General features: G+C 41.7%; 2 protein-coding genes across 4 annotated transcripts; one reads left to right on the plus strand and one right to left on the minus strand.

Annotated features, from left to right (window-relative positions):
- Nucleotides 1-927: 927 nt before the first annotated feature.
- Nucleotides 928-27,512, minus strand: sycp2l (synaptonemal complex protein 2-like). Of its 3 annotated transcripts, none has more exons than XM_065019423.1 (30): nucleotides 27,386-27,512; nucleotides 26,812-26,833; nucleotides 26,628-26,709; nucleotides 26,323-26,411; nucleotides 26,103-26,137; nucleotides 25,860-26,002; nucleotides 25,656-25,710; nucleotides 25,463-25,506; nucleotides 25,158-25,250; nucleotides 24,944-25,004; nucleotides 24,667-24,815; nucleotides 24,483-24,545; nucleotides 23,563-23,597; nucleotides 23,440-23,473; nucleotides 23,226-23,269; nucleotides 23,065-23,125; nucleotides 16,891-16,943; nucleotides 16,631-16,676; nucleotides 16,128-16,245; nucleotides 15,961-16,010; nucleotides 14,003-14,135; nucleotides 11,924-12,000; nucleotides 11,341-11,395; nucleotides 10,920-11,033; nucleotides 6,160-6,269; nucleotides 4,504-4,598; nucleotides 4,197-4,296; nucleotides 3,703-3,761; nucleotides 3,501-3,576; nucleotides 928-2,812 (listed from the first exon to the last, which is right to left on the minus strand). In XM_065019423.1, exons 4-30 carry the CDS (start codon nucleotides 26,346-26,348, stop codon nucleotides 2,798-2,800), a joined length of 1,944 nt encoding a protein of 647 aa, XP_064875495.1. In that variant the 5' UTR covers nucleotides 26,349-26,411; nucleotides 26,628-26,709; nucleotides 26,812-26,833; nucleotides 27,386-27,512; the 3' UTR covers nucleotides 928-2,797. The 3 variants fall into 3 exon arrangements, with proteins under 3 accessions (XP_064875495.1, XP_064875494.1, XP_064875493.1); XM_065019422.1 differs by having other exon boundaries at nucleotides 10,920-11,030; nucleotides 26,628-26,713; XM_065019421.1 differs by having other exon boundaries at nucleotides 26,628-26,713.
- A 2,612-nt stretch (nucleotides 27,513-30,124) lies between these two features.
- gcm2 (glial cells missing transcription factor 2) lies at nucleotides 30,125-35,359 on the plus strand. Its single transcript, XM_029661113.2, has 5 exons — nucleotides 30,125-30,682; nucleotides 31,107-31,359; nucleotides 32,055-32,167; nucleotides 32,697-32,822; nucleotides 33,938-35,359. The coding sequence occupies exons 1-5, from the start codon at nucleotides 30,587-30,589 to the stop codon at nucleotides 34,856-34,858; spliced, it is 1,509 nt and encodes a 502-aa protein (XP_029516973.2). The 5' UTR covers nucleotides 30,125-30,586; the 3' UTR covers nucleotides 34,859-35,359.
- Nucleotides 35,360-52,025: the final 16,666 nt, after the last annotated feature.

Below are 52,025 nucleotides of genomic sequence, written 5' to 3' on the forward strand. Positions count from 1 at the left end.
AATACACTAGTTAGAACTGGGCGGACCACCCACTGTATTTTTGGTTAGTTAGTTAGCTGTTGTTAAAGTAGGCTAGTCTAGCTTAGGGGTGTTTTTGAATACTTATTGTTTCTTTCCTTGGGTCCAGTTCAGCCCCTTTTCCTGCTCCCCCCATTACCGTGTGTTTATAAATAAACCTGGAGTTTGACGGTAGATTTCTGTTGTCGTGGTTATTTCGTTCACACTTTTACTTTGTCACAATAATAATTTGCATGAGTTATGTTACGGGTCTCATTACCATCCCCCCCTAGACTGTCGGGCCAAAAGGGATTCGTAACATAAGTGGGGGCTCGTCCGGGTTCTGTCATAACTGACACCCATGCCGCTCATGTAGATTGTTGTAGTGGTATAGTTCAGTGTTGAGCGTCATAGCTGAAGTAGCATTAGTGTTTGCTAAAATATCTAATGGACGGGAGAGCACATTGTCAGACGTACTCACCCAGCGACAATGTTTTCTCCAGAGTTCAGTAAAGTCAGTGCATAAAGCAATACCACAAATGTTCATTTTCTCTGAGCGATGTAAGAAATGGTGACCAATGAAAGATAAGGAGGGACTGTGTGCATGTGTCAGTCTGTATGCGAGTGTGTGCGCGGGAGTAGATTGGGGGTTGTTGAGCTGCCTCTGACAGCCAGGCGGAGAGCGAAGAGGAGTAGCTTGGACGAGACACCCCGCTAACGGAAATCTGAGGATAGAACCCAGGCCAGTCAGATAGGGGTACTTTGGTAAACGTCAAGTAAACAAGTGCAAATAGCGAAAAATAAATGTATTTTTCTCGTTTAAGTGTATCCTAGTTGAAGGAGACCCGCGAGCTTCACACCAGCAAAACTAAATCGTTTGCACAACACAAGGAAATTGTAGATTTGCTCCACTATAAACTAATAGTTTATTAGTAGGTTAACAATCTCCTAGTCACAGACAAACTTGACATGCTGCCATCTTGGATTTTATGGATTGGAATCTGGGCCCGGTTTCCCATTTGCATCTTAAGGCTCAAGTCTTTAGAACCATCAATTCTATAATGAACTTAACCTGAAGATGCTTTTGGGAAACCATGTCCTGGACTCTTCACTGGCCACTCCAGAACAGTCCAGTGTTTCTTCTTGAACCATTCCAGGGAGATTTTTGTTTGTGTTTTAGGTTGTCCTGCTCAAAGAGCGTTTTTGGACACTTGGTTGAACTTTGAACTCAAACGGGAGATTGAGGTCTTGCACACATTTAGGACCCCAGCACCAAAGCAACCTCACAGCATTATCAAGCCTCGTTCTAATAAATTGTAGGAAAGGTGTTCTTTTCTTTGAACGCTTTATTTGGTTGATGGTAAACATAGCAAGACCACACTGCTGATGGAGACAAGAAAGCCTGCTTTAACTACACAAAAACTAAACACTTCAATGTTATGTGACCAAAGAAACAAATGAGTTCTATGGCAATTTCAGATCCTCACTGTTTACTGACAACCAAATGAAGTTTTCAATGAAAAGAACACCCTCCGTACAATCAAATATGGGGTTTGATAATGCTGCAGGGTTACATTGCTTTTGGTACTAGGGGCCTTGAATGTGCACAAAGCATCATGAAATCAGCAGATTATGTGTTGGAGTCCAATGTTCAACCCAGTAGCCAAAAAACTGTCTCTGTTAATGGTTGTGGATCTTCCAGCACGACAACGACCCCAAACACACAAAATGCACCCAGGAATGTAAAAGAGATGCTTGACTGTTGTGAAGTGGCCAGTGACAAGTCCAGATCTGAATCACATCCAAAACCTATGAGAGATCTGAAAACAGCAGTTGGTGGAGGGCACCCCTCAAACATTGACAAATTAGAGCCATTTGCTGCTGAAAAGTGGGCCAAATTGTCAGTAGAAAAGGTGCAGCAAGCTTATTGATAGCTACAAGAAGCATTTGTCTGCCGTTATCTTGGCCAAAGACTGAGCAATCAAGTACTAGCTCCAGAGTGGCAATCATTTTGTCCATGCCATTTGCCTGTATTTTCTAAACACATTTTTTTTTATAAACAAGTTCACAAAAATGTTAAATTCTGGAATGTTAAAAAATCCAATATCACTGGGTTGAACATTGCAAAAGTTACTAACTTATTTTAGAGGGAATTATTTAAGAAAAGTGCAAGGGTGCCAATATATTTGGCCACAACTATGCCTTTATTGAATATAGCCTGCGGTATGTACTCAACAAAAATATCCCTCCAGAGCATTCACTCAAATCATTGTTAAACTAAAGATGCCTTAAACACTGCTAAACCTACCTGATATATCCCACTGTATTTGAATGTAAGTTTATGGATGCAAAACATAGTAAACATTTGACTGGTTCTTTAGAAAAACTATATTTTACAGGCTTTCTTGACGACTTTCGTAGACTTCATACATTGCATTTCTCAATCAATCACTGAATGTCTGAGTGGCTATCGACAAACATGACAAAAGTTATTTAAAAAAAAAAGAATAAACACGAATGGTCTGCCTTGCTCTCTGATGTCTAACCAAGTCCCTGAAATTCATCAGCCTATTATTATCCTTTATCTATTCATGTATTAGCTCTGAGTGTATTTTGAACAATGGCAGAAAAAAATGAGCAAGGTAGGTCATTGCCTGTGTGAAAACTTTGGTCATGGTCTATCAGCCATTACGCGTCTGTACGACGTCACTCATGGTTCAATGTCAGCATAAAGGTCCAAGGTGGTGTTGGTTTCATCAGGACCTGGAGAGTCTTATCTATTTCCTTTGTCACCGGCTTTCTACTTTGGAGGTTCCTGGGGAGAGGAAGAGAGAAATCATCTTTATTGTAATTGTAAAAAGAGATTTTAAAAAAAGTCTAACTATTTTCAACTTGCATATGATATTGAAATTCCATCAAAACAATAAGATCATTGGCTGGTTATTTAGCCACATGCAGAATCTCCCAACTTCAAAAAGTCACCTATCCCTTTACGCCAACGTAATTCCATGTTCAATATTGTTACAGGAATACTGCCAGACCTAGAAATCCAAAACAGACATATTCTACACTGACTGTACTCAGGCTGGGAATATTGTCTTTGATACTCTAGGAGTCAGGTGGGTTACGGAGTGCTGCTGCTGGCTCAGTTCTGCTTGGTTCAGTGTAGGCTGTAACTCATCCTGGGGGAGCCCGAGTACATCCGAAGTCCACTAACACAGTAACTCTGACCATGATTCACACCGCAACCAAGAGCACGACTACAGAGGTGACGGGTTCTCCTGCATCACCCAGGCAAGATTTGCAGTGTACATAGTGTGTTTACTCTTGTATTCACAGACATCGTCCCAAAAAAACAATTGATGGGTGACCCATGTCTGTGTTTATAGGTTATAATACAATATCTAATTTGCCATTTGAAAATACAAGGGCAGGGTGGACAGACTATTCCACGGGACGTGTCATGTGACACATGGTATACATTGTGTGGGTCAGAAGTGTACCGGTGGTGCTGCAGCCTCCTCCCTCTGTGACATGCTGCTCCTCCAGCCATCGCTGGGCTCTCCTAGCGACTCTAACCTGGAAGGACATGGGAGAACATGACTTTCAATCTGACATGGCTATTATTATTAGATACATGTGATGTAACATGTACTGTATCCCTGCATTGAGGTTAGGTCAGTTGGCCGTTTAGTGCTTGCTTACCTCTGCTGCTGTCGGTCACAGAACGACCGCACGGACTGAGACTCGCTCTGCCAAAAGTTCTGAAAAATTAAAGGAGTTAACAAAACAATGTGAACCCTTTGAATCAATTTGAACCAAACCCTAACTCCTAGGAGTGGGCCAGAAAGCATTATGATGTAGTGGAAGCAAAAGTGAACCCTAGTGGGAGAAAGGAGGTACTGTCAACTGGTTCTTGTGCAGTTCGCCTGCCCTACTTTCCAAGTCATCTTCGTTGCAGTACATACATCAGCCACAAATGATCTCTTTATGAACATAAGGCAGCCTGGGTCGTGTTCATTAGGCACCATAAGGCAGACAACAGAAGTTGAACCACCTGTCCATAAGACATGTAATTCTGTTACAAATCTTTTCCTTTGCTTGCCCTAACGCGGCCCAGGTTTAAGTAATGGTAACATCAAATTAAGTAACGCTTTTCAATGAGGACGGTGTGCTAGCCAGAGAGACAGAAGACAGACCACAGTTTGACACTCAATCTCTTTGAGCGAGATGCAGTCATTCTCCAGGCGGCCCAGCTCCTGGACTACGGTGGCCTGGAAGCGCTCCAGGTGGACCAGCCTGCACAAACAGGAAAAATGTCACTGTGGAACCTTCCAACAATCACAATCATAAGACAAGAATGGGTGGCATTTCCAATCACTGTGTATAAACTGCACCCATGGATGAGGCAAGTTCCCAAGTGGAAAGTGACTTGAGTCATCTAAATGACATCAATTATTACTGAATCCATTATTATTTAAGACTGGTCCAAGTGATTGTTTTTACCTGCTGTCATGGACAGCACCCAGGAGAGAAGTGACGTTTTTCTGACAGTCCATCAGAGACTGCAGGGAGCGGGCTTCAATTTTCTTGTACCTGGACTGTAGGAACAATAGGAAAGGGGGATTAGTCATCTGAAACATGAATGGTAGCAACCTTTATCAAATAGCGCCATAGTCAACTTTTTCCTAGTGTCTAGTTTTAAAGGTCTTGATGGGTAAGCGATTGGAGGAATCGTGTGTTAATGCCGGGCTGGTCTCTGGGTGACAGTAGCTTGTCAGCGCACGCAAGATAATTCTGGGTTGGAGATTAGAATGGAGCAAGCTAGAGCTCTCCAGGACCAGGGTAACATTAGGGACCATGATTGTAAACTGAGCAAAAAAAGAAAATGTCCCCTTTTCAGGACCCTGTCTTTCAAAGATAATTCAAAATAATCCAAATAACTTCACAGATCTTCATTGTAAAGGGTTTAAACACCGTTTCCCATGCTTGTTCAATGAACCATAAACAATTAATGAACATGCACCTGTGGATCGGTCATTAAGACACTAACAGCTTACAGACAGTAGGCAATTAAGATCACGGTTATAAACACTTAGGACACTACAGAGGCCTTTCTACTGACTCTGAAAAACACCAAAAGAAAGATGCCCAGGGTCCCTGCTCATCTGTGTGAATGTGCCTTAGGCATGCTGCAGAGGCATGAGGACTGCAGACGTGGCCAGGGCAATAAATTACAATGTCCGTACTGTGAGACGCCTAAGACAGCTTTACAGGACGGACAGCTGATCTTCCTCACAGTGGCAGGCCATGGGTAACAACACCTGAACAAGATCGGTACATCCAAACATCACACCTGTGGGAAAGGTACAGGATGGCAACAACAACTGCCCGAGTTACACTAGGAATGCACAATCCCTCCATCAGTGCTCAGACTGTCCGTAATAGGCTGAGAGAGGCTGGACTGATTGGCTTGTAGGCCTGTTGTAAGGCAGGTCCTCACCGGCAACAACGTCGTCTATGGGCACAAACCCACTGTCGCTGGACCAGACAGGACTAGCAAAAAGTACTATTCACTGACGAGTCACGGTTTTGTCTCACCAGGGGTGATGGTCAGATTTGAGTTTATTGTCGAAGGAATGAGCGTAACACCAAGGCCTGTACTCAGGAATGTCAGTGTCAGACAGGAATGTCAGTGTTCTGCCTTGGCCAGCGAAGAGCCCGGATCTCAATCTCATTGAGCATGTCTGGGACCTGTTAGATCGGAGGGTGAGGGGTAGGGCCATTCCCCCCAGACATGTCCGGGAACTTGCAGGTGCCTTGGTGGAAGAGTGGGGTAACATCTCACAGCAAGAACTGGCAAATCTGGTACAGTCAATGAGGAGGAGATGCACTGCAGTACTTAATGCAGCTGGTGGCCACACCAGATACTGACTTATTTTTTATTTTGACCCCCCCCCCTTTTGTTCAGGGACGCATTCAATTTCTGTTAGTCACATGTCTGTGGAACTTGTTCAGTTCATGTCTCAGTTGTTGAACCTTATGCTCATACAAATATTTACACATTAAGTTTCCTGAAAATAAAAGCAGTTGACAGTGAGGGGACATTTCTTTTTTTGCTGAGTTTATGTTGTGTTGCACGAGTCCGTGTGATGTGATCACCGAGAAGTGCGCTCTCAGCTGGCTCTTGAAGGTCTGGAAAGCAGCGATGACTCCAGAGCCCATCTCCATCTCAGACTCCACCTCCTCATTCAGCACTCTGCTCATTGATTCTGGAAAGCATAAAACAGATGGGGTTTGAATGAACACCTGCACAACCAGTAGCATACAGTGCCTTCAGAAAATATTCTTATCCCTCGACATATCACATTTTAATGTGTTACAGCCGGAATTTAAAATTGGATAAATAAAATCTCAAAAACATGTTTTCTTTAAACATTAGCCATTTTTGGGAAAATGAAATACAGAAGTCTAATTTATACAAATATTCTACGGACAATTCCTTCGACCTCATGGCTTGGTTTTTGCTCTGACAGGTGTGTGCCTTTCCAAATCATGTCCAATCAATTGAATTTACCACAGGTGGACCACAATCAAGATGTTGAAACATCAAGGATGATCAATGGAAACAGGATGCACCTAACCTTAGTTTCGAGTATCATAGCAAAGGGTCTGAATACTTATGTAAATAAGGTTGTTTTAGATTGATGAGGCAAAACATTTAATCTATTTCAGAATAATGCTGTAACATAACAAAATGTGGGAAAAGTCAGGTTTGAATACTTTCTGAATGCACTGTATGTACAGTACTAGTCAGAAGTTTAAACACCTACTCATTCAAGGGTTTTTATTTTTTACATTGTAGAATAATAGTGAAGACATCAAAACTATTAAATAACACATATGGAATCGGGGAGTAACCAAATGGGTGTTGACAAGTCAAAATATATTTTAGATTTGAAATTCTTCAAAGTAGCCACCCTTTGCCTTGATGGCAGCTTTGCACACTCTTGCCATTCTCTCAACCAGCTTCATGAGGTAGTCACCTGGAATGAATTAATTAACAGTTATAAGGTTATTTGTGTAATTTCTTTACTTCATAATGCACCAATTGTGTTGTGACAAGGTAGGGGAGGTATACAGAAGATAGCCCTATTTGGTAAAATACCAAGTCCATATCATGACAAGAACAGCTCAAATAATCAAAGAGAAACAACAGTCCATTACCTTAAAGACATCAAGGTCAGTCAATACGGAAGTGCAGTCACAAAAACCAAGCGCTGTGATGAAACTGATTCTCATTTGGACCGCCACAGGAAAGGGAGACCCAGAGTTACCTCTGCTGCAGAGGATAACTTCATTAGAGTTACCAGCCTCAAAAATCGGCAATTAACTGCACCTCAGGTTTCAGCCCAAATAAATGCTTCAGAATTCAAGTAACAGACACAGCAACATAAACTGTTCAGAGGAGACTGCGTAAAATCAAGACTTCATGGTAAAATTTCTGCTAAGAAACCACTAAATGACACCAATAAGAAGAGACTTGCTTGGCCCAAGAAACATGAGCAATGGACATTAGACCGGTGGAAATCTGTCCTTTGGTCTCATGAGTCCAAATTTGAGGTTTTTGGTTCAAACCACTGTCTTTGTGGGAGAGTAGGTGAATAGATGCTCTCCACGTGTGGTTCACCATGAAGCGTGGTGGTGGTGGTGTGATGGTGCTTTGCTGGTGACACTGTCTGATTTCTTTAGAATTCAAGGCACACTTAACCAGCACGGCTACCACAGCATTCTGTAGCAATACGCCATCCCATCTGGTTTGCACTTAGTGGGACTATCATTTGTTTTTCAACAGGACAATGACTCAAAACACACCATCAGGCCGTGTAAGGGCTTTTTGACCAAGGAGAGTGCTGGAGTGCTGCATCAGATGACCTGTCCTCCAAACACCCGACCTCAACCCAATTGAGATTTGGTTTGGGATGAGTTGGAACGCAGAGTGAAGGAAAAGCAGCCAACAAGTGCTCAACATGTGGGAACTCTTTCAAGACTGTTGGAAAAGCCTTCTTCATGAAGCTGGTTGTGAGAATGCCAAGAGTGTGCAAAGCTGTCATCAAGGCAAAGGGTGGCTTCGAGAAGAATCTTGATTATAAAACATATTTTGATTTGTTTAATACTTCTTTGGTTACTACATGATTCCATGTGTGTTATTTCATAGTTTTGATGTCTTCCCTATTATTCTACAATGTAGAAAATAGTAAAAATAAAGCAAAACCCTTGAAATGAGGTGTGCCCAAACCTTCAACTTGTACATATGCACAGTTGAAGTCAAAAGTTTACATGAACTGAGTTTAAATGTATTTGGCTAAGGTGTTTCACAATTTCTGACATTTAATCCCAGTAAAAATTCCCTGTCTTAGGTCTGTTAGGAACACAACTTTATTTTAAGAATGTGAAATTGTCAGAATAATAGTAGAGAGAATGATACATTTCAGCTTTTATTTCTTTCATCACATTCCCAGTGGGTCAGAAGTTTATATACAGTCGTGGCCAAAAGTTGAGAATGACATATTTAATACAACAAAGTTTGCTGCATCAGTGTCTTTAGATTTATTTTTGTCAGATGTTACTATGGAATACTGAAGTATAATTACAAGCATTTCATAGGTGTCAAAGGCTTTTATTGACAATTACATGAAGTTGATGCAAAGAGTCAATATTTGCAGTGTTGACCCTTTTTCCAAGACCTCTGCAATCCGCCCTGGCATGCTGTCAATTAACTTCTGGGCCACATCCTGACTGATGGCAGCCCATTCTTGCATAATCAATGCTTGGAGTTTGTAAGAATTTGCAGGTTTTTGTTTGTCCACCCGCCTCTTGAGGATTTGACCACAAGTTCTCAATGGGATTAAGGTCTGGGGAATTTCCTAGCCATGGACCCAAAATATTGATGTTTTGTTCCCCGAGCCACTTAGTTATCACTTTTGCCTTATGGCAAGGTGCTCCATCATGCTGGAAAAGGTATTGTTCCTCACCAAACTGTTCCTGGATGGTTGGGGGAAGTTGCTCTCGGAGGATGTGTTGGTACCATTCTTTATTCATGGCTGTGTTCTTAGGCAAAATTATGAGTGCGCCCACTCCCTTGGCTGAGAAGCAACCCCACACATGAATGGTCTCAGGATGTTTTACTGTTGGCATGACACAGGACTGATGGTAGCGCTCACCTTGTCTTCTCCGGACAAGCTTTTTCCCGGATTCCCCAAACAATCAGAAAGGGGATTTATTAGAGAAAATTACTTTACCCCAGTCCTCAGCAGTCCAATACCTGTACCTTCTGCAGAATATCAGTCTGTCCCTGATGTTTTTCCTGGAGAGAAGTGGCTTCTGAACCGCTCTCCTTGAAGTTCTTGATGATCCGAAAATGGTTGATTTGGCAGCAATATCCTTCCCTGCGAGGCCCTTTTGGTGCAAAGCAATGATGACGGCACGTGTTTTCTTACAGGTAACCACGGTTGACAGAGGAAGAACAATGATTCCAAGCACCACCCTCCTCTTGAAGCTTCCAGTCTGTTATTCGTACTCAATAAGCATGACCGAGTGATCTCCAGCCTTGTCCTCGTCAACACTCACACTTGTGTTAACGAGAGAATCACTGACATGATGTCAGCTGGTCCTTTTGTGGCAGGGCTGAAATGCAGTAGAAATGTTTTTGGGGATTCAGTTCATTTGCATGGCAAAGAGGGACTTTTTATTATTCAATTAATCTGATCACTCATAACATTCTGGAGTATATGCAAATTGCCATCATACAAACTGGGGCAGCAGACTTTGTGAACATTAATATTTGTGTCATTCTCAAAACGTTTGGCCATGACTGTACACTCAATTAGTATTTGGTAGCATTGCTTTTAAATTGTTTAACTTGGGTCAAACTTTTTGGGTTGCCTTCCACAAGCTTCCCACAATAAGTTGGGTGAATTTTGGCCCATTCCTCCTGACAGACCTGGTGTAACTGAGTCAGGTGTGCAAAGCACCCCCACGACATGATGCTGCAACCCCGTGCGTGCTTCACGGTTGGGGTGGTGCTCTTCGGCTTGCAAGCCTCCCCCCTTTTCCTCCAACATAACGGTCATTATGGCCAAACGGTTCTATTTTTGTTTCATCAGACCAAAGGACATTTCTCCAAAATGTACGATCTTTGTCCCCATGTGAAGTTGCAAACCGTAGTGTGGCTTTATGGCGGATTTGGAAGCAGTGGCTTCTTCCTTGCTGAGCGGCCTTTCAGGTTATGTCGATATAGGACTCATTTTACTGTGGATATAGATACTTTTGTACCGGTTTCCTCCAGCATCTTCACAAGGCCCTTTGCTGTTGTTCTGGAATTGATTTGTACTTTTGGCACCAAAGTACGTTCATCTCTAGGAGACAGAATGAGTCTCCTTCCTGAGCGGTATGATGGCTGCGTGGTCCCATGGTGTTTATACTTTCGTACTACTGTTTGTACAGATGAACATGGTACCTTCAGGCATTTGGAAATTGCTCCCAAGGATACTGAGTTTGAAGGTAGGCCTTGAAATACATCCACAGGTACACCTCCAATTGACTCAAATTATGTCAATTAGCCTATCAGAAGCTTCTAACGCCATTAAATAATTTTGGGATTTTTCCAAGCTGTTTAAAGGCACAGTCAACTTAGTGCATCTAAACTTCTGACCCACTGGAATTGTGATACAGTGAATTATAAATGAAATAATCTGTCTGTAAACAATTGTTGGAAAAATGACTTGTGTCATGCACAAAGTAGATGTCCTAACCGACTTGCCAAACTACAGTTTTTTAACAAGAAATTTGTGGAGTGGTTGAAAAACAAGTTAATGACTCCAACCCAAGTATGTAAACTTCCAACTGTATGTATGGATTACCAGCAGCCTCCTCGAGAGGTTCTGAGGGAAAGAAGGCCCTGGGTCTTTGCCTTGGATCACTTTCTAGCGGCACACTCTTCTTCTCCGCTGCACCTCCCGAGTCGGCACGCTCTGCTGAGTAATATGACCACAACATGGCCATTGACCATGGTCAGCTCCAGTCCACACCTTTATGGTAATTTCTCCTTCAGTGAGGGCCATGTTTTATCAAGTGTTTTATCATACGAAAACATTTTGCAACTGACAACGAACAAACTTTTGTTATAATACAAGTTCAGGTAGTCCTTTAAATTCAGTTTGATGCCTAATGAATACGACCAAGGTAAGTATTTGAAAACAGATGCTCTTTTAGAAATGTTTAAAAGACCAGATTGGTCAACAGTATATGTCAAGTCATTACAGAGAGACTTCAGAGACATACCTGATGCCCAAGGCCTCTTCCTATGAATTCCAGCCTCCTGATTGGGAACATGGTCCTGAAATAATAATTTTACATTATGGCCTGGACTGAAATAGGTGCTGGTACTCATTTTGTGTGACAGTACTGTTTATATTTAGGTGCAGGAGCACCACAATACTTTTGAGCTAATATTCTAGAGGAACAGGAGCTCAAGCAGTAGAAAAATGTAGGTGCCGGTACTCAGCTCCAGTGAGCTCCTTTCCAATTCAAGCACTGATTATAACAGATTACATGTATATTATGAAAATTATAACACATTAGTTAGAAACAACAGTACAGTAAACACCCAACAAAACAATAGAATAACTAGCACCAGGGTATAAATGGGAGGTTCTCTCTGTTAGTAAATCTTCCAAGAGAAGATTTAGGAATAGGAGAGGGATTCTCCTATTGAAGAGGTGAAACATGTGTTATTGGGATGTATCATGAGTCTGGTGCCAGATCTGTTTGTGCTGTTGTGCCAATGCTTATGGTCGTAGTCTATGGCGTTGGCTAAAGATCACAAACAGATCTGGCACCAGGCAAGTACTACGGAGTACCTTACAGTAGGTGTAGATGCATCTTGTTCCTCTCGGGGAAAAACAGATTCGTCCCAGTCCTCCCCAGTCACATCACGGAAGCCTACAAGGAATGCAATGTTAGCTAATGTGAGACCTGTATGGGACTTTTATTTTGACACGCTGTATACCTGTATTGAAGGGAAAATCCCATACAGGTTTCACATCAGCTACAGGTCTAACTATAGCCCCATAATCCATGAGAAACAGGTCTGTAATACCACTATGTGCGATGTGGGTGTCAGGTGTGAAAAAAAAATCTGCCGATGTGCCAAGCTTGAGAAAGGCACTTAACCCGAATGCTCCTGTAAGTCACACTGGATAAAGTGTCTGCTAAATGACAAAAATCAAATCAATTCAACCATAGTTAACATTGCCCTTATGAGCCCTGGTCAACTGTACTATATTGAATATCGTACCATTTCAGATGCAGCCTTGTTCTGATGAATGCCTTCGGAAAGTATCCAGACCCCTTGACTTTTTCCAAATGTCCAAATTTTGTAATGCTACAGCCTATTCTAAAATGTACTAAATCATTGTTTTTTGTGTCAATCTACACACAATACCCATAACGTCAAAGCAAGAACCAATTAGACATTTTTGCTCATTATAAAAAATAAATATCAAATTTACATATGTATTGAAACCCTTTACTCTGTACTTTGTTGAAGCACATTTGGCAGTGATTACAGCATCAATTATTGGGTATGACCCTACAAGCTTGGCACACATGTATTTGGGGAGTTTCTTACATTCTTCTCTGCAGGCCCTCTCAAACAGTGTCATGTTGGATGGGAACGTCGCTGCACAGCTATTTTTAGTTATTTTCAGAGATGTTCGATCCGGTTCAAGTTCGGGCTCTGGCTTGGCCACTCAAGGACATTCAGAGACTTGTCCCGAAGCCACTCCTGCGTTGTCTTGGCTGTGTGCTTAGGGTCATTGTCCTGTTTGAAGGTGAACCTACACCCCAGTCTGAGGTCCTGAGCAGGTTTTCATCAAGGATCTCTGTACTTTGCTCAGTTCATCTTTCCCTTGATCCTGACCAGTCTCACAGTCCCTGAAAAACAACCCCATAGGATGCTACCACCACGCTTCACCGTAGGGATGGTGCCAGGTTTCCTCCAGACGTGATGCTTGGCATTCAGGCCAAAGAGTTCAATCTTGGTTTCATCAGACCAGAAAATCTTCTTTCTCATAGTCGGAGATGCTTTAGGTGCCTTTTGGAAAACTCCAAGCGGGCTCTCATGTGTCTTTTACTGAGGAGTGGCTTCCATCTGGCCACTCTACCATAAAGGCGTGACTGGTGGAGTGCTCTAGAGATGGTTGTCCTTCTGGAAGGTTCTCCCATCTCCACAGAGGAGCTCTGTCAGAGTGACCATCGGGTTCTTGGTCTTTTCCCTGACCAAGGCCCTTCTTCCCAATTGCTAGTTTGGCCGGGCGGCCAGCCCTAGGAAGAGTCTTGGCGGAGGCCACTGTGTTTTTGGGGACCTTCAAAGCTGCATAAATGTTTTGGTACCCTTCCCCAGGTCTTCGCCACGACACAATCCTGTCTCGGAGATCTACGTACAATTCCGTCAACCTCATGGCTTGGTTTTTGTTCAGACATTCTGGCACTGTCAACTGTGGGACCTTATATTAACAGGTGGGCCTCTACCCAAATCAGGTCCAGTCAATTGAATGTACCCAAGGTGGACTGCAATCAAGTTGTAGATTTTTTTTTAAATCATTTTTTAAAAATGTAATGTTTATTTAATTAGGCAAGTCAGTTAAGAACAAATTCTTATTTACAATGACGGCCTACCGGGGAACAGTGAGCTAACCCAAGGATGATAATGGAAACAGGATGCACCTGAGCTCAATTTTGAGTCTCATAGCAAAGGGTCTGAATACTTATGTAACAAAGGTATTTGTTTTCTAAAAACGTGTTTTCACTTTGTCATTATGGGTTATTCCGTGTAGATTGCTGAGGATTTTTACTTATTTAATCCATTTTAGATTAAGGCTGTAACATAACAAATTGTGGAAAAAGGGGTCTGAATACTTTCCAAAGGAACTGTATAGCTTGCCTGAATCTCGTGATATCTGGTTGGACGGAGGAGGAAACTCCAGAGATTCTTCCTCTTTGAGCTTGTCAAATAGCCGTTCTGCAATGTTTGTACTTGGTGTTCCCCCCGCTGATCTGCATGCTGGTGTACGGTGCTGTTCAAAACAGAAAGGGGATGTCGTGGACATATATTGTCAAACAGCAACAACCTTTCATATCACACCGAGGTAGAGGCAAACCAAGAACTGGACCTAATGCTATTACAGCTACAGTAGTGGTCAAAAGTTTTGAGAATGACAAATATTAATCTTCAAAGTCTGCTGCCTCAGTTTGTATGATGGTAATTTGCATATACTCCAGAATGTTATGAAAAGTGATCAGATGAATATAAATGAATTGCAAAGTCCCTCTTTTCCATGTAAATGAACTGAATCCCCAAAAAACATTTCCACTGCATTTCAGCCCTGCCACAAAAGGACCAGCTGACATGTCAGTGATTCTCTCGTTAACACAAGTATGAGTGGTGACGAGGACAAGGCTGGAGATCACTCGGTGATGCTAATTGAGTTCAAATAACAAACTGGAAGCATCCAAAGGAGGGTGGTGCTTGGAATCATTGTTCTTCCTCTGTCAACCGTGGTTACCTGCAAGGAAACACGTGCCGTCATCATTGCTTTGCACAAAAAGGGCTTCACAGGCAAGGATATTGCTGCCAGTAAGATTGCATCTAAAATCAACCATTTATCAGATCATCAAGAACTTCAAGGAGAGCGGTTCAATTGTTGTGAAGAAGGCTTCAGGGCGCCCAAGAAAGTCCAGCAAGCGCCAGGACCGTCTCCTAAAGTTGATTCAGCTGCGGGAATCAGGTCACTACCAGTACAGAGCTTGCTCAGGAATGGCAGCAGGCAGGTGTGAGTGCATCTGCACGCACAGTGAGCCGAAGACTTTTGGAGGATGGCCTGGTGTCAAGAAGGGCAGCAAAGAAGCCACTTCCCTCCAAGAAAAACATCAGGGACAGACTGATATTCTGCAAAAGGTACAGGTATTGGACTGCTGAGGACTGGGGTAAAGTCATTTTCTCTATTAAATCCCCTTTCCGATTGTTTGGGGCATCCGGGAAAAAGCTTGTCCGGAGAAGACAAGGTGAGCGCTACCATCAGTCCCGTGTCATGCCAACAGTAAAGCATCCTGAGACCATTCATGTGCTGGGTAGCTTCTCAGCAAAGGGAGTGGGCTCACTCATAATTTTGCCTAAGAACACAGCCATGAATAAAGAATGGTACCAACACATCCTCCGAGAACAACTTCCCCCAACCACCCAGGAACAGTTTGGTGACAAACAATGCCTTTTCCAGCATGATGAAGCACCTTGCCATAAGGCAAAAGTGATAACTAAGTGGCTCGTGGAACAAAACATCAATATTTTGGGTCCATGGCCAGGAAATTCCCCAGACCTTAATCCCATTGAGAACTTGTGGTCAAATCCTCAAGAGGCGGGTGGACAAACAAAAACCCGCAAATTCTGACAAACTCCAAGCATTGATTATGCAAGAATGGGCTGCCATCAGTCAGGATGTGGCCCAGAAGTTAAATGACAGCATGCCAGGGTGGATTGCAGAGGTCTTGGAAAAAGGGTCAACACTGCAAATATTGACTCTCTACATCAACTTCATGTAATCGTCTATAAAAGCCTTTGACACTTATGAAATGCTTGTAATTATACTTCAGTATTCCATAGTAACATCTGATAAAAATATATCTAAAGACACTGAAGCAGCAAACTGTAGATCCCATACTGTACCTATAAAAAAAAAAATCACTGTGGCATACCAAATCATTCTATCCATTTTGATAACTACCCAACATGTTAATGACAGTCTGTTCTAAGGGGTGGTAATGTCTGGTAGCCTAGGTGAAATAGGGCTATGGTTGCCATTAGCTATGAAGTTACTAACCTAGAATAAAGGAGAGACGTGTTACCTTGACAGGGGAGGCCTCGTCTGCACTGCTGGGAGAGGACAGGGGTAGAACTGTAGAGAGAGTGAGGGGGAGACGGGCTACAGCAGGGTGTCTACTAGACCAACGCAGCTCAGAGCACTCAAACAGAATGAGTGGGTGTGAGGGGAGTCGGGACGTGGCATGCTCACTCTTCAGTTTGCTCTTGGTTTTGGGCTTCTTCCTGGTGTAGTCGTGTTTGGCCCGCTGGGACAGGATCACACTGCTGCCAGCCTCAGCAGGGGGAGGAGGAGAGTCTTTTGATTTAGACTACAGAGGATATAAATAAAGTTCAATACCTTATTCATTCATATGAATAGGACAGTTTCAAAACAACGCCACTGGCTACAGCAGTGTTTCCTAACTCCGGTCCCCCATACCCTCAACAGTACATATATTTGTTGTGGCCTCGGACAAGCACACCTGATTCTACTAGTCAACTAATCGTCAAGCCCTTAAGTTGAATCAGGTGTTTTAGTTTACAACAAAATGTGTTTTGTTGGGGGTCCTGGAGGACTGGAGTTAGGAAACACTGGGCTTCAGTATGAATGAAATTGGTGGAAAATAGCTACGATTTCAAATGGTTAGCAGCAAATCCCATTCAGAGTGCAATAACATTATACTTTGATCAAATAGTGAAAATTGTTATGCAAACCTTTTCCTTCCGTTTCTCCTTGTTGGTTGGGGTGGAGTGTGTTGACCTGAAGCAGAAGAGAACACAGAAGGAGATGGAGATTGATTGTCAATCAATGTACTGTAATTGCACTAGACCTCTGCAACTAGTAGTGACCACACGATTACCAAGGGACAACATCAACTACAGATACAGTTTCAGACAACTGTGACTAATATAACAGGAACTGTTAAGTGTCCTGTAGAGGTCTTTTGGACAAGTGTTTGGGACTGTGGCCTTACCCGCCAGAGGAGAGAGACTGAGTGCTGAAGAGCCTTGTTTTTGCTCTGGCCACCTGCAAAACAGACAAACAGCACACACACACACAGAAATATTTAAATGTAGAGGGAAATATAGCCAAACAGATGCCCTTGAGGAAAGTCATTTTAGTACTTGACACACTAAACATACACAATAGCCAGTCGAGTGAAACTGCGAAACTGAAAGCATGAACCACTGCTTTTAATCAGGGCAAGGTGACCGGAAACATGACCGAAAACAAACAGTGTAGCTATTCCCTCCGCAAGGCAATCAAACAATCTAAGCGTCAGTATAGAGACAAAGTAGAATCGCAATTCAACGGCTCAGACACAAGAGGTATGTGGCAGGGTCTACAGTCAATCACGGATTACAAAAAGAAAATCAGCCCAGTCATGGACCAGGATGCCTTGCTCCCAGGCAGATTAAATAACTTTTTTGCCCGCTTTAAGGACAATACAGTGCCACTGACACGGGCCGCAACCAAAACATGCGGACTCTCCTTCACTGCAGCCGAGGTGAGTAAAACATTTAAACGTGTTAACCCTCGCAAGGCTGCAGGCCCAGATGGCATCCCCAGCCGCGCCCTCAGAGCATGCGCAGACCAGCTGGCTGGTGTGTTTACGGACATATTCAATCAATCCCTATCCCAGTCTGCTGTTCCCACATGCTTCAAGAGGGCCACCATTGTTCCTGTTCCCAAGAAAGCTAAGGTAACTGAGCTAAACGACTACCGCCCCGTAGCACTCACTTCCGTCATCATGAAGTGCTTTGAGAGACTAGTCAAGGACCATATCACCTCCACCCCACCTGACACCCTAGACCCACTCCAATTTGCTTACCGCCCAAATAGGTCCACAGACGATGCAATCTCAACCACACTGCCCTAACCCATCTGGACAAGAGGAATACCTATGTGAGAATGCTGTTCATCGACTACAGCTCAGCATTTAACACCATAGTACCCTCCAAACTCGTCATCAAGCTCGAGACCCTGGGTCTCGACCCCGCCCTGTGCAACTGGGTACTGGACTTCCTGACGGGCCGCCCCCAGGTGGTGAGGGTAGGTAACAACATCTCCACCCCGCTGATCCTCAACACCTGGCACCTGGCCCCACAAGGGTGCGTTCTGAGCCCTCTCCTGTACTCCCTGTTCACCCACGACCTCGTGGCCACGCAAGCCTCCAACTCAATCATCAAGTTTGCGGACGACACAACAGTGGTAGGCTTGATTACCAACAACGACAAAACGTCCTACAGGGAGGTGGTGAGGGCCCTCGGAGTGTGGTGTCAGGAAAATAACCTCACACTCAACGTCAACAAAACAAAGGAGATGTTTGTGGACTTCAGGAAACAGCAGAGGGAACACCCCCCTATCCACATCGATGGAACAGTAGTGGAGAGGGTAGTAAGTTTTATGTTCCTCGGCGTACACATCACAGACAAACTGAATTGGTCCACCCACACAGACAGCATCGTGAAGAAGGCGCAGCAGCGCCTCTTCAACCTCAGGTGGCTGAAGAAATTCGGCTTGTCACCAAAAGCACTCAAACTTCTACAGATGCACAATCGAGAGCATCACCGCCTGGTACGGCAACTGCTCCGCCCACAACTGTAAGGCTCTCCAGAGGGTAGTGAGGTCTGCACAACGCATCACCGGGGGCAAACTACCTGCCCTCCAGGACACCTACACCACCTGATGTCACAGGAAGGCCATAAAGATCATCAAGGACAACAACTACCCGAGCCACTGCCTGTTCACCCAGCTATCGTCCAGAAGGCGAGGTCAGTACAGGTGCATCAAAGCTGGGACTGAGAGACTGAAAAACAGCTTCTCAAGGCCATCAGACTGTTAAACAGCCACCACTAACATTGAGTGGCTGCTGCCAACACACTGACTCAACTCAAGCCACTTTAATAATGGGAATTGATATAATATATCACTAGCCACTTTAAACAATGCTACTTAATATAATGTTTACATACCCTACATTATTTCTCATATGTATACGTATATACTGTACTCTATATCATCTACTGCATCTTTATGTAATACATGTATCACTAGCCACTTTAAACTATGCCACTTTGTTTACATACTCATCTCATATGTATATACTGTACTCAATACCATCTACTGCATCTTGCCTATGCTGTTCCGTACCATCACTCATTCATATATCTTTATGTACATATTCTTTATCCCTTTACACTTGTGTGTATAAGGTAGTAGTTGTGGAATTGTTAGGTTAGATTACTCGTTGGTTATTACTGCATTGTCGGAACTAGAAGCACAAGCATTTCGCTACACTCGCATTAACATCTGCTAACCATGTGTATGTGACAAATAACATTTGATTTGACAATAAGTAGTCTATATACATTTCTCTATCTACAAACTGACCTGGTACCTCTTCAAAGCAGTCAAGAATGTAATACTCTCTGGCTTCCTGACATGTGACAAGTCTGTATACGTGGCACCAATAGTCTCAGTTACTTCAACAGTGACCTGAGGCAGTCAGAGGTTAACACATGCAGTGATGGTGATGCCGAGGCCCAAGACATCACAGACGTTTTCAGTGACATGATCTGACTGCACAAGCAGTGTTCCTGTGGTCTCCAGAAGGTGGCAGGTTTTCATTATGATCTTGGACACTCCCCTCCGTATTTATTTAGAGACAGTGAAGCTACATTTGTCTCTATAGTCCAGAATTTTGGATTTGAGATAACATTTCTCATACGAGGCACAGTACAGAATGTCACCTACTTGAGGTTATTTTCATAGATATCCATTTTACCGTTTAGAAATGAAAGCACTTTATGCATCTAGTCCCTCCATTTTTTCATAAACATTTGGACAAATTCCCTTATTGAATAACTTATTTACATGCATTTTCAGTTTGGGTTGTGTTTCTGATTATGTTGTGCCCAATAGGAACTGAATGGTTAATAATGTAGTGTCATTTTGGAGTCACTTATTGTAAATAAGAATGGAAGAGGTCACTGAATACATCTACATTAATTTGGATGCTACCTACCATGATTATGGATAATCACTCATTCACGATTAATTAATTATCCATGACAGCATCCATATTAATGTAGGTGTTCAGAAAGGTCTTCCATTCTTATTTACAATTAACAAGTGACAAGACATCATTCACCCTTCAGTTCTTTTTGGGCAAAACAAAAATCAGAAACAACCTACAAATGCATCCAAGTGCTAATCATTGAGTGCTAGAAATATGGGACCAGATACTAAACTTACACCTACTTTAAGACTAAGTTAATGTCAAAATACACACGTACAAAATTCACACACACGACCAAATGTATGTGGACATCTGCTCATTGAACATTTCATTCCAATATCATGGGCAATTATATGGAGTTGGTCCCCCCTTTGCTGATAACAGCCTCCCCTCTTCTGGGAAGGTTTCCGCTAGATGTTGAAACATTGCTGCGGGGACTTGCTGCCATTCAGCCACAAGAGCGTTAGTGAGGACGCTGATGTTGGGCGAATAGACCTGGCTCGCAGTCGGCGTTCCAATACATCCCAAAAGTGTCCAATGGGGTTGAGGTCAGGGCTCTGTGCGAGCCATTCAAGTTCTTCCACACCGATCTCAAACCATTTCTGTATGGGCCTCGCTTTGTGCACGTGGGCATTGTCACGTGGGCATTCAATCTTGTTTATCATTGTCAGAGTTTAGGTGCCTTTTGGCAAACTCCAAGCGGGCTGTCATGTGCCTTTTACTGAGGAGTGGCTTCCATCTGGCCACTCTACCAAAAAGGGCTGATTGGTGGAGTGCTGCAGAGATGTTTGTCCTTCTGGAAGGTTCTCCCATCTCCACAGAGGAACTCTGGAGCTCTGTCAGTGACCATCGGGTTCATGGTCACCACCTGTTTTTTTTATTTTACCCCCCCCCCAATTTTGTGGTATCCAATTGTTAGTAGCTACTATCTTATCTCATCGCTACAATTCCCGTACGGGCTCGGGAGAGACAAAGGTTGAAAGTCATGCGTCCTCCGATACACAACCTAACCAAGCCGCACGGCTTCTTAACACAGCGCGCATCCAACCCGGAAGCCAGCCGCACCAATGTGTCGGAGGAAACACCTTGCACCTGGCAACCTTGGTTAGCGTGCACTGCGCCCGTCCGCCACAGGAGTCACTGGTGCGCGATGAGACAAGGATATCCCTACCGGCCAATCCCTCCCTAACCCGGACAACGCTAAAATGGTTAAACATTTGCATGAAAATTCCCTCAAATAAAAAAGTGACATTCTCCACTGTCGCCTCATGAAACATTGTTCCCAACTCGAAAATGCTTAGTATAGAGCCAAATTAACCAATTTTATCATCACTGTCCAAATAAATACAGAGGGGAGTACCAACCAAGCGTATTGAATGTACAGTTGAAGTCAGAAGTTAACAACACTTAGGTTGGAGTCATTTAAACTCGTTTTTCAACAACTCCACAAATATATTTTTAACAAACTATAGTTTTGGCAAGTCAGTTATGCACAAGAAGATGTCCTAACACAATGTTTCCAACAATTGTTTACAGACAGATTATTTCACTATCACAATTCCAGTGGGTCAGAAGTTTACATACACTAAATTGACTGTGCCTTTAAACAGCTTGGAAAATTCCAGAAAATTATGTCTTTAGAAGCTTCTGATAGGCTAGCTGACATAATTTGAGTGACATAATTTGAGTGAATTGGAGGTGTTCCTGTGGATGTATTTCAAGGCCTACCTTCAAACTAAGTGCCTCTTTGTTTGAGATCATGGGAAAATCAAAAGAAATCAGCCAAGACCTCAGAAAACAATTGTAGACCTCCACAAGTCTGGTTCATCATTGGGCGCAATTTCCAAATGCCTGAAGGTACCACGTTCATCTGTACAAACAATAGTACGCAAGTATAAACACCATGGGACCACGCAGACGTCACACCGCTCAGGAAGGAGACACATTCTGTCTCCTAGAGATGAACGTACTTTGGTGTGAAAACTGCAAATCAATCCCAGAACTACAGCAAAGGACCTTGTGAAGATGCTGGAGGAAACAGGTACAAAAGTATCTATATCCACAATAAAACGAGTCCTATATCAACATAATCTGAAAGGCCGCTCAGCAAGGAAGAAGCCACTGCTCCAAAACCACAATAAAAAAGCCAGACTACGGTTTGCAACTGTACATGGGGACAAAGATTGTACTTTTGAGAAATGTCCTCTGGTCTGATAAACACAAATGAAGTGTTTGACCATAATGACCATTGTTATGTTTGGAGATAAAAGGGGGAGGCTTGCAAGGCGAAGAACACCATCCCAACCGTGAAGGACGGGGGTGGCAGCATCATGTTGTGGGGGTGCTTTGCTGCAGGAGGGACTGGGGCACTTCACAAAATAGATGACATCATGAGGGAAGAAAATTATGTGGATATATTGAAGCAGCATCTCAATACATCAGTCAGGATTTTAATGCTTGGTTGCAAATGGGTCTGCCAAATGGACAATGACCCCAAGCATACTTCTAATGTTGTGGCAAAATGGCTGAAGGACAACAAAGTCAAAGTATTGGAGTGGCCATCACAAAGCCCTGACCTCAATCCCATAGAAGATCTGTGGGCAGAACTAAAAAGCATGTGCGAGCAAGGAGGCCTAGAGACCTGACTCATTTACAACAGCTCTGTCAGGAGGAATGGGACAAAATTCAACCAACTTCTCGTGGGAAGCTTGTGGAAGGCTACCCGAAACGTTTGACCCAAGTTAAACAATTTATAGGCAATGCTACCAAATACTAATTGAATGCATGTAAACTTCTGACCCACTGGGAATATGATGAAATACAGAAACTGAATTAAATCACTCACTCTACTATTATTCTGACAGTTCACATTCTTAAAATAAAGTGGTGATCCTAACTGATGTAAGACGGGAAATTATTACTAGGATTAAATGTCAGGAATTGTGAAAAACTGAGTTTAAATGTATTTGGCTAAGGTGTATGTAAACTTCCGACTTCTACTGTGTATATTTTTTAAATGAATCTACAGTCATTAGATCCACTGTCTTGATTAATACTCGTCTCATTGAAAGCATTGCTCAAATAGCATCACAGCAGACATAAGATGACAAGACTCAAATAGCAAACCTCAGTGTCAGAGCTGGCACACAGTTCAAATATGTCCTCCGGTGAAGTTTCAATTCTTTCCCTGTGATTAGAGAAAATCAATTACTTGATGGAAATATGACAGTATAGAACGAGTGCAGTATTGGTGAACCATTGAAACACTTTTTGCTGTGATCACTCACTGAGACAGAGTTGTTGCCAGACTGGTCTGGTTTACAGCAGGGATCTATAGGACAAAACAATCATTAGTACTCCCATACTATTTGTGCAGCAGTCAACTCTTTATTACCATGTGCCATAATGATATAGCTTGACAGAGTTGGACACTGTGGGACTAGGTTGAAGGAGCCCCACTGAATATGGTTAAGTTACCCCTTCATGTGTTTTAATGCTTACCTCTGTGCTGCCTGCAGTTGCCAGAGTAGGGGACCTTGGCGGAAACAATCAGTTGCTCATCTTAAAAACCCAATGTATCATAAATAACCATATAGACTGCCAAATAAAGCATAGGGTACTTACAGTGATGAGGTCTCCAATGCAGCTAGCACGTCAAGATCTAATGGAGAAATACATTCCATGAATTCATACATTCTTTTACAGCAGCCTGGTCTCAGACTTGACTTAACATAGTAAATGGAGACACTGAAATTAGTATGATCGGTTACATAAGACAGGTTCCTTAAAGCAAAAACAAAAGTAGGGTGAAGACTAGCAATCCAAATATTGTGTGTTCGAATCTCACAGACAACTGTAGCAACTTTGTAACTACATAGCATGTTAGCTAATCCTTCCCATAACCATAGCTCCCTAGCTAACATAGCCAAAACAAATTGGAATTCGTAACAAATTAAACAAAATGGATGAACATCCACAAAATTAACACACACACCATACTGGAGTGTCCTGGATTTACATTTACTATGTTACCTCTACCCCCAGAGTCAAGGTCGTTTAAAAGGACACACAAAAAAGGACACTTGCTTCAATATATCCACATCATTTTCCTACCTCATGATGCCATCTATTTTGTTTAAAGGCACAGTCAACTTAGTTTATGTAAACTTCTGACCCACTGGAATTGTGATAGGGAAATAATCTGTCTGTAAATAGTTGGAAAAATGACTTGTACAAAGTAGATGTCCTAACCGACTTGCCAAAACTATAGTTTAACAAGAAATATGTGGAGTGGATTAAAAGCAAGTTAATGACTCCAACCTAAGTGCATGTAAACTTCTGACTTCAACTGTATCTACGTACAGTATGAAGGAAGTTCGAGGTAGTTTTGCGAGCCAATGCTAACTACTGACTGGAAGTGCATGGGTATATGTTAACAAATATTGCCAAAATCCCAAAGCACCCCTTTAATGTGGAAATTAATATAGCATAACCTATGTGATCTGGTCTGATACATCACAGTCTGAGATTAAAGAACTGAACATATCTGATTGCAAAGGTTCCATGACGTGTTGTATCGATGGCTGGTCATCTGAACGTACACTTTGCTGTGGGAAAGGGAAGAATATGACATAGCCTACTTTCATAACTTAACAATGGGCATCTCATGCTTGTAACTTTATTGGTAAAGCATTGTCCTCATAATTCAACTGTCATGTTAGGGGTTACCAGTAGTCGTTTGCTTTCAAAGACTCTCTTGGCAGCGTCCAGGATGTCATGCTTGGAATCGAAGATGATCTGGACCATCTTTCCCTTGGTCATGCGATAGGTGAGGGGGTTGGACAGGTGAACAGTCAGAATGGTCTGATTATCACAGTCTGGAAGGAGAATCATTGTAAACCATATAAAATGCAGCTCGTTACTTCTCAAATAAAGGAAAAGTCCCATATCCTCATTTCAGCATCAAACTGAAGGGCTAATGATGTAAGATGAATTCTCCACTCACCACACACACTGAACCTAAAGACGTCTGCTCTTAGCAAATGGATTGATTCCCACAGTGAACCCTGTAGCGCCACACGACATGGCAGAGGGGGAAAACAAATTTTAAAAGCCTCACTTAGGACATTGTAAATCTAGGAGCGACCCATTAAAGTAAACATTACTGACATTCATTTATCGCTGACATACACTGGTGTGTAGGGTCTGGTCAGTCTCACCTCGGGGTTGTTGACAAAGAGGCTGATACAGGACGTTCCTAGGTTGAAGTCCACCCAGAAATGTTCCAGTTTCTCATCCTCTGGCATGAACAGCTGAAGACAAAGACGTTAATTTGTAAGTGTTACACACCATTGCCTGAGGGAAATATCAGACCCAATTGGAGGTACCCATGCATGACATAAGACACAGTTAGCTTTAAATAAGACATTTGTAACTGCCACACGTGTATCTTTATTATCTGGAGTGTCATCCATGTCCCCTTATGACTTTGGAGCAGTGATCCTGGGACTACTGCTGGTCTTACCTCAGTGGTGTCAAGAAACACACAGATGCAGGGGAACGTGAACACCCTATGAGAAACAGGCCATTATCTTACCATTTTAAACGTGTGTTTGATGTGATTTATTCTTTACAGAATAATGTATTTTTATTTAAATAATGTGAAATGAGAATAATGAGGTGGGTGTTTGAAATGTAGAGAAGAATAGTGTGGACTCCCCTTCTTTCATCTCCAAAATAGCTGTTCAAGTCATTGAGAAAAGTTCTGCAGTCCTATTTTGCAACAGAGAAGAAAAAAAAAATCAAGGCTAGTCTGACAGTTAAGCCATGCATGTTTTACCCCAATTAACAGTCCTCTTTGAATGCCACTATCAACATTTGAATTATTTATGAGGTTAGAACTCCGACTTAGAGAAACTTACTATCTCAAATTCTGTATCGTTTATTGCGTTGAAGCCCTCTGCAAAAACTGGGTTGGCAAACCACTTGCTGGTCAGCTCTTTCCTCGACCTCTTTATAGTCATTCGACAGAGTGCTTCGGATAGGGCCACCTGCATCTCATAGTCTGAACAAAACCACTACCCAAGTCACAGTCACAGACAACTATGCATTTTTCATACAGTGAATTGCATGCCATTAAAAAAAACAACTGAAGTGTCACTCACCGCCCACATTGAGAATGACTTTTGCAAATTGCTCACTGGGGGGAAAAAAAAACGTCAAACTGCATGAACATTATCTTCTTGCGAAAGAAAATAAAAATGCAATGTAGACTAAATCTATCCACTAGGGGGCAATGCATCCTCAGACAACCAATTCAATGTTGGAAAGGCCTCCTCTCCATGTTCTCGTATTTACAGGAATCTGTCATGACTGAAAGCTTACAGGAGTAGACAATGGTCTTTGGACATGCTCAGTTTCCTCCTCTCTTCTTTTGTGGTATTGTCGAGGATCGAGTTAATCGTTCTTATAGCCTGAATGGATAGAAAGAAAACAGTGAAGTATTCGTTATCATTTTGGAGACAAGAACAATGTAACATCCAATAGAATTGCAGGATGTTAATGTTTAGAAAAATATATCCAGTTCTTTAGTAACGTTATTCCTGCTTTTCTATTAGAAGTCTCCCTTTTTAGTGAACAAATTGTGTATTTCTTCATAACCAACAACATCAATGACTGTACAGCCTTACCTCTAATCTCAAACTAAACGTGACGTCTGGGTCGGTCCCAACCACTCCAACATGCAGCAGGAAGACGCTGGTGAGCTCACCTCTGTCTTTCCCCAAAAAACAAACAGCATTACTGTAGCTACCAGCATAAAACAAAGCAGGGGATGGCAATTGTAGAATGATCAAAATGAGAGAAAAAGCTCACCTTCAACAGAAGGAGGCAAACGCTGAAAAAAACAGTATTTAGTTGGCTGATGCAGTGAATAACACTGGAAATGTATTCTAAATCGACCCTAGACCAGGGCTCTCCAACTGTTCTTTTAGAGCTGCCCTCCTGTAGGTTTTCCACTCCAACTCCAGTTGTAACTAACCTAATTCAGGTTATCAGCTAATTATTAGAATCAAGTGTGCTAGATTAGGGTTGGAGCAAAAACCTACATGACTGTAGCTCTGCAGGAACAGGGTTAGAGAGCTCTGCCCTAGACACTTATGTAGATCTGAAATTATTTGATAAGGATAGCGTCGCAAAATTCCTGTAACTTTTCCAAAATGCACGGATTTCCTGCTTATTCCCTCCGAATCAGGATTTCTGGACAAACTGTTGAGAAAGTTTGTAATTTTGCTAACCTAGATAGGAAAGCAACATGGCAAACTACCCACCCAGTCTATCATAAGGCAAGGTGAAGTAATTAACATTGTTTAGACATCCAATATTTTCCGATCTACATGAGTGGGTAGGGCTAGGGGTTGATTTAAAATTTGGCCAACTCACACCTTACCAGGAAAAAATCAAAAAAGGTCTCAATAAGGCTGGGCAGGTCCTTCACGCCTTTGTATTCTTCCATTTTCAGAAAGTCTGCAGCTCTTTCAAACCACGTCAACATGTGGACATGAACAAACACAGTCAAATAGACTAATCAGAACCCGATAGATTACATTTGAATGTTAAACATCTTTGGATATTAAATATATATATATATTAGATACTTATCTTGTAAACAAGACCTTGCCTGGCCAGGCAGTTAAAGCAGTCATCATCATACTGGCATACATCTTCAATTGCTCTCAAAAGCAAAGTGACACTTTTGAACACACTTCTGTCAAGTTCCTGCAATCCACAGGAGAACGGGGAAGAGAATGTTCACAATTCTAACAAAACTGTTCAGCACATTTATTGTGGAACCAATATGCTTTGGTAAGGTTTTACTGATCATTGTTTTATATAAATAGGCTACTTCAAGCAGGAATTTCATACCCACAAAGGGTTAAATGTAATTTTATGGATGTGGATGTGAGAAAATAGGCTACCTTGTTAGCGACTTTGTTCAATCTGTTAACTAACGACTTGGAGGCTTTCTCCCTCAGAAGTGCTGCTGTGATGGCTCCAACATTATTGCTGACGAAAGCATCCTCCAAAATTATTTCGAACTGATAGAAAATGTGAAAAATACGCATCGTTTTGATCAATATGATTGTAATAGATAGGCCTATAGTTAGCGTTACACCGCTGGTCTCTTCAATTGAGTCCTATTCACTAACATAAACTAATCTAAATACATTTCCATAATTTACCATGTTTTACGATAATATTGCCGTTTTTTAGGCAGCTAGGCAATAAGTCACGAAGAAACGATTGCATATAATTGTTAAAAAATTTACAAACTTACGTTCATAATTAGCGGTTTGCGAGTGTAGCTATTGGGACAATTTTGCCACAGGTGAATCTAATTAGTGAACTATCGCTAGAAAAGACGCGCATGAAGGACCATAATCTGTCCAAATAAATACATGCTGTAATCTCCTTTTCGTTACGGGTAATTCAAACTAAACTAAGTGAAACTGTGAACGTTTTCTTGATAACAGCAATCTGAATCCATTATTGTGTTTGAAAGTCTTTTTTGGGCGGAAAAACATTAGGGTTTTTTTGTGTGTGAAGCCATTCGATCTTATTTGCATATGGAGGATACATAATGGCCAAACAAACATCTAAAGTTGTGCATACCATTCGAATTTTGATCAATTAAAATGGGACTTTCACAGTTAAAATAGTTTTTATCGTGGATTTTTTACCAATATCAGATCTTTCAGCAATGTGACGGACTTGAAGTTAGAGAAAAATCTGACTGTTTGTCTTACTGAGTTGACAAATTACATTTTTCTACTTCATTCAAGTGGTATACAAAGTAGCAATTTTGTTTTTCCTCAGTTGCTGTATGACTTTAAAACCTAATTAAATGTAACATATTTGAGCCAAAATGCATATTCTAGTTTAACCTATCAGTCAGATGGAGCTGACAGTTTATGGTTGTGACCTTGGTGATTACAATATTGTTTGTTTAAATCTATCAACAGTAGAGAACTTTACAGAGTGGCCTTGTTGCACTACGTGTAACGAGGACATGAATAATTATGTTATAGCTGACCCTACTCATTACTGTTTAATTTTGGACAAATCTGACAGTTGACCAAATCTCCAGACACATATTATAGGAATCACCGTTTTGAGAGAAATATTCCTTAGTCACAGAGGGCTATTGCAAGAAACTACATAAGATCCTTTTCCAGTTAATATCCATTATGGCCAGTTTATTTTGTATTGTAAACAATTTTTTTGGAGAGTTTGAGGGGCGGGGGCTTACCTCTGGGGCGACCCCAAACAAACGATTAAATAAATATATATAAATAATACATTTTGTTATATGTTTGGGTTGGATGGGGGTGCTACGCCAGTGGTTCTATTTGGGTATTCTGGTAATTCGCTCAATGAATAGCCTAATGGACAGCAATATATTTTAATTTCACATGAAGGAGAATAATAATCGAAAAAAGTACATTTAACCGTATACAGTAGCCTATGTTTTGATCAGCCTCAAGTCGTAACAGTGCCAATTTGACGGATGGAAACATGCAAACAAATCCCTGACATGCTTCAAATGTGTATTATACTCTGCCAAATGCTGTCGGGAAAATATCCAAATTCTGATTCCCAAATAAAAGAAAAGTGAACAACATTCCACAATAAAACAATAGGTAAAGACATTGGTGTAGCCTACAAAAATCTCTAAAACATGACATTCGTTAACAATGCCGAATGATTGATGCTTTGTTTATTGTTAATGTGCAGCCCCAGCTGTTTTGATGTTTACACGTCAGTGTGGCTTTAGGTTTACATACAACAACTCTTAATGATCTCAGATAGATCACTTGTTGACACCTGTCAATGTAGGCTACTTGTGTAACCGTTGAATGTTGCTATTTCACATTCAGATTATTCACATATATTTTTGCTTATTTGTGAGTTTAGAGGACTCGTTAATCCTAACCAACAGGTTTGAAATTTACAACAGATAATATTCCTGTCAGAACTGCAAGCATCATCGAAAAATAACAATATAGACCCACAGAAACAGCCCAGGCCAATCCCCATCGTTTGTGGGCGGCCTTGGGAAATTTCATGACGTCTGTGTGTATTCAAGTTCAACATAGAGACACAGCATAATAGCCTAATATTTTTGATGTTTCATGCATACACAGTGCTAGAAAGAAACGTTCGGGGAAACGGACATGCAGTAAGTGGAGGTCAGTGCCACGGATCAGGTGAACTGAAAGTGCACAGCGCTCAGCCTCAACAGAGCTGTGGCTAGACATATTTCCTAGTCCTGCCTCCTCCTTTACATAGACGAGACAGCCCTTACCTACAGTCATTCACCTTGCTATTCCGTTGGCATCGCGTGACACACTCCCCAGGACACAAGGGAATTTTGGATTAACACCGAGAAAAGACAGAGGAAATCGGATAAAGATCATGTACTTCTGGACATATATTCTCTAATTCTTTTTCATTTTTAGCGTTGTCTGTCATATGCTTTATTTTTGACAAAGGAAGTGATTTCGTAAGGTTCGCGGCTACGGGACGGTACCTGTATTGGTGGGTCCTGCTATGAGTCAAGTTCAAAACCGTAAAATTGTGAGATTCTAAGATGTCAAAGTCCTCGGATCAGTTTGAAGACCCCGACTGTGTTTCTTCCTTTGGTATGAAGTTAACGTGGGATATCAACGACCCAAAGCTGCCTCAGGTAGGCTAATGTCGACGTTTTGCATACGCCAGTTGACGCTAATCATTTAAAATATATTCAGTGACAGCTATTTAAAATAACATTCTATCGCATTTGGTAGCCTATAAAATAAAAGTATTTCACGGTTGAATCGAATAAATCAGTTTTCATTTGTAAAGATATGCAGAGTTAATGATACATTAGTTGACACGCATGTTGTCATGATTTGCCTTATAGCCTATGCTTTCATAGCTCAGATATCAAATAACATATTCATTTGCAGTTTGTCCATATCTTTGGTTTTCGTCACAATGAACACTATTTACAGGAATATTCTATTAATTGGCCTGTAGTTGTTGTTTTAACCGTATTATCCATTTTAATAAAAAGCACTTGAAAATAATGAATCTAATCAAAAATCTATATTTTTCCCTAATTCTGACAGGACACAAAGCAGTATGACGCTTTCCAGGAGTGGACGGATGGGTATGCTCGTTACATCTACACCGGCGATGATAAGAACGCACAGCGGCACCTAAGCGGATGGGCCATGCGGAACACCAACAACCACAACTGTCAGATTCTCAAGAAGTCCTGCCTCGGCGTGGTAGTCTGTGGCCGAAATTGCACGCTGGCTGACGGAAGCAAACTCCAGCTCCGACCGGCTATCTGCGACAAAGCACGACAAAAACAACAAAGTGAGTAAATGCATTATGCACAGCTGTCGTGCATATGGTATACACCTGGCGACCCGTCTCTTCGGAAAAACGAGGAAGACATTAAAACACTTGTTGATGTTGAATCAAATCATTTCCTATTGTCTAAATAAACACTATTTATTCTCAAAGCTTAATGAGCTCAGTTAAATTATTCATAATGATAGCCTACTTATTGGGCCTGTCGATATTGTAGGCTGTTTTTGAGAATAGCCTATAATTCCACTCACTCTGTAAAGATATTAAACTATTAAACTTAACACCTGGTAACATTTGACATCTGACTCATTCTTTCACATCATCATGACCTTGATACACTATAGAAATCTGACACTTGGTGCTTCAATAAAATAAACTCAATAACGCTTTATATACAGAACACCTACTTATTAAACAACTTCAGATATTGTTGGTCTGACTGAAAAAAAAACGGTCTAATTAAAAATAATACCCCTCATAGTAAATATGTATTTTTTTTATTGTAAAAAATGTATTCATCAGTATTCACTTTCAACCACCCTCCACATAATAGACTATTCTTCTCCTCACATCCATAACAGTATAATATTTCATAAATAAACTTACAATACTTGAATACAAAAATCACTTCTATACTATTAACCAACATGGTTTTGTTTAAAACTGTGTGGTTGTGTGTATTGGTGGTTGTTCTCCAGAGAAGCTGTGCCCCAGCTGTAACTCTGCCCTGGAGCTGATGCCATGCAGAGGACACAGTGGCTATCCCGTCACCAACTTCTGGAGAATAGATGGAAAAGCTATATTCTTCCAGGTTTGTGGGCTCATATTCTGAATTGAGAGGTAACACGTTTGCAGGTCTCTCTATTAACTGTTTTTTAAGCATTGTTTAATAGTCTGTCACCATTAATAAACTGTTTGATAATCATTGTATATCAATTGTTAATACAATACAATTGTTCATACAATAATTAATGTATAGTACTGTAATGTATTGTACAGTACAGCAGATCTTATACATGCATTTACTTATCAATGTATGTTTATTAGCCGTTTATAAGCAGACCTACTGTACGTTTTTAGTATTTCTATTTTGCGATATTAGGCAATAAATTATAATTAACATGGCTTCATGGATTTGTTGTTTTATTAGTGAAATTTAACGATATGAGTTAATTAAAGTAATCAAACAATAAACAAACCATTTTTAGTTATGAGCTTCTGTGCAAAACATTCCCTCACAAATATTACAATTTATTTAGTTAAGAGTAATCCTAAATGTGACCAAAGATGTTTCTAATTTCAAGAAAGTAACATCCTAGTATGTATTGATGTGATTGCAGGCGAAGGGGGTCCATGACCACCCCAGACCAGAGAGTAAGTCTGAGACGGAGGTCCGGAGGAGTGCAGTGAAGAGGAGGATGTCCTCTCCACACTTCTCCCAGAAGAGGAGGTTGATGGAGACAGATGTAAGAAACGTTGCCCTCAATAGTCATATCTATACTGAACAAAAATACAAACGCAACATGCAACAGTTCATATGAGGAAATCAGTCAATTTAAATAAATTCCTTAGGCCCTAATCTATGGATTTCATGACTGGAAATACAGATATGCATCTGTTGGTCACAGATATCTTTAAAAAATGGGCCTCACAGTGGGCCTCAGAATCTCTTCACAGTATTTTTGTGCATTCAAATTGCCATCTCTAAAATGAAATTGTGTTCTTTGTCTGTAGCTTATGCATGGCCATAACATTACCCCACTGCCACCATGGGGCACTCTGTTAACAATGTTGGCATCAGCAAACCGCTGCAAAACATACACATGGTCTGCGGTTATGAGGCCGGTTAGACGTACTGTCAAATTCTCTAAAACAACATTGGATGTGGCTTATGGTAGAGAATTAAACATTCAATTATCTGGCAACGGCTCTGGTGGACATTCCTGCAGTCAGCATGCCAATTGCACGCTCCCTCAACTTTAGACATCTGTGGCATTGTGTTGTGTGACAAAACTACACATTTTAGTGGCCTTTTATTGTCCCCAGCACAAGGTATACCTGTGTAATGATCATGCTGTTTAATCAGCTTCTTGATTTGCCACACCTGTCAGGTGGATGGATTATTTTAGCAAAGGAGAAATGCTCCCCAACAGGGATTTAAACCAATTTGTGCACAACATTTGAGAGAAAAAAGCTTTTTGAGTGTATGGAACATTTCTGGGATCTTTTGTTTCAGCTCATGAAACATGGGACCAACACTTTACATGTTGTGTTTATATTTTTGTTCAAGTGTACTTTGAATATTTACCTGCTCAGCCAGAGGTTTATGGTTCCTTTCAAGATGTTTTCCTTGCCACTGTTGCCATTGCTTTCTCGTTGTGGTTGTTTAGTTTGGGTGGCAGAAACAGTAAGCACTTTGTGACCTGTACTTCAAATACCGTAAAAGCCCTTCTTTGCACATACAATGTGACTGAAAAGTAAATAACTCACAAACTACCCAAATGCCATTTTTATTAAATTGGTAGATGCAGTGGACTGTCTTTGCCTAGCCAATCACTAATATGTACTGAATATTCTTCAGACCGGGAGATACCACGACCTGGGCACTCCTTTCCCCAACCTGCACCAGCTGTCCTGCATGGAGGGCCCAGACCGCTTTAGCATCATCGCTGAGTCCAACTTCCCCATCCAGACCCAGCACTACCCTCCCTTCCAAAACCCTGAGCCCTACAAGTTTGCCTACGATGCCCACACCAACATGGGTGAGGCCCCATCCACACTCCAGAAGCAGGCCAACCACCGTCTGTACATGCCCCGGCCTCCGTGTGGCTACGACTTTGCCGTGCCAAGCTATTTAGGCTCGGGCTCCTACACAGCCCTCTATAAGGACCCCAGTAGCCCCCAGGCGGAGGCCCCTGAGCCCAGCAAGGTGAGCTCGGGTCTGGGTACCAGCACGGCCACACCCCACACCACCGGGGTCCTTTCGGGCCACGACCGCAACAACTACGACACGACCAGCAAGCACCACGGCTGGAAACAGATCTTGGGCAAGGGGACGTACAGCGAGCGGGGCGAGTACGGACAGTTTCCTGGCAACACCAACCACCACTACTACAACAGTGAGTACCCGTGCAGGTACCCTGGCCCAGCGCCAGCCACGCCCGCTGCCCTGCAGACCATCATCACCACCACCACCAAAGTGTCCTACCAGCCCTGCCCCAAGTCCTCCGTGGTAAAGTACGGCGACAACCTCTACGACGTCAAGGGCCTGCCCAGCTGCAGCTCCCTGCTCGAGGACACCTCGCCCACCTCTTACTCCGATCTCAAGATTCCTGAAGATTCTGGGGTCATCAAGTCTGCGCTGTCGTACCAGCCGGAAACCCTGCCAGCTAAAATCGAGAGGGCTGAGAACTTTGACACTTACCGTTACGGCAACTATGCGTCCAACAGCTATCCCGACAGGGTTTCTCATCCATTTAGATACGACGGAGGGGACTACTAATTGAAGCGGAAGCCACCAAAACAAAGACTGTGATTTGATAGTTATGCAAATGATCAGAAAGAACGCTTGGAACAGACTTTCTGCCACCTTTTATCAGGTTTGTAAAGCTCTATTGTTATTTATATATTTGAGATGTTGGATTGCATTTGGACTGCTAGTGATGACACTACATTGAGTCTAGACTCTTCTAGGATGTTCCCAACATTTCCCCATTTAATGCATAAGAAAAAGCCACAAAGTAGTTATTATTGCCTTTGGATTCTTTTTAAAAATCGGATTAAATGTGTTTGTAGAATATGAATAATATGTATTCTTAAGGTATTTTGTCTGTTACAATATCACATCATGTTCCTATGGCACTGAAATAAATGTTCTATAGACTGGGAATGGACAACAAAGTATCATGAAAATGCTTGTGGTACAGTGCAACTGTAAATGCAGTCTTCAACTGTACAGTTTGTGAACATTGTTATGTGACATAAAAATTCAATGAGCTCCCACCATAGATTTGACACATTCTGATGCTGTGGTTATGGATGTTGCCTTTTGTTTGGTCAAATTCACTTCATTTACTTCCAGCCCTTTGCAAGACCTTGCAGTTTAAACAAAGTAATTACACTGTTATCGACTGTCTTAAAATACTGGGGGGTGAGGAACATAAGTCAAAAACAAGCTCATTGCCACCCCCCACACACACACTCACTCACTCAGAAAAGGATGTGCTCGTGTCAAAAGGGATGAAGTTGGGCAATTAATCGTCGGGTTTGTCATCGGGTCGCTTTCAATCTTGTGGTTCAGAGGCGCCCTGACAAGTATTTCCCTCCACGCTGGGGTAGACGAGAGAAAGATAGAGGGAGAAGAGATGAGTCTTTCTCCCCTCCTTTCAGAATGCCGGTAATACCTGACGCTGACAGTATCTCTCCTCGCGGACGGTTCAGCAGGGAAGCGGCGCCGCTTCTTTTCGAAGCTCAACACTCTGACTCAGCCGGGGACTTTTCCTCTGATGTCCCATCTAGATAAACAAATGACTCTCTATTATTGTAAGGACAGGGGTGGTGCTAGCCCTGAATCAGTTTCTCCATATGTGTGATCCTTTTTAGTGTAACTGCGTGCTGACAGGAGACATAATGGGAGCCTTGTCAGACAGACTGATCACAGATTACTAATAACGGCTCGGTTTCAATAATTCGGAAAACTCTTACATTGTATTGGATTAATTGTACAGAGATGTAGCCTTTTCTATGTAATTAAGCTGGGTTTGTAGGCCAGCTACACCTAATATACAAGGTTTTGTCAACATAAACGTTAATATACAACATATTTGTAAAAAAGTTTAAATGTAACGTAGAGCTCATGAGACTGGATAGCCAGGACGATGGGTACAGACTGTTAGCCTGTTTCTTCTCTTCAAGATTATAGACTTGGCTGATTTATAGTATATTAGAATCATAGATTATATTACAGTGCACGGTACAGTGCAGTGTATTATTTGTAGGCCCTAATTACAAATAATGTACTGCAGTACAACACAAAACAGGATTGGCTCATTTGAGTGATTCATCAAACCTAACTTGTTTAGTTGTGAGGTACATCTGTACATCTAATTAACAATACAATTCCCCTCTGTAGGACTGTATGTCTAACAAAAACATGGGTCCTGGCTTTATTTCACAGTCCTGTTTCAGCATCCACTTGTTTAGTACAGTATTTACAACGAAATTGTGACAATGGATACTTTTTAGCACTCGGGGCTCTATTGGATACTTTTTAGCACTTTTTAGCACTCGGGGCTCTATTAAATCTGTAATGCTGAAGCATTACACATTCCGCAGTAGAAATGTGAAGGTCATTTCCGATTTAATTGACACATTCAGCTGTGAATGCAGTCTCCGCTAAAGCAGGAACACTGCCTTTACATTTCAATCACGCTGTAAAGCTGAATGTCCGCGATGCGGATTGAATACAGCCCTCCTGGTGCCAAATTGCAGGCCTACATACTGATGTTGTAGTGCTTTCTTCTAATGAGTGATCAATCAAATGTATGTATAAAGCCCTTTTTACATCAGCCGATGTCACAAAGTGCTACACAGAAACCCAGCCTAAAACCCCAAACAACAAGCAATGCAGATGTAGAAGCACAGTGGCTAGGAAAAACTCCCTAGAAAGGCAGGAACCTAGGAAGAAACCTAGAGAGGAACCAGGCTCTGATGTGTGTGTAACTCTGTATTTCACTGTCCAGTTTTAGATGGTTTCTGTAGGTTACAACTTGGATAGTAGTCAGTATTTTCTTTCAAGCATTGACTCAAGCTGTGTTAAACTCACATTCACACTGGATGAAAAACAAGTCAAATTGTTCTGTTTTTGACCCTCAACATATAATCATCCTCCTATCAACATAACTTTCACCACTACCAACGATTTGTATTGTAGTACATGTACTACAAATAGTAGTGGTGGTGGTAGCTAATAATAGTACAAATAACCTCATTAGGGAACATTCCAGAACACGTGGATATGTGACATTGTGACTATGTGACATTTTTACTCTTCACCCAAACACAGCAAACTTTAACCTCTAGGCCTCTGACCCCTGCTTGACCTTTGATCTTTCACTCTCATGAAACCTGTCTTGAATTCCACTGAGGGGTTGACTAAGCTAGTATGCTCCACTCAGAAGGTACAGAACCACGGCACTGCTGTCAGGGCTGTAGCACTGGCTGGCTGATGGGTGCCTGATTAATGTTGGTGAATCTGCAGCCACCCCTATATTCCTCCCCCAGCCCTCATCCTACACCATCATACTTCAAGAGGTTTTGTTTACAAACAGTGGGATAGAGATATGCCATGCTTAAAAGCAGGTGCCAGGTTATCTCTCCAACCATATAGCGCTTCAAAGGGATCCAAAAGCCACTCAGAAGTGGGACGATGCCTTTGACTGTTGAACACATTATGGGCCTTGGCAAGCATTGCGAACAACGAGGGTTGCAGTGCCCAGTACAGAACATGTATATTGAGAAAACTAAAGTAACTTAAAGGGCCAATCTGCAGTTTATACATCCATTTTTGGACTTATACATTAATGATATGTACTCATTGATTCTTTAAGAATTTAATTTATAAATGCCTCATGAGCTTAGTTCAACTGCCGTACCCGATCCAAAACCAAAATATAAGCTTGCTTACCTCCAATGTTTGTAAACAAAGTAAATGTAAACAATCACTATATAGCCTCAAAACATGGTTACATTTTTTTTTAAATTAGAATACGTCCTTGCATCCATAGTTCTATACATTTGAGAGTGGTTACATTTCTCCAGCCCCATCCCTCAGCTTTTTACATAAATTGCACATTTCTGCTTTAAAACTGGTAAACACAGACTACCAGTAGGAAAGCATTGTATTGTACCTTCATGGTTCAATTTTCCCTTTCAAAAGCAACAAACATTTGCTTTCTGCATTGACATGTCTCTTTTTTACCATTGCACATTTTCAACATTTCTCCCCAAAGAATGGGGCTTTGAGTATTTTTCCAAAAAGCATTCCTGTGAAAATGAAGATGGAAGGTCCCAGGTGGTGGGCCCACTGAACCAGCCTTCCAACAGCTTGAGCGACAGCCTTTTACGCTCCTCAACAGACCCTCTACTACTTTTACATTAGCAGCTGAGCGGTGGTGGTAGTGATAGTGGTAGTGGTACACAGCACAGGCAGGCTAGGTGCTCTCTAGCTCTGTAGGCCTCTCTCTCTCTACAGGTCACTCAGGCTGATTAGTGCAGGGCCTCAGCTGCTCCTGGCCAGAAAAATAGGCCATTTATACAGCCCTTTTTCTCTCTGTCTGAGTGTACCTCACACACGCACACACACACTGATGGGCGCATAAATAAAACACACACACACACACATACACTGATGGGCGCATAAACATTTTGTGGACCAACAATCGATTCCCAATCAACATATTATTTTCCCTAAGCCATAACCCTAACTGCCTAATCCATAAAACTAAATCAGCCTTTTTACAAGTGAGGACTTCTGGTACTCACAAGTATAGTAAAGCGTGTACACACACACACGGCCTCAAATGCTGAGCCTTTCAGCTTTTCTGATCCCTTTAAGTGAGAACCATTGATGAGTGACTTCTATACAGTTTGCTCTTGAAGAGCCCAGAAACACATTCTGTTCCACCTCTAGATTACACAAAGCTGATTCATCACACCACAGCTACCTCCAGTCAAATCCAGACATAAATGCAGATGAAACTGATCTGTGACACAATAATAATGAACTAAAAACTCATCAATCTCCGACAAGTTAAGTCTCTCACTGTTTTTTTTTAGCTTCTTCTTCAAACAACAACAGTCAACGACAATCATGCCACGGTTCACACATCTGGTCTTCAGACACATACTGTAAGTCTGCTAGCCTAGGAAGCTGTCGCACCTGATGGATTCTGTTGTTTTGCCCTTAGCCGTGAACCGAAGCAAGAATCTCAGGCATGCCAGTCTGAAGATGTCACATAATTGTTAAGAATAGATGGTTAGGGACAGGTTATTCTTTATACCAGGCCTTGATATCTCTGCCTGAAAGGCTGCTGGAATGCAGGTGCTTTGCTGAATGCGGCGGCCATGTATCATTAACATAAATCAACTGAAACCGATTCTAAAGGGCGCTGAGCGCTAGAGTCCATGTCACCACAACGCCTGCAAAAACAAAACCTGTGCCTATTGTTTCCCTTTAAACCTTCATCTGCCGCATTGGACTGTAATATCAATAACTGCTGTTGACAGCAGACAGCCCAGTCTGGCAGCTTAAGTGTTGTGTAATTTGTAAGAGTGCAGAGCATGTCCGATGTACCTGCCAGTATTTAACATCTCCACTAGGGCCCCCCAAAAGGGGTTTAAATGGTCAATGGGAAATGGATACAACATATTGTATTGTCACTTGAATGACTGTCACTACAATATAAGCTATATCAGTTTTTGAGTAATATCTAAAATGTGGATGGAACACAGTACACTCTTAGACTAGGTTTCCAAATGGGTTCTTCGTCCCCATAGGACAGGGGTCACCAACAGGTTGATAGCAATTGATTGGTCGATCTCCAAGGCATTCCTAGTCGATCGCCAAAGATTTCAATAAAAAGCCCAACGATAAAGCCTTGCGTTCCTATTTTTTTTTTCTCGTGCGGTAGGCACATCCGATTCAGCAGCCCTGCGTGCCGGGTAGGTGAAATGTTCCCATTTTGAACCATTTCATGTGTCTGAAGGTACAAACTCTCCCTTCCTGGCGGGCCCAGAGAGCAATTCAAGTGCACTATAGGCCAGTGGAGGCTCCTCAGTGAATTTAATCAAATAAAACAACTGTGAAACATTAAAGTTGTCCTTTGTAGATAAAACTATACATAATATATACACAAAATCAAATAATTGAGTAAAACATTTTGCAATGAAGGTCTACAGTAGCCTCAGCAGAACTCTGTAGCATAGCACCATGGTATAGGCGGAGGACAACTAGCTTCTGTCCTCCTCTGGGTACATTGATTTCAATACAAATCCTAGGAGGCTCATGGTTCTCACCCCCTTCCATAGACTTATACAGTAATTATGACAACTTCCGGAGGACGTCTTCCAACCTGTCAGAGCTCTTGCAGCGTGAACTGACATGTTGTCCACCCAATCAAAGGATCAGAGAATGAATATAGTACTGAAAGTATAAGCTACAGCTAGCTAGCACTGCAGTGTATAAAATGTGGTGAGTAGTTGACTCAAAGAGAGAAAGAAAATAGTTTAACAGTTTTTGAACAAATCAGTTTGTTCCAAAATTAAGGAGAAGTGAGAGAGAGCTAGCTATATATACACTGCTCTAAAGGGAACACTTAAACAACACAATGTAACTCCAAGTCAATCACACTTTGTGAAATCAAACTGTCCACTTAGGAAGCAACACTGATTGACAATACATTTCACATGCTGTTGTGCAAATGGAATAGACAACAGGTGGAAATTATAGGCCATTAGTAAGACACCCCCAATAAAGGAGGGGTTCTGCAGGTGGTGACCACAGACCACTTCTCAGTTCCTAAGCTTCCTGGCTGATGTTTTGGTCACTTTTGAAAGCTGGCGGTGCTTTCACTCTAGTGGTAGCACGAGACGGAGTCTACAACCCACACAAGTGGCTCAGGTAGTGCAGCTCATCCAGGATGGCACATCAATGCGAGCTGTGGCAAGAAGGTTTGCTGTGTCTGTCAGCGTAGTGTCCAGAGCATGGAGGCGCTACCAGGAGACAGGCCAGTACATCAGGAGACGTGGAGGAGGCCGTAGGATGGCAACAACCCAGCAGCAGGACCGCTACCTCCGCCTTTGTGCAAGGAGGAGCAGGAGGAGCACTGCCAGAGCCCTGCAAAATGACCTCCAGCAGGCCACAAATGTGCATGTGTCTGTTCAAACGGTCAGAAACAGACTCCATGAGGGTGGTATGAGGACCCAACGTCCACAGGTGGGGGTTGTGCTTACAGTCTAACACCATGCAGGACGTTTGGCATTTGCCAGAGAACACCAAGATTGGCAAATTCGCCACTGGCCTCCTAATGCAAGACAATGCTAGACCTCATGTGGCTGGAGTGTGTCAGCAGTTCCTGCAAGAGGAAGGCATTGATGCTATGGACTGGCCCGCCCGTTCCCCAGACCTGAATCCAGTTGAGCACATCTGGGACATCATGTCTCGCTCTATCTACCAACGCCACGTTACACCACAGACGGTCCAGGAGTTGGCGGATGCTTTAGTCCAGGTCTGGGAGGAGATCCCTCAGGAGACCCTTCGTCACCTCATCAGGAGCATGCCCAGGCATTGTAGGGAGGTCATACAGGCACGTGGAGGCCACACACACTACTGAGCCTCATTTTGACTTGTTTTAAGGACATTACATCAAAGTTGGATCAGCCTGTAGTGTGGTTTTCCACTTTAATTTTGAGTGTGACTCCAAATCCAGACCTCCATGGGTTGATCAATTTGATTTCCATTGATAATTTTTGTGTGATTTTGTTGTCAGCACATTCAACTATGTAAAGAAAAAAGTATTTAATAAGAATATTTCATTCATTCAGATCTAGGATGTGTTATTTTCGTGTTCCCTTTATTGTTTTGAGCAGTGTATATTTTTTGTTTAATTTTCACTTTAAATTAGCTGGCGAATGCAGCTAGCTAATTTACCCTACACTCGGTTCAAACAGAGAAGGATGCTAATTGTAGCTAGCTGGCTATGGCTATCCAACACTGGAACTCTTCCAAGGTAAGCTTTTGGTTTTATTCATTTATTGCCACCGGGCCCCGCCGATGTAACTGCTAAACTGCTTTCTGACTGTACACTGTACTGCATGATTGTAGCAGGCTTACTAATGCATTGGTTCTAGTAGCTATGTTGACTATGACGTGACAACGATGTAGGCTGTGTGTAGCGGTTAGCGTCATGATATGAAGGTTTGGCTTGGAAATGCTTTTAGCCTGGCCACAGACAGTTGATGTGTTGTGTCCACTGCAGTCCACAAGCGAAGGAAAAAGATGAGGATGAAATCGCGTAGATAGTTGTTAGAAAGAATTACAGTGCCTTGCGAAAGTATTCGGCTCCCTTGAACTTTGCGACCTTTTGCCACATTTCAGGCTTCAAACATAAAGATATAAAACTGTATTTTTTTGTGAAGAATCAACAACAAGTGGGACACAATCATGAAGTGGAACAACATTTATTGGATATTTCAAACTTTTTTAACAACTCAAAAACTGAAAAATTGGGCGTGCAAAATTATTCAGCCCCCTTAAGTTAATACTTTGTAGCGCCACCTTTTGCTGCGATTACAGCTGTAAGTCGCTTGGGGTATGTCTCTATCAGTTTTGCACATCGAGAGACTGACATTTTTTCCCATTCCTCCTTGCAAAACAGCTCGAGCTCAGTGAGGTTGGATGGAGAGCATTTGTGAACAGCAGTTTTCAGTTCTTTCCACAGATTCTCGATTGGATTCAGGTCTGGACTTTGACTTGGCCATTCTAACACCTGGATATGTTTATTTTTGAACCATTCCATTGTAGATTTTGCTTTATGTTTTGGATCATTGTCTTGTTGGAAGACAAATCTCCGTCCCAGTCTCAGGTCTTTTGCAGACTCCATCAGGTTTTCTTCCAGAATGGTCCTGTATTTGGCTCCATCCATCTTCCCATCAATTTTAACCATCTTCCCTGTCCCTGCTGAAGAAAAGCAGGCCCAAACCATGATGCTGCAATCACCATGTTTGACAGTGGGGATGGTGTGTTCAGGGTGATGAGCTGTGTTGCTTTTACGCCAAACATAACGTTTTGCATTGTTGCCAAAAAGTTCAATTTTGGTTTCATCTGACCAGAGCACCTTCTTCCACATGTTTGGTGTGTCTCCCAGGTGACTTGTGGCAAACTTTAAACGACACTTTTTATGGATATCTTTAAGAAATGGCTTTCTTCTTGCCACTCTTCCATAAAGGCCAGATTTGTGCAATATACGACTGATTGTTGTCCTATGGACATAGTCTCCCACCTCAGCTGTAGATCTCTGCAGTTCATCCAGAGTGATCATGGGCCTCTTGGCTGCATCTCTGATCAGTCTTCTCCTTGTATGAGCTGAAAGTTTAGAGGGACGGCCAGGTCTTGGTAGATTTGCAGTGGTCTGATACTCCTTCCATTTCAATATTATCGCTTGCACAGTGCTCCTTGGGATGTTTAAAGCTTGGTAAATCTTTTTGTATCCAAATCCGGCTTTAAACTTCTTCACAACAGTATCTTGGACCTGCCTGGTGTGTTCCTTGTTCTTCATGATGCTCTCTGCGCTTTTAACGGACCTCTGAGACTATCACAGTGCAGGTGCATTTATACGGAGACTTGATTACGCACAGGTGGATTGTATTTATCATCATTAGTCATTTAGGTCAACATTGGATCATTCAGAGATCCTCACTGAACTTCTGGAGAGAGTTTGCTGCACTGAAAGTAAAGGGGCTGAATAATTTTGCACGCCCAATTTTTCAGTTTTTGATTTGTTAAAAAAGTTTGAAATATCCAATAAATGTTGTTCCACTTCATGATTGTGTCCCACTTGTTGTTGATTCTTCACAAAAAAATACAGTTTTATATCTTTATGTTTGAAGCCTGAAATGTGGCAAAAGGTCGCAAAGTTCAAGGGGGCCGAATACTTTCGCAAGGCACTGTATATTTATAACGAGAAAAGTGATCAAGCTGTTTTTATGTGGCTGCTATGAAAGTGAAGTGTGTGATCAAGGTGTATTCTTTCCGCCAAATCTGCTGAAAAATATATCTTAAACAGAAGCAAATGGAATGAAACAGGGATAAACATAACTGAATTTGTCCAATAGAAACTCTAGTTTGCAACTGTTGGACTAATGATTACACCCTAGATCAGCTAGAATGCATGCAAGAGTGTGCAAGGCGGTATTGAATGTGTCACTGTCTGTCACCTTGATTACTCAAAATGTTATCTACCTGTGCACCTATGTTGTAAACTTTCATTCATAGGCTAGGTTGTCACCTGGTATAGGGAAAATGTGAGTGTCATGCAGTTGCCTAAACCTATGTCTATGTTTCATTGAGCTGGGTGAATAGAATATGAATTACAGTCATCCAATATGCTGTAATAAAAATAAGACCATGTCCATAAAAAAAGTAATCCTCCCTCATCTTAAATGGCACCAACTGCCACTGCTATAGGCCTATCGCTGGCCAATCAGATGGCTCAGATTCCCGTGTTTGCAGTAACGTATCAGGCTTAAAAGAAAGCTACAGCAAAGTTGATACTGTGAGATTTCAAAACTTTTAAAACCATGACTAGAGGGAGACTTGTCAACGAATACAGCAAAGATCTGCAGTTTTTATGAGTGAGTTTTTATAAGTTCTTACTCAGCACTGTCAACACACAAAATGTGCGTTCTCCCTACTGACAGTCACGCTTACAACCAGCACTGCAGCTGTAATGAATGAGTTTGAAAGTGTATCTATAAGCTTGCGTTGTTATTATTAGCCTCTTGGGTCTTTTTTAATATTGAGGAATATTTAACTTTCTCTGTTCATAGGAGAAACAACAGGAATTTGTCCATGAGGCAGAAATAATGCAGTGCGACTAGTTTCTCCATCAGCTGGAAGACGGTGTCTCTTTTTGGTCAGTGTCAGAGGAGGAAAGGGAGAGCGGAGGGATGTTAAAAGGTGGACCCTCAGTCTGCTGCTCTCTCCCTCTGCTGAGACTGACCATTAGATGCAGGCACCATCAGCCCAGTAAAATAAAAAGCAAATGATTTAAAAGTAAGCTCACTCAGCTGTGCCTCATAAGTAATACACAACTGATATATTACTAGTGTGATCATATAGCCTACCTCAAAAAAATGGTCTGAACAACAATGCATTGGCAGGTCAATTAAAGTAAAGCCAATATGCAGTGATAATGTATTGGGACTATATGATCACACCAGAACTAAACGGGTTCTACCTGGAACCAACCAAGGGTTCTTCAAAGGGTTCTCATATGGGGACAGCCGAAGAACCCTTTAATATTCTAGATAGCATCTTTTTTTGTAGTTATCACAATGAATTCCCTGTTTCGGTTGTCTGACAGATTCAACTCAAGTCCCCCTCCCTTCATCCAGTATGAACGCATCTATCAAACTCTCCCGGATCTCTCCTCTACCTTTGCCAAAGATTTTGATGGAACCATTAAGTCTTCCAGAGAGCTGAGAGCCCCTTGAAGGCAAGGCGATGGAGGAAAAATATGTTTGATTAAGGACAAAGCAGACGGCCATGCTCGGTTTGCTCCATCGGGGCTGGGAGTAAACCAGCCGCGGCCTCAGATCTCCCCCTCTCACAGCTCCCCTGAACCCCAACTGAGCCTTCCAGCACGGGGAAAGATTAGCACCTGCAGTACCGAGGATTGTACGTATTCTCCTCCCCCCCACACCTGTCGGAATATAAATGCCCTGACGGATGAGTCCAAAGAGGCCTAGAGAGAAATGCGGTACAGGTATCTGTAAAATCCATGTGTCAATTTGTTTTTATTGGCTGAATAATGGCAGAGAGAGTTTAAATCTCCATCTAACTGTAACAAAGTAGCCCAACAGTGAAAGATTTGTTCATGGATCTCGTATAGGGTCATGTGGATGGATTTCTGAAGGTATGCCGAGACCTCACACTCAAAAGTGTCAAAGGAGAATTTGGACGTCCATGTCAATGACTGTGTAAGTATGGAAAAAGAATTCTTAATAATTCTGACCCCCCCTCCATTATCGGGTCTTAACGAGAGGACCCAGAATGTAAAGCTATCATTTATAGTATAAACTGCCAGAGGAAGATGTCCAACTGGTATCATCACCATCTATTCTTGGGATCTGGGCAGAGTCAGGATCTGTTTGTCTGTAAACCAATGACTTGAGCCAATGTTCTCAAACAGGCACCAGGAGCTAACTCAAAATAGACTAGAGAAGGGAAGGGCTTCAAAATGGGGCCTATTTTCACAGGTAAGGTAAGAGCAGACGGATGTGGGGAAAATATGGCCTGTGCAGAGTAAGGATCGGTTGTTTGTCTGTAAACCAATGACTTGGGCCAAAGATCCTGCCGAGCCCTGAAAAAAGATTCCAGAAGGAAATACCATCAAAAAGGAGCCCATTTTCCCAGGTAAGGTTAAATAGTAGTTTTTATTTTAGCCAACCTATTTGTGGCTTTGTATTAGTTACCATAATACATGGCATGGGGCTAAAGCTACCAATCATAACAGTTTGTCAACTAATTTACTGGCCCTCTTTACATCACTTTTCTTATAAACTGCTACCAGACAAGGTGGTTGGGCACTAGCTAACAGTGACAATGCCTGCATAGGGTATTCTATGAGGCAGCACTGAGTATTTAGAGCATAGAGCATTTACAGTAACACCCTGAGGTGTCTAAATAATGGCTTTCCTCATGTCTCAGAACATAAACACGGCCCTCATTTCCAAATGACTGAACTAATCTCTAATCCCCATGAAGTTACATTTCCTGTGTTTACTAATTTAGCATTAGCGATAAACAGTCAAACGTATGAATATGGTCCCAGATTGTATCAGCGTAAACCAGTGATTTGCATCAACACAGTGTTTGATTAGTACATGTAGCTAACCAATGATGTATAAATTTAAGTATGGGATACATAGCAAATATGATGACTGGCAGACTAAGATCGTTGACCAGTATCATACTGACAAAAGACTATGGGACCTGGATATGTCAATCAAAAACTCAACCTGGTTCTAGGAACAAATTAAATGTTATGCATTAGTTCAAATATTCTTTCATACAGTGGTTAACAGCGTATGAAATAGGGCTCTATGCACATATGTGCTATGTACAGATGTAGGATCTTAATTTGATCCCCCGGTTGCAGGAGAACCTTCCTGCAATATATGTAATATTGCTGTGCATTTGCGGTTTAAAAAGGCTTCTGAAGTTTGTCACTTCCACAAATGTATGACTTGAATTTCCTTCACGAAAAATGCATTAACCCCTACAAAAAATGTCTATTTATAATCCACATAATAATTCACATTTCCTGTTGCTGCAGGATTATTTTCCTGATGTAGCAAACTGGCTCAAATTAAGATCCTACATATGTATGCGCCTTATGTACTGTAACTATGATTTCAAAATCTGAATCCTATAACAAACTTGTACATCCAATGAATGAGTTTCATATTATACAAGTGCTGAATTTACAGTACAATTGACATTGAGAATACAATGCTTGAAAAAATCCATCAATGACCTAATGACTCTGAAAATCCTTTTTGGTTGAGACGTGACCAAACACTTTCCTGTATCCGAGCATCAAGAACGTCTGTTCTGCTTCATTTCACTTGTGTACTGTCTCGGGGTCAGCGATCAGTCATCCGATCCTTATCATGAGTTTAGAGGGATGATTAAATGTTTTACCAGAATATGTTGCAGACATTAGACCTAGACTGCTGCTGCACCTACAACCAACACATGAAGGGTTTCATTCCAAAATGCTATATATCCAGTTTCATAAACGTTGGTAAATTAGCTTTTATTGTTTAAAGAAATTATGAAAAATATCTGTTTTTTTAACTCTCATTATGGCATGTTCAATGACAGACGTATTTGTTTCAAATCTATCACTTGATGGTTTAATTCCAGAGACACAAATAATCAACCATTTTTTTTTTGCAAAATGCTGTATATCTGCCTCTCAGAGAAATAAGTAGCACTGCTAGGTTTTACAGTCAAATGTAACAAATAACTACATTTTTTATAAAGAACTGTACAAATTATACATTTGTGACATCAATATAAATAAGATAATAAAATAATAATAATTAAATTCAGTAATATGAGATCTGTATGTAAAACTTTAAAATTTGACATTTAAGTAATTTAGCAGATGCTCTTATCCAGAGCGACTTACAGTTAGTGCAATCCACCTTAAGATAGCTTTGTGAGACAACCACATCACAGTCAAATATACAGGATATGAACATTCCAATCCAGCTAAACAATGGATATATAGCGTTTTGCAAAAAAACACATTCATAAAATCGACAAAATAAAACATCTGAGAACAGTAATATTTTACACACACATGAAGGTATCCATTGGCAATCATTTCTGATGAAATAACACAAATGTGAAAAATTGGTGGATATAGAGTTTTGGAAATAAACTCTTCACATATTTAAGCACTCAATAAATTCAGCCACGGTGAACTACAGACAAGTTATGACAGAAAACAACCCCACACTTGTCTTGCGTCAAGATAAACTTTGAGTAAGCCAACTTCATTCTTCTCAACTGAACCAGAAAGACTTCCTCTGCTGTGAATGGAAGGTGAGAAAATACAGACTAAGAAACTGCTCTTGACTTTTTGTGCGGTTTGTAAAAATGTAGACTGAATGTTACCCTGTCTCGCAACCTATATTACAACAAGGAAAGAATTGTCATACTTATGAGAACCACATTCACACTCATACAGTGAATGTTTAAAACTAGAACTGTCAGGTCCATAAGTTTGTGGTATATTTAAACAGCATAACTTGATGGATAATATCTGAAAAAACAAAAATAACCCTTCTACTGCATTAGCAGTTAGAGTACAGGAATAACGTAAAACCACAAAGTGACCTCCACTGTTAATAGTATGTCCTCTATGGCCTAGACCATAGAGGACTGGAATAGGTGTCGGTACTATTTATATTTAGGGACAGGATCTCCACAATACTTTTGAGATGATATTCTATAAAAGGAACAGGAGCTCAAGCAGTAGAACATGTGAGGTGTGCCGGTATTCAGCTCCGGTGAGCTCCTGCCCAAGTCAAGCATTGGCCGAGACAAAGGCAGCAGGCCACAACACCAAGCATGGCTAACAGAACACTGTTTGGAAAAGCTACTTCAAGCCTTTCAGAATTTATTTGGGGTGTGCATACTCTTTATGATTCCTTCTAAATCAAAATTAATCAAATTGTTGTATTTATTGTGTTTATTACAAATACATTTGTGAAAGTACAAAGTGAATGCAAACCAGGCCTAAACCCCCATATACCTATGTAATGTTATGTTAAATATTATTATCGAGGTCGACAGAGACTGATGATGACTACGGTACTGTCTGGGGACAGACAGGACAGGTGCAGACGCTGAGGACATGGACAGGATGTCACACAACTGGAGAAACTCCCACAGTGCCTACTGAGACAGAAGAAGGGTGTGGCCCCCCCCAGTCCAGCCTGTCTCCTCACAAAGGCGCCGGGAGAATAAACACTATCATTTCTCTTTCACGTCCTGACACATTTTTCCTCTCTATCGGTGTGATCTGAACAGCTTGTTACTATTTCATCACATTGACCTTCGTGTGTGTGTGTACACACGCGCATGAGTGTGTGCGTGTGCCTCTGTCCTCCCTGCCAACAGCCATGCTATTTACTGTATCTACATGCATCAGATTCATCATCACGAAGGTTGGGAAACTGAGCGTTGGCCATCAGTGTTATGTATGTCATGTTATCACAACGAAACAAAATGAAGTGGCTGCAAGGACACAGATCAAGGATACAACGCCACCAAAAGTAGTGGAAAACATAACTAATTTATGAAATGTGAAAAGTTAAAAGCGTCGATGCCAACTCCTCTTATATAGATACAGTTGAAGTCAGAAGTTTATATACATCTTGGCCAAATACATTTAAACTCAGTTTTTCACAATTCCTGACATTTAATCCCAGTACAAATTCCCTGTTTTAACTTTATTTTAAGAATGTGAAATGTCAGAATAATTGTAGAGAGAATGATTTATTTCAGCTTTTATTTCTTTCATCACATTACCAATGGGTCAGAAGTTTACATAAACTCAATTAGTATTTGGTAGCATTGCCTTTAACTTGTTTAACTTGGGTCAAATGTTTCGGGTAGCCTTCCACAAGCTTCATACAATAAGGGGTGAATTTTGGCCCATTCCTCCTGACAGAGCTGGTGTAACTGAGTCAGGTTTCTAGGCCTCCTTGCTCACACATGCACATGCAGTTCTGCCCACAGATTTTCTATAGGTTTGAGGTCAGGACTTTGTGATAACCACCCCAAAACCTTGACTTTGTTGACCTTAAGCCATTTTGCCACAACTTTGGAAGTATGCTTGGGGTCATTGTCCATTTGGAAGACCCATTTGCGACCAAGCAAAGACCACTTCCTGACTGATGTCTTGAGATGTTGCTTCAAAATATCCACATCATTTTCCTACCTCATTATACCATCTATTTTTTGAAGTGCATCAGTCCCTCCTGCAGCAAAGCACCCCCACAACATGATGCTGCCACCCCCGTGCTTCACGGTTGGGATGGTGTTCTTCAGCTTACAAGCCTCCGCCTTTATCCTCCAAACATAATGATGGTCATTATGTCCAAACAGTTCTATTTTTGTTTCATCAAACCAGAGGACATTTCTCCAAAAAGTATGATCTTCGTCCCCATGTGCAGTTGCAAACCGTAGTCTGGCTTTTTTATGGCGGTTTTGGAGCAATGGCTTCTTCCTTGCTGAGCGGACTTTCAGGTTATGTTGATATAGGACTTGTTTTTACTATGGATATAGATACTTGTGTACCTGTTTCCTCCAGCATCTTCACAAGGTCCTTTGCTGTTGTTCTGGGATTGATTTGCACTTTTCGTACCAAAGTACATTCCTCTCTAGGAGACAGAATGTGTCTCCTTCCTGAGCGATATGACGGCTGCGTGGTCCCATGGTGTTTATACTTGCATACTGTTGTTTATACAGATGAACGTGTTACCTTCAGGCATTTGGAAATTGCTCCCAAGGATGAACCAGACTTGTGGAGGTTTACAATTGTTGTACTGAGGTCTTGGCTGATTTCTTTTGATTTTCCCATGATGTCAAGCAAAGAGGCACTGAGTTTGAAGGTAGGCCTTGAAATGCATCCACAGGTACACCTCCAATTGACTCAAATGATGTCAATTAGCCTATCAGAAGCTTCTAAGGCCATTACATAATTTTTTGTAATTTTCCAAGCTGTTTTAAGGCACAGTCAAATTAGTGTATGTAAACTTCTGACCCAATGGAATTGTGATACAGTGAATTGTAGGTGAAATAATCTGTCTGTAAACAATTGTTGGCAAAATGACTTGTGTCATGCACAAAGTAGATGTCCTAACCAACTTGCCAAAACTATAGTTTGTTAACAATACATTTGTGTGGTTGAATAGTAGTTGAAAAATGAGTTCTAATGACTCCAACCTAAGTGTATGTAAACTTCCGATTTTAACTGTAAGTAGGTTGTCGGGGCATCCACAAGTTAGCCTGGTCCAGTTTAGCATAACAACAACCATAGAAGTTGTCTAAACAGCACAAACAGTTCTGGGACCAGGTTATCCACAGGTGTCATCATTGTACCTTGTGAACCCCTCCAGATCCACAAACCAAACAGTGACATGTTACTACTGGACCCCCTTCCTCATAACAGCCTATAAGCTCCTTGTGAACGCTAAATCACTGTAACTGGATTAGGCTGGCTGGTTGGGCAAGGGTTGCCCCCACTGGTCCTCCTGTTGCCGGGTGGGGGGTGTTGATTCTTGCCTGACCCTCCAAAAGAGATGAACCC

This window comes from Oncorhynchus nerka, linkage group LG6 (genome assembly GCF_034236695.1).
Source record: "Oncorhynchus nerka isolate Pitt River linkage group LG6, Oner_Uvic_2.0, whole genome shotgun sequence".
Classification (NCBI taxonomy): domain Eukaryota; kingdom Metazoa; phylum Chordata; class Actinopteri; order Salmoniformes; family Salmonidae; genus Oncorhynchus; species Oncorhynchus nerka.

Excerpts from the sequence above, each read along its gene's own strand:
- sycp2l (XM_065019421.1), bottom strand. The coding sequence starts at position 27,490 with ATGTTGACGTGGTTTGAAAGAGCTGCAGACTTTCTGAAAATGGAAGAA. Across the intron at positions 23,126-23,225 it reads CTGGCAACAACTCTGTCTCA|GGAAAGAATTGAAACTTCAC; the intron begins GTGAGTGATCAC and ends CTCTAATCACAG. Across the intron at positions 16,011-16,127 it reads AACCAAGAGCAAACTGAAGA|TTCTACCCCTGTCCTCTCCC; the intron begins GTGAGCATGCCA and ends CTCTCTCTACAG.
- gcm2 (XM_029661113.2), top strand. The coding sequence starts at position 30,587 with ATGTCAAAGTCCTCGGATCAGTTTGAAGACCCCGACTGTGTTTCTTCC. Across the intron at positions 31,360-32,054 it reads AGCACGACAAAAACAACAAA|AGAAGCTGTGCCCCAGCTGT; the intron begins GTGAGTAAATGC and ends GTTGTTCTCCAG. Across the intron at positions 32,168-32,696 it reads GAAAAGCTATATTCTTCCAG|GCGAAGGGGGTCCATGACCA; the intron begins GTTTGTGGGCTC and ends ATGTGATTGCAG.